General features: G+C 48.0%; 1 protein-coding gene across 1 annotated transcript; it reads left to right on the top strand.

Annotated features, from left to right (window-relative positions):
* Positions 1–14,288: 14,288 nt before the first annotated feature.
* Positions 14,289–32,976, top strand: LOC144675702 (jun dimerization protein 2-like). The gene is made up of 3 exons (XM_078536335.1): positions 14,289–14,571; positions 17,731–17,838; positions 30,796–32,976. Exons 1-3 carry the CDS (start codon positions 14,371–14,373, stop codon positions 30,976–30,978), a joined length of 492 nt encoding a protein of 163 aa, XP_078392461.1. The 5' UTR covers positions 14,289–14,370; the 3' UTR covers positions 30,979–32,976.
* The last annotated feature ends 39,113 nt before the right edge of the window (positions 32,977–72,089 follow it).

Genomic DNA, 72,089 nt, shown 5'->3' with positions numbered 1-72,089 from the left:
GACCAGGTAAGGACGGCAGATTTCCTTCCCTAAAGGTGGGTTTTTACAACAATTGACAATGGTTTCATGGTCATCATTGGACTTTTAATTCCACCATCTGCTGTGGTGGGATTCGAACCCGGGTCGACAGAGCATTTCCCTGGGTCTCTGGATTACTAGCCCAGCGACAATACCACTACACCATTGCCTACCACCGCCCCCTACTCCTCTGAGTGAACAATGGATCACAGTCCTACTATTCACTTCCTTAGCCACTTGCCTGCTTTATTTCAAAACCTGACCTCTTCTTCCCATTTGCTGGGAACAACATTTCTCTTTAGACCCTTACAGAACCCCAACAAGATCTCTGAGGATGTCTCTGAGAGCGGAGTGGTGGGGAAAGGGAAGGGGTGGGGGGCCAGCTATCCTATGTGTCTACCCCATCGCTATGCTTGTTCTATCTTGCATAGAGTCAGTAGAACATAGCAGCAGGCCATTCTGTCCATCAAGTCCATGCTGGCTCTCTGTAGAGCAATCCAGTCATTCTCATTCTCTTGCTCTATCTCTGTAATCTTGTAAGTTTATTTCCTTCAAGTGTCCATCCAATTTCCTTTTAAAATCACTGATCATCTCCATTTTCACCACACTCGTGGGCAGCGAGTTCCAGGTCATTACCACTCACTGTGTAAAAAAGGGTCCTCCTCACATGCCCCCCTGCAGTTCTTGCCCAAGACTCCCAAATCTGTGTCCCCCCCCCAGCCCTAAACCCTTTCTTATTACATTGAAATTAGCCCTCTTCCAATTTAGAAATTCCACTTTAGATTGTTGCTAGCTCTTCCCCATTATTAACCAAAACCTTATGTACCAGCTAATGGCAACAGCTTTTCCTTGTCTACCTTATCTAAGTCTGTCATCATCTTGTACCCCTCTATCAAACCTCCCCTCATTCTCCTTTACTCCAAGGAGAACAACCCCAGCTTCTCCAACCCATCCTTGTAACTAAAATCCCCCCCTCAATCCCTGGGACCATTCTAGTAAATCTCCTCCGCACCCTCTCAAGGACCCTCACATCCTTCCTAAAGTGTGGTGACCAGAACTGTACACAATACTCTAGTTGGGGCCTAACCGGAGCTTTATAAAGATTCTGCATAACACTCCTGCTTTTGTTCTCAATGTCTCTTTTATTTAGGAAGCCCAAGATGCCATGTGCTCTTCCAACTGTTCTCTCAATATGTCTGACCACCTTCAAAGGTCTATGCACATGCACTCCCAGGGTCCCTCTCTTCCTGCACACTCTTTAGATCTGTGTCATTAAGTCTGTGTTGCCTCTCCCTATCCCTTCTGCCAAAGTGCATTGCTTCACACTTCTCTGTATTAAATTCCATCTGCCTCTAGTCTGCCCATTCTGCTAGCCTATCTGTGTCCTGTTGCAGTTGATTGGTATCATCCTCACTATTTTTCACTGCTCCAAATTGTGAAATTTTATTCTGTATTCCAATATCTAAGCCATTTATATATAACAGAAAAAAGCAGTGACGCTTGGGAATGCCACTGTCTACCATCCTCCTGTCTGAAAAATAACTATTTTCCAGGACTCTCAGTTTCTGTCCTTAAACCAATTTTAAATCCAACTGGACACTGACCCTCTGATTCCATGAGCCTCAATTTTGTTAACCAGCCTTTTATGTGGTATTTTGTCAGACATTTTCTTAAAATCCATATAGACAACATCCACTGCATTCCCTTCATCAACATTCTCCGTTACTTCATCAAAAAATTCAATCAGTTGTCAATGTCAAACATGAATCAGCTTTTTACAAATCTGCGCTGGTTCTCCTTAATTCACTCAAACCTCTCCAAGTGCCTGTTGATTTTTTACCCCCTGATTATTGTTTCTTAAACCTAACCCACTACTGATGTTAAGCTGACCGGCCGTTAGTTGCTAGGTCTGTCCTTACACTCGTTTGTGAATAAGGGTGTTACATTCACCACTGTCCAATCCTCTGGAACCTCGCCCATACCTCAGGAAGATTGGAAGATTATGATTATCGGGTTGCATCTGGGCAGATCATTTAATGATAGAATTGTCCATTAAGATGGAGAGTGAAGAAGTTGAATCCGAAACTAGGGTCCTGAATCTAAATAAAGGGAACTATGAGGGTATGAGGCACGAGTTGGCAATAATGGATTGGGGAACCTTACTAAAAGGGTTGATGGTGGTGAAGAGGAGATGTTACACTCTCCGATCCCGCAATAACCACACGAGACTCAGGCTTCCTTTTTAACCGGTTTTATTCAAACATATGCAAGGGAGCTGCAATCATTCCTAAGAATGAAGACCGAGCTCCCCGATTGATTACATTTCACTACTTTTGCACTTTTTCTTATAACACATTTCAGTCCATTTGAATACATCAATTGGTAACCAATACATCGGTTCCATACTATCTCTATCCCATTGAGTACATAAACATGTGATTTTACTAACCAATTATTCTAAAGGATGTATACATAATTATATTATCCAATCAAAATTAAAACACATAAACAAGGACCTTGATTCTTACAACTCAAGACTCTTTGTGTTTCATCAAAGCCCCCTCTTCATCCATTGTTCATCTTCCCATATCTAAACTAAAACCACCTGCCCCTTCCTTATGTGAGAGGGGAGTACACTTAATCTAATTTATGTCATACTTTTGTCTCCAGTCTGACTCTCAAGGCTGTGCAATGTTTATCTGGTAATCTTCAACTCTTAATATGTTTAGCAGCCATGTCTGCCTGGAAATTTTAGGGTTTTTTTGGTAAATTCTTACTGTATTCTCTTTTAACATTTTTAATTCCCCACTAACAGTGGATAGACAATGGCTAATATTTAAGGAACGTATGCATGAATTACAACAATTATTCATTCCTGTCTGGTGCAAAAATAAAACTGGAAAGGTGCCTCAATCATGGATTACAAAAGAAATTAGGGATAGTATTAGATCCAAAGAGAAGCCATATAAAATTATCAAAGAAGCAGAAAGGCTGAGGATTGGGAACAGTTTAGAATTCAACAAAAGTGAACAAAATGATTGGTCAAGTAGGGGAAAATGGAGTATGAGAGTAAACTTGCAGGAACATAAAAACTGACTGTAAAAACTTCTATAAATATGTGAAGAGAGAAAGATTAGTGAAGACAAATGTAGGTCCCTTACAGTCAGAAATGGGGGGAAATTATAATGGAGAACAAAGAAATGGCAGAAGAATTGAACACATATTTTGGTTCTGTCTTCACAAAAGAGGACACAAATAATTTCCCGGAATTGTTAGGGAACCAAGGGTCTAGTGAGAGGGAGGAATTGAAGAAAATCAGTATTAGTAAAAAAAAAATGGTGCTAGAGAAATTAATGGGGTTAAAGGCTGAAAAATCCCCAGGGCCTGATAATCTACATCCCAGAGTACTAAAGGAAGTAGAAATATTGGATGCATTGGTGGTCATCTTCCAAAACTCTATAGAGTCTGGAGCAGTTCCTGCAGATTTGAGTATGGTAAATGTAACCCCACTATTTAAAAAAGGAGGGAGAGAAGAAACAGAGAATTACAGACCAGTTAGCCTAACATCAGTAATGGGGAAAATGCTAGAGTCTATTATAAAAGACGTGGTAACAGAACACTTGGAAAACATTAATGGGATTAGACAAAGTTTATGAAAAGGAAATCATGTTTAACTAATCTACTGGAGTTTTTTGTGGATGTAACTGGTAGAATAGATAAGGGAGAAACAATGGATGTGGTGTATTTGGATTTCAAGAAAGCTTTTGATAAGGTTCCACATAAGAGGCTAGTGGGCAAAATTAAAGCGCATGGAATTGGGGGTAATATACTGGCATGGATTGAGAATTGGTTGACTGACCGGAAACGGAGTGTGGAAATAAATGGGTCTTTTTCCAGATGGCACTAGTGGTGTACCGCAGAGATCAGCACTTGGGGCCCGTTATTCACGATATATATTAAATGACTTGGATGAGGAAACCAAATGCAATATTCCCAAGTTTGCTGACAACACAAAACTGGGTGGGGTTGTGAGTTGTGAGGAGGATGCAAGGAGGCTTCAGGGCGATTTAGACAAGTTGTGTGGGGGGCAAACACATGGCAGATGCAGTATAACGTGGATAAATGTGAAGTTATATACTTCAGTGTGAAAAATAGAAAGGCAGAGTATTATTTAAATGGTGATATATTGGGAAATGTGGATGTACAAAGGGATCTGGATGTCCTTGTAAACCAGTCAATGAAAGTAAATAGGCAGGTGCAGCAAGCAATTAGGAAGGCAAATGGTATGTTGGCCTTCATTGCGAGAGGATTTGAGTTCAGAAGTAGAGATGTCTTACTGCAGTTATACAGGGCCTTGGTGAGACCACACCTGGAGTAGTTTTGGTCTCCCTACCTAAGAAAGGATATACTTGCCACAGAGGGAGTGCAGTGAAGGTTCACTGGGCTGATACTGGGGATGGCAGGACTGTCGAATGAGGAGAGATTGGTTCGACTGGGCCTGTATTCACGAGAGTTTAGAAGAATGAGCAGGGGATCTGATTAAAACGTATAAAATTCTAACAGGGCTGGACAGACTGGATGCAGAGAGGATGTTTCCCCTGGTTGGGGAGTCTAGAACCAGGGGCCACAGTCTCAGGATACGGGGTGGGCCATTTAGGACTGAGATGAGGAAAAATTTCTTCACTCAGAGGGTGGTCAACCTGTGGAATTCTCTACCACAGAGGCTGTGGAGGCCGGGTCACTGAGTATATTCAAGAAAGAAATTGATAATTTTTTGGATATTAGGGGCATCAAGGGGTATGGAGAGAAAGTGGGAATATAGTGTTGAGATAGAGGATCAGCCATGATCATAATGAATGGCAGAGCAGGCTCGAAGGGCTGAATGGCCTACTCCTGCTCCTAGTTTCTATGTTTTTATGACAAGCCCTTCTAGTCTCTCCACCCCCACTTCCTTTAGCTACCTGGGATGCAAACCCTCTGGACCAGGAACTCTAAGCATAGCCAGCCTTTCCAGCATATCCTGACTCTCCATTGTCATCTCACCTATTACCTCCCCCATCTCCACTTCAACTGACTTTTTGTCAGCATTTTCTCCCTTAGTAAACACCGATACAGAGAACTCATTAAATATAATAAAAACAGAAAGTGCTGGGAAAACTCAGCAGGTTTGACAGCATCTGTGGAGAGAGAAACAGAGTTAATGTTTTGAGTCTGTATGACACTTCTGTTTTGCTTTTAAATTATTAAGTATTCTGGCCTTGTCCTGCCCTCTAGGCATTTATCACCCTCTAAAGGACTCTCTCCACCTCTTATCACCTGCTTACTGTTTACAAGCCAATAGAAGATTTTTGGGTTCCCTTTCATGCTGACTGTCATTTTATTCATACTCTCTCTTTGCCAGTCTTATTTTCCTCTTCATCTCCTTTCTCAGCCTATTGTATTTGACCTGGTTCCAGTGAGAAGAATTCACCTGACATGCATTATACACCCTCTTTTTTTTTTGTTTCATCATAATCTCTAGCTCCCTCTCATCTAAGTAGCCCTGTTTTTGGTTCCCCTACCTTTCACCCTTGTTGGAATGTACCTAGCCAGTACCTAAAACATCTCTTCCTTAAAAATCACTCATTGTTACAGTTTTTCCTGTCAACCTTTAGTTATATTTTTCCCTGGCTAGACCCTTTCTCATCACATTGAAATTAGCCTCCTTCCCATTTAGAAGACCTACTTTAGATTGTTGCTAGCTCTTCTCCATTATTAACCAAAACTTTATGATATGATCACTCTTACCCCAGTGTTCCCCCACAGACACTTGGCCCACCTCATTCCCCAGCAGCAGATCCATCAATGCCTCCTTTCTAGTTGGACAGAGAACATTCTGGGCAAGGAAGTTCTACTGAACACATTTCATAAATTCCTTGCCCACCTTTCCCTTTACACTAACATTATCCCAATCGAAGAGAAAGACAGTTTTGAGTCTGTATGACACTCTTTCAGAACTAAAGAGAAGTGGAAGTGTGGTGAAGGGAGTGGGACAGGTGAAGCTGGATAGAAGGCCAGTGGTAGGCGGAGGGCCCCTCCCTTTCCTCCTCCTCTAGCTTTTCTGAACACTTTTTGTATCCGTGAATATTAAGTGTCCAGTTCTCATCATTTTTAAGCCGTGTTTCTATTCTTGCCACAACATCATATTCCCACACGGCTTTTTGCGCTTGTAGCTCACCGACCTTATTCACCGCACTGTGTGTGTTTACGTACACGCATTGTAAAGTTGTCTTTGTATTCCTCATGCTCCTTCTTATTCTGCCAGTATCTAACACAATACTGCTTCTTTCTCTCGTACTGCCCAACACACTCTCCCTCCTTAATTCACCTTATTCCTCTTTTTTTCTACACCCTGGTGCCCATTGCCCTGCCAATTTAGTTAAAACCCTCCCTAACCACCCTAGTGAACTCCCCCACGAGGACATTGGTCCCAGTCCTGTTGAGGTGCAACCTGTCTCTTTGTGAATAAGTGCCTTCTATCCCAGAATTTGTCCCAATGTCCCAAGCTCTCCCTCCTGCTCCATGCCTCAAACCACAGATTGCCCCTCCCTATCTTCCTATCTCTCCACTCACTAGCCTGCGGCACTGGGAGTAATCTGGAGATCACTATCCTCGAGTTCCTACTTTTTAACTTCCACCCTGAGTCCTGAAAATCCGATGGCAGGACCTCGAAGCCTGCCCTCTGTTCTTGGTACCAACATGTACCACTTCTGGCTGACTCCTTTCCAGCTCTCCATAACGTCCTTTACCCGGGCACCAGAGATGCAATGCACCACGTGGGATTCACAATGACAGTTACAGAAATGCCTGTCTGTTTCCCTGCCAATGGAATCTCCTATAATGACTGTATTTCTATTCTTTGCTGTTCCTTCCTGTACAGCCTCTTACCCATTGGTGCCATGCTCTGGACTGCACTCCTTCAAGGTTTTGGCACGTGCAGCAGTCTCCAATGCTGAGTATCTGTCTGGGAGTGGCACACACCCTGAGGACTCCTGTACTTCCTGCCTCTTTCTACTGTTCCAGATGGCCACCCCCCACTATCCTGAACTCTCTCTGCCTGTGGGGTGACCACCTCCTGGATCCAGGAAACTCTCATTCCGCCTGATGCTTCACAGGTACTCCAGCTGCTCCTCAAGCTCGGAAATCCAGGGCTGGAGCTGGAGCAGCTGGAGACACGTCCTCCACATGTGCTCTCCCCGGATATATGAAGAATCCTGATCTTACCAGATGGGGCAGGATTTGCAAGCAGCAGATCTCAGTCCTGATGTGAAAAAACCTGTTATTCTCTCTCTAACAGGATTAGTAGCTTGTTTAAGTCATGAATTTAAATTCATGCCTTTAGGTCTGATGATAGTCCTATTCATTTGCTTGCTGTTATACTTGCCTCAATTGAAATTTTTGATTTCCCTAATTTGAAGAAATGCCCTGATTTAGAGAAGAAGAAAACTATTTACCAACCAATTAGCAGCTTCCCGGAGATGTCACACTTTGATTTTCTTTTCAATCTGGCCAGTTGCCTCTGGATTCCCCCACCTCAGACTAGGCTCACTGTGCGCTCGCTGTCTCTCTCTCTCTACTGCTGCTGCCACTCTTCTATCCTCCCACCATTATTCCAGTGCACTCACCCATCCCTGCCTCAGACTAGGCTCACTGTGCGCTCGCTGTCTCTCTCTCTCTCTACTGCTGCTGCCACTCTTCTATCCTCCCATCATTATTCCAGTGCTCTCACCCATTTCTCTAATGAAGTCATTCTTACCCATGCGACAGTCCCTTTAAATCGCGAGGATTCAGCTGGCTGGTGGGGGCTGTCATCAGGGGAGCCTTCAATAGGGATGTTAATGTGGAAGCAGTTAAACAGCTACAGTAAAGAATTACAATTTTCGGGAACCCCTCCCCACCCCACCCCACCCCCAGCTCATCCCACCCCTCTGAGTAAGTCCAGGAGGTGCTATCATCTGCTTCGATTTAGAATGCCCAGGATTCCATGTGTTACATTTACTGTTTGTTAACCCGTTCTGTCAGCTTCAAAGATTGGCACCACAATCACCCTCAGCTCTTTCTGTTCTTGCCTCCCCTTTAAAATTCTACCATTTCACTTGTATTTGGCTGTTATTGTCTCTCCTCCATCTTCCTTCCAAATTATATCACCTCTCACTTTTCTACGTTAAATTACATCCACCACGTGTCCATCCAATCCACCAGTTTATCATATCCTCTTGAAGTCTATTGTCATCCTCACAGTTTATTACACTTAGCTTGTGTCATCTTCCAATTTCAAGGTTGTGTCCTTTAATCCCCCAAGTCCAACTCATTAGCATTTATCAAAACTATAATTGCCCTGGTACTGAACCTTGGGCACTCCACTGAACACCACCCACCCACCACCTGCTTCCAATTCTCCCCTGGACAGATAAGTGGCAAGTAACATTCGCATCACACAAGTGCCAAGCAATGACCATCTCCAACAAGAGAGAATCCAACCATCTCCCCTTGAGATTAACTCACCTCCTGACTCCCCAAAGTCTGTCCACCATCTACAAGGCACAAGTCAGGAATGTGATGGATTACTCCCCACTTGCTTGGATGAATGCAGCTCCCACAACACTTAAGGGAGTTACTTGCCGCAGGATTCCCAGCCTCTGACCCGCTCTTGCAGCCACAGTATTTATATGGCTAGTCCAGTTCAGTTCCTGGTCAATAGTAACCCCCAGAATGTTGATAGTGGGGGATTGAGTGATGGTAATGCCATTGAATGTCAAGGGGTGATGGTTAGACTCTCTCTTGTTGGAGATGGTCATTGCCTGGCACTTGTGTGGGGCGAATGTTACTTGCAACTTATCAGTGCAAGCCTGGATATTGTCCTGGTCTTGCTGCATTTGGACATGTACTGCTTCAGTATCTGAGGGGTCATGAATGGTGCTGAACATTGTACAATCACCAGCGAACATCCCCACTTCTGACCTTCTGATGGAAGGAAGGTCATTGATGAATCAGCTGAAGATGGTTGGGCTGTGGACACTACCCTGAGGAACTCCTGCAGTGATGTCCTGGAACTGAGATGATTGACCCCCAACAACCATAACCATCTTCCTTTGTGCTAGGTATGACTCCAACCAGTGGAGAGTTTTCGCCCTGATTCCCATTGACTCCAGTTTTGCATCCTTGATGCCACACTCGGTCAAATGCAGCCTTGATGTCAAGGGCCATCACTCTCACCTCACCTCTGGAGTTCAGCTCTTTTGTCCAAGTTTGAACCAAGGCTGTAATGAGATCAGGAGCTGAGTGGCCCTGGCGGAACCCAAACTGAGCGTCAGTGAGCAGGTTATTGCTGAGCAAGTGCCACTTGATAGCACTGTTGATGACCCCTTCCATTACTTTACTGATGATGGATAGTAGACTGATGGGGCGGTAATTGGCTGGGTCAGATTTGTCCTGCTTTTTGTGTACAGGACATACCTGGGTAATTTTCCATATTCCCAGGTAGTTGCCAATGTTGTAGCTGCACTGGAACAGCTTGGCTAGGGGGCGCGGCAAGTTCTGGAGCACAAGTCTTCAGTACTACTGCCAGAATAGTCAGGGCCCATAGCCTTTGCAGTATCCAGTGCCTTTAGCCATTTCTTGATATCACATGGAGTGAATCAAATTGGCTGAAGACTGGCATCTGTGATCATAAGACCATAAGATGTGGGAGCAGAAGTAGGCCATTTGGCCCATCGAGTCTGCTCCGCCATTCAATGAGATCATGGCTGATCTGATAATCCTCAACTCTACTTTCCTGCCTTTTCCCCATAACCCTTGATTCCCTTGCTGATTAAAAATCTGTCTATCTCGGCCTTGAATATACTTAATGACCCAGCCTCTACAGCCCTCTGCGGTAAAGAACCCCACAGATTCACTATCCTCTGAGAGAAGAAATTCCTCCTCATCTCTGTCTTAAATGGGCAACCCCTTACTCTGAGATTATGCCCTCTGGTCTTAGACTCTCCCACAAGGGGAAACAACCTCTCAGCATCTACCCTGTCAAGCCCCCTCAGAATCTTATATGTTTCAATAAGGTCGCCTCTCATTCTTCTAAACTCCAATGAGTACAGGCCCAACCTGCTCAACCTTTCCTGATAAGAAAATCCCTCCATACCCGGGATCAACCTAGTGAACCTTCTCTGGACTGCCTCCAATGCCGGTATATCTTTCCTTAGATAAGGGGACTAAAACTGTTCACAGCATTCTGGGAGGAAATCTAACTAGTGCCTTGTGTAGTTTTAGCAAGACTTCCCTATTTCTATACTCCATTCCCTTTGAAATAAAGGCCAACATTCCTTTTGCCTCCGGGACACCCTGGTTCACTCCTCCATCACCCCCTCCCACGGCACCTTCCCATGCAACCGCAGAAGGTGCAACACCTGCCCCTTTACTTCCCCCCTCCTCACCGTCCAAGGGTCCAAATGCTTCTTTCAGGTGAAGCAGCATTTCACTTGTACCTTCTTCAATGGGGCTAGTGCATTTGCTGCTCCCAATGCGGTTTCCTCTACATTGGAGAGACCAAATGCAGACTGGGTGACCGTCTGCGGAACACCTTCGGTCTGTCCGCAAGCATGACCCAGGCCTTCCTGTCACTTGCCATTTTAACACTCCACCCTGCTCTCATGCCCACATGTCCGTCCTTGGCCTGCTGCAATGTTCCAGTGAAGCTCAACGCAAACTGGAGGAACAGCACCTCATCTTCCGACTAGGCACTTTACAGCCTTCCGGGCTGAATATTGAATTCAACAACTTTAGATCATGAACTCTCTCCTCCATCCCCACCCCCTTTCCAATCCCCCCCCCCCTTTTTATCCCCTTTTTTCAATATTAATTTCTATTTTTTATTATTTATTTATTTTTTTCCACTTACCTTTATTCTTATTTTTTAAACTTATTTCCATTTTTATTCATTGTTTTATCCCCACCTTTTAACCTATTTTCCCACCACTGTCCCTCCCCCCACCCACCCCTACTAGGGCCATCTGTCACTTGTTCATGTTGTTCTTTTCAGAGTGTTTACCCTGATCTGGCTATTATCACATTCTGCTTTCTATCCTTAATGTCACCATCAGCACCTCCTTTAGCCAGTACCACCACCATTAACACCCCTTTGACCTTTCATTTATGACATCTTTGGCATCTCTCCTTTGCCTCCACCTATCGCTGGCCTTCTATCCAACTTCACCTGTTCCACGCCCCTTAAACAGCATAAATTTCACCACATTTTTATTTCTCTTTAGCTCTGAAGAAGAGTCATACGGAGTCGAAACGTTAGCTCTGTCTTTCTCTCCACAGATGCTGTCAGAGCTGCTGAGTTATTCCGGCATTTTTTGTTTTTGATTCCATTTGCCTTCCCTATTACCTGCTGAACTTGTATGTTAGCTTTTTGTGATTTATGCATGAGGACCCCCAAATCCCTCTGTGTTGTAGCTTTCTGCAGTCTTTCTTCATTTAAATAATATTCAGCTCCTCTATTCTTCCTGCCAAAGTGCATAACCTCACATTTTCCCACATTAGATTCAATCTGCCGAGTTTTTGCCCACTCACTTAACCTGTCTATATCCCCCTGTAGACTCTGTGTCATCCTCACCACTTGCCTTCCCACCTATTTTTGTGTCATTCGCAAACTTGGTGATAGTCCATTCATTTCCCCCATCCAAGTCACTAATATATATTATAAATAATTGTGGCCCCAGCACTGATCCCTGTGGCACTCCACTAGTTACAGGTTGCCATCCTGAAAATGCCCCCCTTATCTCAACTCTCTCTCCTCTATTAGTTAGCCAGTCCTCTAACCATGCTGATATACTATCCCCAACACGATGGGCTCTTATCTTATTAAGTAGCCTTATGTGTGGTACCTTATCGAATGCCTTTTGGAAATCCAAATATATTACACCTACTGGTTCCCCTTTACCTATCCTGCTTGTTACCTCCTCAAAGAATTCTAATAAATTTGTCAGGCATGATTTCCCCTTCACGAAGCCATGCTGACTCTGCTTGATTATATTATGCATTTCTAAATGCTCTGCTATTATATTCTTTATAATAGATTCTAACATTTTCCCAATGACAGATGCTGGGGACCTCTGGAGGAGGCCCAGATGGATCATCCACTTGGCACTTCTGGCTGAAGATTGTAGCAAATGCTTCAGTCTTATCTTTTGCACTGATGTGCTGGGCTCCTCCATCATTGAGGATGGGGATATTTGTGGAGCCTCCTCCTCCAGTGAGTTGTTTAATTGTTCACCACCATTCACAACTGGATGTGACAGGACTGCAGAGTTAGATCTGATCCATTGGGATCGCTTAGCCCTGTCTATCACTTGCTGCTTATGCTGTTTGGCACACAAGTAGTCCTGTGTTACAGCTTCACCAGGTTGACACCTCATTTTTAGGTATGCCTGGTGCTGCTCCTGACATGCCCTCCTGCACTCTTCATTGAAACAGGGTTGATCTCCTGGCTTGATGGTAATGGTAGAGTGGGGGATTTGCCGGGACACGAGGTTACAGGTTGTGGTTGAGTACAATTCTGCTGCTGTTGTTGATGGTCCACAGCCCCTCATGGATGCCCAGTCTTGAGTTGCTAGATCTGTTCGAGATCTATCCCATTTAGCACGGCGATAATGCCACACAGCACGATGGAGGGTACCCTCAATGTGAAGGTGGGACTTCGTTCTCCATAACAACTGTGCGGTGGTCACTCCTACCGATACTGTCATGGACAGATGCATCTGCTGCAGGCAGGGGAGGATGAGGCCAAGTATGTTTTTCCCTCTTGTTGATTCCCTCACTACCTGCCGCAGACCCAGTCTAGCAGCTATGTTCTTTAGGACTCGGCCAGCTCGGTCAGTAATGGTGCTACCGAGCCACTCTTGGTGATGGACATTGAAGTCCCCACCCAGAGTACATTCTGTGCCCTTGCCACCCTCAGCGCTTCCTCCAAGTGATGTTCAACATGGAGGAGCACTGATTCATCAGCTGAGGGAGGGCGGTACATGGTAATCAGCAGGAGGTTTCTTTGCCCCTATTTGACCTGATGTCATGAGACTTCATGGGGTCCGGAGTTGATTTTTAGGACTCCCAGGGTAACTCCCTCCTGACTGTATCCCACTGTGCCCCCACCTGTTTCAGTGTGGTGGTGGTGTCTGGTACATTGTCCGTAAGGTATGATTCTGTGAATTAAATGTTTCTGGTTGATCAGAACTGAAGAAATGAATCCAGTGTGTTCTACAATTGTAACGAGGCTTCAATCTGTTCATATATTTAAAAAAGAATGACTTACATTTCTGTATCGCCTTTCACGACCACAGGATGTTGCAAAGTGCTTTGCACCCAAAGGAACAACGTCACTGTTGTAATGTAGGAAATGTGGCAGCCAACCTGCGCACAGCAAGATCTCACAAAGAGTGGGATCCTTGTGACATTGATCGAGTGCTCCCTCTAATAATAGCTTCCAGCATGAGGCTAACTCCTGATGTTTGGATAACTGGTCTGTGGTTCTCTGTTTGCTCCGTTTCTCCTTATTTAAAACACAGACTAATATTTGCTACTTCCCAATCCTTGCAAATTGTTCTCAATTGGAATAAATTCTGGAAGATCTCAATCAATGCATCCACTATCTCTGCAGCTACTCTTTTCAAACTGTGTGGATGTAAGATCTCATCTCCAGGGAATTTGTTACCACTTGGTCCTGTTACTTGTGGAGTGCTTTTTGTGTTGAGTTTTATTGTCTATATCTTTAATTCCTTTACTTGGAATACTCTACTCTCTGACTCTTGCTGTTTCAATGCTATCCTGCAGTGTAAATAGTTATCACTGTGTTCTCCAGGTAACTAATTTCCGCACTCAACAATTCACGACTCTGTCAGTGATTGAACACATGGCTACTGATGGTCAGTGAGAACCTCCCGGGTCAGTGAGGGTCAGGGTGAGGGTCAGGGTGAGGGTGAGGGAGCCCTGCCGGCCAGTGAGGGTCAGGGTGAGGGTGAGGGAGCCCTGCCGGCCGGTGAGGGTCAGGGTGAGGGTCAGGGTGAGGGTGAGGGATCCCTGCCGGCCGGTGAGGGTCATTCGGGTTACTTATTGAGCTCTTTTCATGACCTTGTCCTCCCAAAGGGTTAAGAAACAGTTTGTGAAGTGCAGTCACTGGAATGTAGGTTAATTAGTTCCGCTGGTTACCGTGCTATTAATTGTTTACTGGAGTTTGAGGTTTGTCTGTGACCTCTAACACAATCTCTGTCTATCCCAGGGATTCGGAGACGGGCCAAGACTCCATCTTTGTATTTTCAGGAGATGATGCCTGGACAGATCCCGGATCATTCATTAACAGCCGGGTCTCTCCCAGTCATAGAAACACTAAGGGGAATGCCAACAAATACACTCATAGCCAAGGAACTGAAATTCACAGATCTCCAGCACGTGGGTACAATAATTTCACCTCTACATTTCCTTGGAGTAAGGTACAGCAAGCAAGCGCTGTCACTGAAAACCGAGGTGAGATACAACTCGAACGTCACAGGCTCTTCCTGGAAAGGGATTGGAGGGTGACAGACACAAACCGGAATTAATCTCTGTTGCATTTCCGTCAACGACCTCAGGACATAATTGACACCAAGAGGCAGGAACTGGGATCAGCGACCTGTCCTGGGAGTGTTTGATGGGGACAGTGTAGAGGGAGCTTTACTCCGTATCTAACCCCGTGCTGTACTTGTCCTGGGAGTGTTTGATGGGGACGGTGTAGAGGGAGCTTTACTCTGTATCTAACCCCGTGCTGTACCTGTCCTGGGAGTGTTTGATGGGGACAGTGTAGAGGGAGCTTTACTCTGTATCTAACCCCGTGCTGTGCCTGTCCTGGGAGTGCTGATGGGGACAGTGTAGAGGGAGCTTTACTCTGTATCTAATGTTGTGCTGTACCTGTCCTGGGAGCGTTTGATGGGGACGGTGTAGAGGGAGCTTTACTCTGTATCTAACCCTGTGCTCTACCTGCCCTGGGAGTGTTTGATGGGGGCAGTGTAGAGGGAGCTTTACTCTGTATCTAACCCTGTGCTGTAACTGCCCTGGGAGTGTTTGATGGGGACAGCGTAGAGGGAGCTTTACTCTGTATCTAACCCCGTGCTGTACCTGTCCTGGGAGTGTTTGATGGGGACAGTGTAGAGGGAGCTTTACTCTGTATCTAACCCCGTGCTGTACCTGCCCTGGGAGTTTTTGATGGGGACAGTGGAGGGGGAGCTTTACTCTGGATCTTACGCTGTGCTGTACCTGTCCTGGGAATGTTTGATGGGGACAGTGTAGAGGGAGCTTTACTCTGTATCTAACCCCGTGCTGTACCTGTCCTGGGAGTGTTTGATGGGGATTGTGTAGAGGGAGCTTTACTCTGTATCTAACCCCGTGCTGTACCTGTCCTGGGAGTGTTTGATGGGGACAGTGTAGAGGGAGCTTTACTCTGTATCTAACCTCGTGCTGTACCTGTCCTGGGAGTGTTTGATGGGGACAGTGTAGAGGGAGCTTTACTCTGTATCTAACCCCATGCTGTACCTGTCCTGGGAGTGTTTGATGGGGACAGTGTAGAGGGAGCTTTACTCTGTATCTAACCCTGTGCTGTACCTGTCCTGGGATTGTTTGATGGGGACAGTATAGAGGGAGCTTTACTCTGTATCTAACCCTGTGCTGTACCTGTCCTGGGATTGTTTGATGGGGACAGTGTAGAGGGAGCTTTACTCTGTATCTAACCCTGTGCTGTACCTGTCCTGGGAGTGTTTGATGGGGATAGTGTAGAGGGAGCTTTACTCTGTATCTAACCACGTGCTGCACCTGTCCTGGGAGTGTTTGATGGGGACAGTGTAGAGGGAGCTTTACTCTGTAACTAACCCCGTGCTGTACCTGTCCTGGGAGTGTTTGATGGGGACGGTGTAGAGAGAGCTTTACTCTGTATCTAACCCCGTGCTGTACCTGCCCTGGGAGTGTTTGATGGGGACGGTGTAGAGAGAGCTTTACTCTGTATCTAACCCTGTGCTGTACCTGCCTGGGAGTGTTTGATGGGCACAATGTAGAGGGAGCTTTACTCTGTATCTAACCCCGTGCTGTACGGGCCCTGGGAGTGTTTGATGGGGACAACGTAGAGGGAGCTTTACTCTGTATCTAACCCCATGCTCTACCTGTCCTGGGAGTGTTTGATGGGGACAGTGTAGAAGGAGCTTTACTCTGTATCTAACGCTGTGCTGTAACTGCCCTGGGAGTGTTTGATGGGGACAGTGTAGAGGGAGCTTTACTCTGTATCTAACCCCGTGCTGTACCTGCCCTGGGAGTTTTTGATGGGGACAGTGTAGGGGGAGCTTTACTCTGTATCTTACGCTGTGCTGTACCTGTCCTGCAAGTGTTTGATGGGGACAGTGTAGAGGGAGCTTTACTCTGTATCTAACCCTGTGCCGTACCTGTCCTGGGAATGTTTGATGGGGACAGTGTAGAGGGAGCTTTACTCTGTATCTAACCCCGTGCTGTACCTGTCCTGGGAGTGTTTGATGGGGACACTGTAGAGGGAGCTTTACTCTGTATCTAACCCCGTGCTGTACCTGTCCTGGGAGTGTTTGATGGGGACGGTGTGGAGGGAGCTTTACTCTGTATCTAACCCCGTGCTGTACCTGTCCTGTGAGTGTTTGATGGGGACAGTGTAGAGGGAGCTTTACACTGTATCTAACCCTGTGCTGTACCTGTCCTGGGAGTGTTTGATGGGGACAGTGTAGAGGGAGCTTTATTCTGTATCTAACCCCGTGCTGTACCTGTCCTGGGAGTGTTTAATGGGGACAGTGTAGAGGGAGCTTTACTCTGTATCTAACCCCGTGCGGTACCTGTCCTGGGAGTGTTTGATGGGGACAGTGTAGAGGGAGCTTTACTCTGTGTCTAACCCCGTGCTGTACCTGTCCTGGGAGTGTTTGATGGGGACAGTGTAGAGGAAGTTTTACTCTGTATCTAACCCCGTGCTGTACCTGTCCTGGGAGTGTTTGATGGGGACAGTGTAGAGGGAGCTTTACTCTGTATCTAACCCCGTGCTGTACCTGTCCTGGGAGTGTTTGATGGGGACAGTGTAGAGGGAGCTTTACTCTGTATCTAACATCGTGCTGTACCTGCCCTGGCAGTGTTTGATGGGGACAGTGTAGAGGGAGCTTTATTCTGTATCTAACATCGTGCTGTACCTGCCCTGGGAGTGTTTGATGGGGACAGTGTAGGGGGAGCTTTACACTGTATCTAACCCCGTGCTGTACCTGTCCTGGGAATGTTTGATGGGGACAGTGTAGAGGGAGCTTTACTCTGTATCTAACATCGTGCTGTACCTGCCCTGGGAGTGTTTGATGGGCACGGTGTAGGGGGAGCTTTACTCTGTATCTAAGGTGCATGAGTGTTTGCAATGTTTTTCTGTTTGACTCTGAGAATGACTGTGACAGTTTGTAGATCCTGTTTCTTGGTGCCCGGCGGAAGGATGGTTAATGTTAAGACTATTGTTTGTCCACGATATGAAAACAAGTTGCTTATTTTAACAATTATAAACTGGAACCCGATGATGCCAGAACTGGTACAGATACAATGGGCTGAATGGCTTCGTCCTGTGGTATCTGATTGGTTGTTGAGGAGAAATGTTTATATTTCAAATTTCTTCAGACAGATCAGGAGGATGATGAACGGCGAAAGCGGAGGAGAGAGAAGAACAAAGTTGCCGCGGCCCGATGTCGGAATAAGAAAAAAGAGAGAACCGAGTTTCTGCAGAAGGTGAGAAATGTACAAGCGGTTTATCGACAGTCGCTCACTCGATACTCTCACTGATGGTTTATCGACAGTCGCTCACTCGATACTCTCACTGATGGTTTATCGACAGTCGCTCACTCGATACTCTCACTGATGGTTTATCGACAGTCGCTCACTCGATACTCTCACTGACGGTTTATCGACAGTCGCTCACTCGATACTCTCACTGATGGTTTATCGACAGTCGCTCACTCGATACTCTCACTGATGGTTTATCGACAGTCGCTCACTCGATACTCTCACTGATGGTTTATCAACAGTCACTCACTCGATACTCTCACTGACAGCGGTTTATCAACAGTCGCTCACTCGATATTCTCACTGATGATTTATCGACAGGCGCTCACTCGATATTCTCACTGACGGTTTATCGACAGTCGCTCACTCGATACTCTCACTGACAACTTTTATCGACAGTCACTCACTCGATACTCTCACTGACAGCGGTTTATCAACAGTCGCTCACTCGATACTCTCACTGACGATTTATCGACAGTCGCTCACTCGATACTCTCACTTACAACTTTTATCGACAGTCACTCACTCGATACACTCACTGACGGTTTATCGACAGTCGCTCACTCGATACTCTCACTGATGGTTTATTGACAGTCGCTCACTCGATACTCTCACTGACGGTTTATCGACAGTCACTCACTCGATACACTCACTGACAACTTTTATCGACAGTCACTCATTCGATACACTCACTGACACTTTATCGACAGTCGCTCACTCGATACTCTCACTGATGGTTTATCGACAGTCGCTCACTCGATACTCTCACTGACAACTTTTATCGACAGTCACTCACTCGATACTCTCACTGACGATTTATCGACAGTCACTCACTCGATACTCTCACTGACGGTTTATTGACAGTCGCTCACTCGATACTCTCACTGACAACTTATCGACAGTCACTCACTCGATACTCTCACTGACAACTTATCGACAGTCACTCACTCGATACTCTCACTGACGATTTATCGACAGTCACTCACTTGATACTCTCACTGACGATTTATCGACAGTCACTCACTCGATACTCTCACTGACGGTTTATTGACAGTCGCTCACTCGATACTCTCACTGACGGTTTATCGACAGTCGCTCACTCGATACTCTCACTGACGATTTATCGACAGTCGCTCACTCGATACTCTCACTGACGATTTATCGACAGTCGCTCACTCGATACTCTCACTGACGGTTTATTGACGGTCGCTCACTCGATACTCTCACTGACGGTTTATCGACAGTCGCTCACTCGATACTCTCACTGACGGTTTATCGACAGTTGCTCACTCGATACTCTCACTGACGGTTTATCGACAGTCGCTCACTCGATACTCTCACTGATGATTTATCGACAGTCGCTCACTCGATACTCTCACTGATGGTTTATCGACAGTCACTCACTCGATACTCTCACTGACGGTTTGTCGACAATCACTCACTCGATACTCTCTCTGACGATTTATCAACAGTCGCTCACTCGATACTCTCACTGATGGTTTATCGACAGTCACTCACTCGATACTCTCACTGACGATTTATCAACAGTCGCTCACTCGATACTCTCACTGACGGGGGTTTATCGACAGTCACTCACTCGATACTCTCACTGATGGTTTATCGACAGTCACTCACTCGATACTCTCACTGACGGGGGTTTATCGACAGGCGCTCATTCGATACTGTCACTGATGGGGGTTTATCGACAGTCACTCACTCGATACTCTCACTGACGGGGGTTTATCGACAGGCGCTCACTCGATACTCTCACTGACGGGGGTTTACCGACAATCACTCACTCGATACTCTCACTGACGATTTATCGACAGTCGCTCACTCGATACTCTCACTGACGATTTATCGACAGTCGCTCACTCGATACTCTCACTGACGGTTTATTGACAGTCGCTCACTCGATACTCTCACTGACGGTTTATCGACAGTCGCTCTCGATACTCTCACTGACGGTTTATCGACAGTTGCTCACTCGATACTCTCACTGACGGTTTATCGACAGTCGCTCACTCGATACTCTCACTGACGGTTTATCGACAGTCGCTCACTCGATACTCTCACTGACGGTTTATCGACAGTTGCTCACTCGATACTCTCACTGACGGTTTATCGACAGTCGCTCACTCGATACTCTCACTGATGATTTATCGACAGTCGCTCACTCGATACTCTCACTGATGGTTTATCGACAGTCACTCACTCGATACTCTCACTGACGGTTTGTCGACAATCACTCACTCGATACTCTCTCTGACGATTTATCAACAGTCGCTCACTCGATACTCTCACTGATGGTTTATCGACAGTCACTCACTCGATACTCTCACTGACGATTTATCAACAGTCGCTCACTCGATACTCTCACTGACGGGGGTTTATCGACAGTCACTCACTCGATACTCTCACTGATGGTTTATCGACAGTCACTCACTCGATACTCTCACTGACGGGGGTTTATCGACAGGCGCTCATTCGATACTCTCACTGATGGGGGTTTATCGACAGTCACTCACTCGATACTCTCACTGACGGGGGTTTATCGACAGGCGCTCACTCGATACTCTCACTGATGGTTTATCGACAGTCACTCACTCGATACTCTCACTGACGATTTATCAACAGTCGCTCACTCGATACTCTCACTGATGGTTTATCGACAGTCACTCACTCGATACTCTCACTGACGGGGGTTTATCGACAGGCGCTCATTTGATACTCTCGCTGACGGTTTATCAACAGTCGCTCACTCGATACTCTCACTGATGGTTTATCGACAATCACTCACTCGATACTCTCACTGATGGTTTATCGACAGTCACTCACTCGATACTCTCACTGATGGTTTATCGACAGTCACTCACTCGATACTCTCACTGACGGTTTATCAACAGTCGCTCACTCGATACTCTCACTGATGGTTTATCGACAATCACTCACTCGATACTCTCTCTGACGGTTTATCGACAATCACTCACTCGATACTCTCACTGACGGTTTATCGACAGTCACTCACTCGATACTCTCACTGACGGGGGTTTATCGACAGTCACTCACTCGATACTCTCACTGACGGGGGTTTATCGACAGTCGCTCACTCGATACTCTCACTGACCAGTTTATCGACAATCACTCACTCGATATTCTCACTGATGATTTATCGACAGGCGCTCACTCGATACTCTCACTGACGGTGGTTTATCGACAGTCACTCACTCGATACTCTCACTGACAGCGGTTTATCGACAGTCGCTCACTCGATACACTCACTGACGGGGGTTTACCGACAATCACTCACTCGATACTCTCACTGATGGTTTATCGACAGGCGCTCACTCGATACTCTCACTGATGGTTTATCGACAGGTGCTCACTCGATACTCTCACTGATGATTTATTGACAGTCGCTCACTCGATACTCTTACTGACAACTTTTATCGACAGTCGCTCACTCGATACACTCACTGACGGTTTATTGACAGTCACTCACTCGATACTCTCACTGACAGCGGTTTATCGACAGTCGCTCACTCGATACTCTCACTGATGGTTTATCGACAGGCGCTCACTCGATACTCTCACTGATGGTTTATCGACAGGCGCTCACTCGATACTCTCACTGACGGTTTATCGACAGGCGCTCACTCGATACTCTCACTGACGATTTATCGACAGGCGCTCACTCGATACTCTCACTGACGGTTTATCGACAGGCGCTCACTCGATACTCTCACTGACGGTTTATCGACAGGCGCTCACTCGATACTCTCACTGACGGTTTATCGACAGGCGCTCACTCGATACTCTCACTGACGGTTTATCGACAGGCGCTCACTCGATACTCTCACTGACGGTTTATCGACAGGCGCTCACTCGATACTCTCACTGAAGGTTTATCGACAGGCGCTCACTCGATACTCTCACTGACGGTTTATCGACAGGTGCTCACTCGATACTCTCACTGACGGTTTATCGACAGGCGCTCACTCGATACTCTCACTGACGGTTTATCGACAGGCGCTCACTCGATACTCTCACTGATGGTTTATCGACAGGCGCTCACTCGATACTCTCACAGATGGTTTATCGACAGGCGCTCACTCGATACTCTCACTGATGGTTTATCGACAGGCGCTCACTCGATACTCTCACTGATGGTTTATCGACAGGTGCTCACTCGATACTCTCACTGATGGTTTATCGACAGGCGCTCACTCGATACTCTCACTGATGGTTTATCGACAGGCGCTCACTCGATACTCTCACTGATGGTTTATCGACAGGCGCTCACTCGATACTGTCACTGACGGTTTATCGACAGGCGCTCACTCGATACTCTCACTGATGGTTTATCGACAGTCGCTCACTCGATACTCTCACTGACAGCGGTTTATCGACAGGCGCTCACTCGATACTCTCACTGACAGCGGTTTATCGACAGGCGCTCACTCGATACTCTCACTGACGGTTTATCGACAGGCGCTCACTCGATACTCTCACTGACGGTTTATCGACAGGCGCTCACTCGATACTCTCACTGACAGCGGTTTATCGACAGGCGCTCACTCGATACTCTCACTGACAGCGGTTTATCGACAGGTGCTCACTCGATACTCTCACTGACGGTTTATCGACAGGCGCTCACTCGATACTCTCACTGACGGTTTATCGACAGGCGCTCAGTCGATACTCTCACTGACGATTTATCGACAGTCACTCACTCGATACTCTCACTGACGGTTTATCGACAGGCGTTCACTCGATACTCTCACTGATGGTTTATCGACAGTCACTCACTCGATACTCTCACTGACGGTTTATTGACAGTCACTCACTCGATACTCTCACTGACAGCGGTTTATCGACAGTCGCTCACTCGATACACTCACTGATGATTTATTGACAGTCGCTCACTTGATACTCTCACTGACGGTTTATCGACAGTCGCTCACTCGATACACTCACTGATGATTTATTGACAGTCACGCACTCAATACTCTCACTGATGATTTATTGACAGTCGCTCACTCGATACTCTCACTGACAACTTTTATCGACAGTCGCTCACTCGATACACTCACTGACGGTTTATTGACAGTCACTCACTCGATACTCTCACTGACGGCGGTTTATCGACAGTCGCTCACTCGATACACTCACTGATGATTTATTGACAGTCGCTCACTTGATACTCTCACTGACGGTTTATCGACAGTCGCTCACTCGATACACTCACTATGATTTATTGACAGTCACTCACTCAATACTCTCACTGATGATTTATTGACAGTCGCTCACTCGATACTCTCACTGACAACTTTTATCGACAGTCGCTCACTCGATACACTCACTGACGGTTTATTGACAGTCACTCACTCGATACTCTCACTGACAGCGGTTCATCGACAGTCGCTCACTCGATATTCACCCTGTTGGCGGTTTATCGACAGTCGCTCACTTGAAACACACTGACGGTGGTTTATCGACAGTTGCTCACTCGATACACTCACTGACAGCGGTTTATCGACAGTCGCTCACTCGATACACTCACTGACGGCGGTTTATCGATAGTCGCTCACTCGATACTCTCACTGATGGGGGTTTATCGACAGTCGCTAACTCGATACTCTCACTGACGGGGGTTTATCGACAGTCGCTAACTCGATACTCTCACTGACAGCGGTTTATCGACAGTCGCTCACTCGATACTCTCACTGACGGTTTATCAACAGTCGCTCACTCGATACTCTCATTGACGGTGGTTTATCGACAGTCGCTCACTCGATACACTCACTGACAGCGGTTTATCGACAGGCGCTCACTTGATACTCTCACTGACGGTGGTTTATCGACAGTCGCTCTCTCGATACTCTCACTGATGGGGGTTTATCGACAGGCGCTCTCTCGATACTCTCACTGACGGGGGTTTATCGACAGGCGCTCACTCGATACTCTCACTGACAGCGGTTTATCGACAGTTGCTAACTCGATACTCACACTGACGGCAGTTTACTGGTGAGAGTATTGAGTGAGTAACTGACAGGCTGTTTATCGACAGTCGCTCACTCGATACTCACACTGATGATGGTTTATTGTCAGTCGCTCACTCAATACTCCCACTGGCAGTTTATCAACTGTCACTCACTGGATATTGACACTGGCTGCATTTGATTGACAGTCGCTCTCTTGATACCCACTCACCATCCTGACTTGGAAATATATCGGCCGTTCCTTCACTGTCACTGGGTCAAAATCCTGGAGCTCCTTCCCTAACAGCACTGTGGGTGTACCTACAACACCACCTTCTTGAGGGCAATTAGGGATGGGCTTTAAATGCTGGCCCAACCAGCGAAGCCCACACCCCATAAACGAGTAGATTAAAAGAAATTCTAGTCTCTCCCACAAGTGGAAACATCCTCCCAGTATCCACTCTACCAACTGCCCTCAGGATCTTATATGTTTCAATAAGATCGGGTCTCATTCATCTAAACTCCAGTGGGTATAGGCCCAACCTGTTCAACCGTTCCTCATAAGATAATCCTTTCATCCCAGGAATGAGTTGAGTGAACTTTCTCTGAACTGCTTCCAACTGAGTTTGGTGATGTCTTTGAAGAATGTCAGGCCACATACTCTTGGTACAACTAATCTCTCATTGAAGACTATTATGTCCTCAATGACTGTGAGGTGCTTGTGCTGAACAAAGTACTGCTGTAGTATTGCATTAACGGGGACATAGTCTGGCCATCCTTCCAGACAATATTCTCAGATTTGGAGACATTCTTCATCTCATTTCTGGGCTTGTTTTATTTCCTGCCACTTTTTTTGCAGTAGCTGCTAAGTGCTGGGTGATTAAGGATGTATGTGCTTCAACCCCCTCGACGAAGTGTAAATCCTCTTGTTTGATTCCTTCTGATGGTATTTGTGAAAGTGTGTATGCAATTAATTGATAGTTCCCTTGCACATACTCTGTGATGGAGTCATATCTCATCAATCTTAGTCTGAACCACTGGATTCTGGGCAGCATATTTGCAACTTCTTTCATGTTCAAAGGGTGACTAGCGGCTTTGAGGTCTGTTTTGATTTTGAAACACAATCCCATTACATAGTCTGAAAATTTTTCGCATACCCATGTTGCTGCCAATACTTCTTTTTCTATTGTGACGTATAATTGTTCTGTTTCTGTTAGTAGCCTAAAGGCAGAGTAGACTGATCTACACTTGCCGTCTCTCTGCACTTGAAATAAAATTGCGCCCAGACCTATAGACAATCCATCTGTTGCTACTATGGTCAGTAATTCTGGGTAGTAACCTGCCAAGGTTTCAGATGAGATTAAAAGTTGTTTACTCATTTCCAAAGCATTTTGCTGGTCCACATCCCAGCAGCACTGTTGCCTCTGTCGCAACAACTGCCTCAAGGGCTCATTAACCTCTGTTAAGTTTGGTAGGAACTTGCCCACTTGGTTGACCATCCCAAGGAATCTCTGAAGCTCAGCTATAATCCTGGGTTTTGGAAATTCTCGGATTACTTTTATTTTTTTGTGGACCGAGCATGATTCCAGTGGTTTGTACCATGTGACCTAGAAACTTGATCACAGGTTTGGTGAACTCTCATTTCTCACTGAATGTTAGGCCTGCTTCCTGTAAGACTCTCAGGACTGCTCTGACTCTGTGATCATGCTCTTCTCTCATGGAGCCATGTCTGAGTATGTTGTCCATATGGGATATTAATCCTTCTGTGTCTTCTAGAGTGCGAGACTTTGTTCTCTGGAAAAGTTCTGCAGTGGATGTTATTCCAAAGGGAAATCTCTTGAAACAATAATGACTGGAGGGCGTTATAAATGTGGTCAGCAATCTGGATTCTTTGTCCAGAAGCAACTGCCAAAATCCACTGTTCACATCCAATTTGGAAAAGCAAATAAAACTGAGAATTTTGGAAAAGCTCAGCAGGTCTGGTAGCATCTGTGGAGAGAGAAACAGTCAATGTTTCGTATGACTCTTCAGAGCTAAAGAGAAGTAGAAATGTGATGGATTTTATACTGGTTAAGGGGGGAGGAGCAGGTGGAGCAAAAGAGAAGGTCAGGGATAGGGTGGGAGCTCAGGAGAGATTGACAAGGATGTCATGGACACAGGACAAAGGGAGTGTTAATGGTAGTGGTAAAGACTAAAGAGGGTGCTGATAGTGGCAAAAAGGTAAGAAAGCAGAAGGTGTTAATAGCAGAACAAGGATCAACGCTGTGAGAAAGCAAAACATAAAAACAAGTGACAGATGGCCCTGTGGGTGGGGAGGTGGGGGAGGGGGTGGGTTGGGAAAAAAGGATAAACAATAAATTAAAAGAAAATAAAGGAATAAATAAATTTAAAAAGAATTGGATTTAAAAAGGGGTGGGGATGGAGGAGAGAACTCACGGTCTGAAGCTGTTGAACTCAATGTTAAGTCCGGAAGGCTGTAAAGTGACTAGTCGGAAGATGAGGTGCTGTTCCTCCAGTTTGCGTTGAGCTTCACTGGAACAATGCAGCAGGCCAAGGATGGACATGTGGGCATGAGAGCAGGGTGGAGTGTTGAAATGGGAAGCAGCATCACACAATTTTAACAGAAGGAGGCCATTCAGTACATCACATCTGCACCAGTTCACCAAATGAGCATTATGACCTAGTGCCATTGCCCTGCCTTTTCCCCATACCCCTGCACATTGTTTCTATTCAAATTATCATCTAATGCTCTCTTGAATGCCTCGATTGAACCTGCCTACACCACACTTCCAGGCAGCGCATTCCAGACCCAAACCACTCGCTGTGAAAAGGTTTCTTCTCACGTTCAAAGTGACAGGGAGGTCTGGGTAATGCTTGCGGACAGACCGAAGGTGTTCTGCAAAGTGGTCACCCAGTCTGCGTTTGGTCTCTTCAATGTAGAGGAAACCGCATTGGGAGCAGCAAATGCTGTAGACTAAATTCAGGGAAGTGCAAGTGAAATGCTGCTTCACCTGAAAGGAGTGTTTGGGCCCTTGGACGGTGAGGAGAGGGGAGGTAAAGGGGCAGGTGTTGCACCTTCTGCGGTTGCATAGGAAGGTGCCTTGGGAGGGGGTGATGGAGGAGTGAACCAGGGTGTCCCGGAGGGAACAATCCCTGCGGAATGCCGAATGCTGGCCCTGGAGAGGGTCCAGAGGAGGTTCACAAGAATGATCCCAGGAATGAAAGGCTTAACATATGAGGAACGTTTGAGGACTCTGGGTCTATACTCGATGGAGTTTAGAAGGATGAGGGGGGATCTGATTGAAACTTACAGAATACTGAAAGGCCTGGATAGAGTGGACATGGGGAAGATGTTTCCATTAGTAGGAGAGACTAGGACCCGAGGGCACAGCCTCAGAGTAAAGGGAAGACCTTTTAGAACAGAGATGAGGAGAAACTTCTTAGCCAGAGAGTGGTGAATCTATGGAATTCATTGCCACAGAAGGCTGTGGAGACCAGGTCATTGAGTGTATTTAAGACCGAGATAGATAGGCTCTTGATTGGTAAGGGGATCAAAGGTTACTGGGAGAAGGCGGGAGAATGGGGTTGAGAAACTTATCAGCCATGATTGAATGGCGGAGCAGACTCGATGGGCCGATTGGCCAAATTTCTGCTCCTATGTCTTATGGTCTTATGGTCTTATGGACAGGGGTGGGTGAAGGGAAGATGTGTTTGGTGTGGCATCATGCTGGAGTTGGCGGAAATGGCGGAGGATGATCCTTTGAATGTGGAGGCTGGTGGGGTGAAAAGTGAGGACATGGGGGACCCTATCATGGTTCTGGGAGGGAGAGGAAGGTGTGAGGGCAGAGGTGCGAGAGATGGGTAAGACACGGTTGAGGGCCCTGTCAACCACCGTGGGTGGAAAACCTCGGTTAAGGAAGAAGGAAGACATGTCAGAAGAACTGTTTTGGAAAGTGGCATCATCAGAACAGATGCGATGGAGGTGAAGAAACTGAGAGAATGGGATGGAGTCCTTACAGGAAGCGGGGTGTGAGGAGCTGTAGTCGAGGTAGCTGTGGGAGTCGGTAGGCTTGTAATGAATATTGGTGGACAGTCTATCACCAGAAATTGGGACTGAGAGGTCAAGGAAGGGGAGGGAAGTGTCAGAGATGGACCATGTGAAAGTGATGGAGGGGTGGAAATTGGAAGCAAAATTGATAACATTTTTCCAAGTCCAGACGAGAGCATGAAGCAGCACCGAAGTAATCATCGATGTACCGGAGAAAGAGTTGTGGGAGGGGGCCTGAGTAGGACTGGAACAAGGAATGTTCCACATACCCCATAAAGAGACAGGCATAACTGGGGCCCATGCGGGTACCCATAGCCACACCTTTTATTTGGAGGAAGTGAGAGGAGTTAAAGGAGAAATTGTCCAGTGAGAGAACAAGTTCAGCCAGACGGAGGAGAGTGGGGGTGGATGGGGATTGTTCGGGCCTCTGTTCGAGGAAGAAGCGGAGAGCCATAAGACCATCCCGGTGGGGGATGGAGGTGTAGAGGGATTGGACGTCCATGGTGAAGAGGAGGCGGTTGGGGCCAGGGAACTGGAAATTGTTGACATGACATAGGGCATCAGAGAAATCACGGATGTAGGTGGGAAGAGACTGGACAAGGGGAGAGAGAATAGAGTCAAGATAGGAAGAAATGAGTTCCATGGGGCAGGAACAGGCTGACATGATGGGTCTGCCGGGACAGTCCTGTTTGTGGATTTTGGGAAGGAGGTAGAAGGGGCTGTGTGGGGTTGGGAGGCTGAGATTGGAAGCTGTGGGAGGAAGATCTCCAGAGGAGATGAGGTCAGTTACAGTCCTGGAAGCAATGGCTTGATGTTTGGTGATGGGGTCATGGCCCAGGGGGAGGTAGGAAGAAGTGTCTGAGAGTTGGCGCTCAACCTGTGCAAGGTAGAGGTCAGTGCGCCAGACAACAACAGCACAGAGCACTAACTCTTGTTCTGCTATTTTGCCTTTTTGCCACTATCAGCACCTTCTTTAGTCTTTAACGCTCCCATTAACACTCCCTTTGTCTTGTATCCAGGACATCTTCGTCAATCCCCCCACCCCGAGCTCCCACCTATCCCTGACCTTCTATCCCGCTTCTCCTGCCCCACTCCATCTACTTCCCATCAGCTCTGAAGGAGAGTCACACGGATTTGCAATGTTGACTCTGTTTCTCTCTCCACAGATGTTGCCAGAACTGCTGAGTTTTTACAGCTTTTTCTATTTTTATTTCTGATTTCCAGCATCCACAGTGTTTTGATTTTATTTGTGGTAAATAAATTACTCTCGGTTAGTTGGGCGAGTTTCTCATCCACTGAGGCCATTGGATGGATCTCACGTTCATTTGTTTAGTTGAGTTAAATCCACATAGATTCTTATTGAGCCGTTTGGCTTGGGGACAGTGACAATTCCTGAACACCATTCTGTTGGCATGGTGACCGGTGAGATAACCTGTTGCTGCTGCACCTTTTCAATTTGACCCTTGACTTTGTCCAGGAATGGGTGAGGGACTATCCTCGGTGTAAAGAGGCAAACTGGTTTAGTAGGGTGACATGGTTCTTGGTCTTTAACTTCCCTAGCCCTGTAAACAATTTTGGAAATTCATTTCAAAACGTATTGTTGTAGTTCTTATCAGCAAATTCATCCACTTTATAGATTGATTTCAGTTTTAGGTATGTCTCTCCGTTTAGTAGAGAGCATTTTTGATTTTGAATGACATGGAGCTTTGAGGATTTCTCAACCTTTCTGTTTCTGCTTTGCAATGAGCTGTCCTTTGATTTTTAAAGTCATCTCCCTAGGACCTTGCAATTTGATAGGATGAGGGTTGCAATGTAATCTGTTTGAGCTTTTTGACTTCATCTGATAAAACAGAAACCCCTGCTCCTGTGTCTAATTTTAAACTCTGAGGGGTGTCCAACCAGTTCGAGTTTAATGCTCCAAAATCTGTTTTCCGCATCATTTACCTCCCCAATGAATAGATTGTTCCTCCTGCTTGTGGTTCTTCCACTTGGGTGTGACTCTGTTTTCAAATTTTCTCCCTCTTTTTACTGGTTGTCAATATTTTCGAGTGACACTTTTTGAAGTGGCCTATTTTTCCACAGTGGTGGCATTCTGCCCCACCCCACCCCCACTGGACATTCTTCTCGCTTGTGTGGTTTGTTCCCACTACACTGAAGACATTTCAAAATGGTGTTTGGCTTGCTTTTCCCCGTTTTGGCGGGCTTTGGTTTTGGCACACTTTCCCTCATGGCCTGCAAACATGTCACACTCAGTCTTCTCCATGGGACTTCTTCCCCGCAAATGAACACTTGATTCAGCTTTCCTGAGTTCCATTTGCCTCACAACCTGCATGGCTTTCACTCGTGTTAAAACCGCTCTTGTATGTATGAGATCTGATAATTCTTCATCTAGGGCCCCGCCTATGGCCCCATTGTGAATCGGCTTATCCTTTAAAATTCCATAATCACCGTTTGCTGCCAGCCCATCGAGATTGTTAATGAACAAATCCATGCTGTCACCTGGTTTTTGTTTACTTTTATTAAATTTAACCCTCTCGATTATTAAATTCAAATGGACACTGTAATGAGAGTTGAAAGCTTTCAGGACTTCTTCATAAGAGGTTGAAGTCTTATCAAGCCTTTGCCTTGCTATCTCATCGTCAGCAATATACCCTACTGCATAAATTAGTGTACTGACCTGGTATTTTTGGTCTTTTTCGTGTAATCCTAAAGCAGTTCTGTAGATGCCCACAATAGGACCTGCTTCAGTTTACATAATTTCCTTGAGTTTTAGCAAGGTTTTGAAATGCTAATTCCTATACTTGGAGATGTTCATGATTGTTTAAATGGAGATGTGTCTACCCTGACTCTGAGTATCTACTGTTTTCCACACAGGAATCAGAGAGGCTTGAGCTGATGAATTCTGAGCTGAAAGCACAGATTGAGGAGCTGAAGCAAGAGCGACAGCAGCTCATTCACATGTTGAACAGACACCGGCCAACGTGCATCGTGCGAACGGACAGTGTCAAAACCCCAGAGACTGAGAGTCATCCATTCCTCGAGCAGCTGAAGAATTGAGACATTTCCGACCCCTCGGGCAGCTTAGAAATCCCAATCCATTGAAAATGGATCCAGCCCTTACATCATTCCGGCTGAACACAGTTTAAGGAATTGCTGTAACCCAGGGAACCTCCTGAAAACCTGTTATGGTCACTATGATTTTTGCTGCCGTTTGGCTGCTTCAGGAACTTGGAGTGACAGCGATGCAGACTCACTTGGACCTGTCTTTGACCATCTGCTGTACAAATCCTCTGAACCTGGAGTGTGTGCTGGATCACACGGACTGGAGTGGGAGAGAATGCCGGACAGTGCACTGGTGTGCTTTACACACACTGACCATGGACAAAACGGGGGTTTGGGAGGGAGGAAGGGAATGGGGCTGACGACGCAAGTACTCCAAGTTTGGTACTGTCTGTGAAAGTGTATTGTTGAAGTGTGGGATCTTCCCTGGATGAAGCGATGGAGGGAACTGCCCCTCTGGAATCTTCATGTTCTGAATCCACTGCTTTGAAATGAATCCAGTAAAAGGCCTTCACGAAAGAGAAGGTGGAGAGATCAGGAGACCAATCATAACGGAGGGGATATGCAGGAAGAGCGAATGGGTTAACAGGGTGAGCCTGGATGAAATGGAACTGCTCTGAGCTCAGGGGAGTCTGAAGCCGAAGGGGCCCTGTTTCCAAACCGGACTACAGGATGATGCCCTGGACCCTGATGGTGCTGAGATCTGAGGGCCAGTGGAACTGTAAACCCTGCATTGGAGATTGAGCCACAGGCTCACATTTCCCCAATGACTAGTATCCACCCTCTATTACAGACCAATGGTCCCATCTCCCACACTACTCTCCATGTCTGTGCAGCATTAATCTCTGTCCCCCTCACAAAGTGGGATCAAATATCCTCACCTCAAGAGGAAGAAAATCCCCCTCCCTCTCTGTGACCCCACCTCTCTCTCTCCTGCCTCCATAGTGAGATTTGGATTTTGGAACTCCTGTTCTCTCAGCCCCAGCAGCTGTGGTGTTCAGTTAGGACACCAATTGCACACGGCTGTTTCTAGGGACACTGCTCCCATCATGCCTCTGCTATCAAATATAAACCAACCTGTCTATATCAGGCCAGACAAAGCTGCCCTTCCACCAGCTGCTTCTCCATCCCTCTGTTCTCCAATCCTCTGGGACAGGAAGACACTCTGGCCAGAAACCTCACCCTAACCCAGGAAACTCTGTACTGGAAAGTCCTCTAAATCCCTAACACATTCAGGCTCGGGTCCAGGAGACCAGGGACTGGGAGACATTCCCCAGTATTCACTCACCTTCCGTAAACAGTATTCCCAATTCCTGTATGTTTCAGAGCCTGACATTTCTCCATTTTTACAAAATGATTCTCCCTGATCTCACTAATGAATCAGCTCAAACAGCAACTCCAAGTAGAGAGGTGCTAGCCTGAGAAATGGCCGGTTCTGTCTCTGTCAATGTTCCATCGATTGCCAACATGTTGTAACTGAGTAACTTTGAATCAGGAGCGGGCACTGAGGGTATCTGGCATTGCTTTGGACAGTGAGGGTGTCAGTGACAAGTTGGCATTGCTGCCTGGGCACTGGATGGTTTCTGCTGATTGATTTGAGATCAGGGTTCATGGCCACAAGCTCCTGCAGTGAGAGAATTGTGGTTGTGCTGCGCTGGAATCGGATTGTATTGTGGGAGAGCTCAGGAACAGAATCACCCAATTTCAGTTCCTTTAGTGTGTGGTTTGTGATGTGGGCAGTCAGAAGAAGCAGTGCGTTTGCAGCCCGGAAGGTTCTGGATGTCACTGCCACTATCAGTGTCTTTTTGTGTTGTTACAGTGAAACTCATGAAATCCCTCATCATTGTTACTGTCTCGAGGATTCACCTGACGCTCTCTGTGCCCAAGCCATTGCTGCTGGCACAGGAACTATTTTCAGTGTTTTTTTACTTAATAATCTAGTTTTGTTAGCCAAGTCAGAATTTTATGTTGTTAAACAATCAGTAAATATCATTGTTATATACTTATGGTATGTTGGCCTTCATTTCAAAAACAATTCTGCTTTGGAAACAGCAAAGATTTCTGCAGCTCACCCTCACTGGAGCTGATAGTCAACAATCCCCCCTGTGCCCTCCTCCTGCCTCTGTCTTAAAAATATTCAAAGGCTCTGCTTCCATCGCCTTTTCAGGAAGAGAGTTTCAAAGACTCACAACCCTCTGAGAGAAATGTTTTTTCCTCATCTTTGTCTTAAATGGGCGACCCCTTATTTTTAAACAGTGACCCCTAGTTCTAGATTCTCCCACAAGAGGAAACATCCTCTCCACATCCACCCTGTCAAGACCCCTCAGGATCTTAAAGGTTTCAATTAAGTCGTCTCTTATTCTTCTAAACTCCAGTGGATACAAGCCTAATCTGTCCAGCCTTTCCTCATAAGGCAACCCGCCCATTCCTGGTATTAGTCTGGTAAACCTTCTCTGAACTGACTCTAACGCATTTACATCCTTTTTTAAATAAGGAAACCAACACTACACAATACTCCAGATGTGGTCTCACCAATGCCCTGAACAACCGAAGCATAACCTCCCTACTGTTATATTCAATTCCCCTCACAATGAACAAAAACATTCCATGCTCCAAGGGGAACAGTCCCAACCTCTCCAATCTATCCTCATAGCTGAAGTTTCTCATCCCTGGAACTATTCTTATAAACCTCTTCTGCACTCTCTCCAATGTGTTCACATCCTTCCTATAATATGGTGCCCAGAACTGTACACAATACTCCAGCTGAGGTCTAACGAGTGTCTTATATAAATTCAGCATAACCTCCCTGCTCTTGGACCCTATGCCGCTATTAAAGCCCAGGATACTATAAGCTTTATTAACTGCTCTCTCCACCTGTGCTGCCATCTTCAATGATTTGTGCATCTATACACCCAGGTTTCTCTGTTCCTGCACCCCCTTTAGAATTGTTCCCTTTATTTTATATTTTTTCTCCTTGTTCTTCCTGCCAAAATGTATCACTTTCCATTTCTGTTTTAAATTTCATCTTCCATGTGTCTGCCCATTTCACCATTCTGTCTATATATATCCTCCTGAAGTCTGTCTTATCCTCACCGTTTCCTATATTTCCAAGTTTTGTACCATCTGCAAACTTTAAGATTATGCTCTGCGGAGCCTAGTCCAGGCTATTAATATATAGAAAACTGAGCAGTGGCCTTAATGCTGACCCCTGGGTATACCTCCCTCCAGCCTGAAAAATAACCATTTATCACTAATCTCTGCTTTCTGTCCTGTAACCAACTTTTTACCCATTCTGGCAGTGTCCCTTTCATCTCATGGACATGAATTTTGTGAGCAAGGTTAGGATTGGTATTTTGAAGGTCCATAGACAACCTCAGCTGTGTTACACTCAACAGGTTGCTTCACCAATGACTTCAGTCTTACCCAAACACCATTTATGTTTAATATAGCCATTACAGCACAGAAGGAGGCCATTCAGCCCATCGAGTCTATACTGGCTCTCTGTAGAGGAATCCACTCAGTCCCATTTCCCCGCCCTATCCCCATAGCCTGGCAGGTTTATTTCCTATTGAATTTCCTTTGAAATCACTGATCACCTCTACTTCCACCCACCTCGTGGGCAGCAAGTCCCAGGTCATTACTACTCATGTAAAAAAAAATTCCCTCCCCCTAAATCTCTTGCTCAAAACCTTAAATCAGGTGGTGGTTAAAATCACAACAATCTCTTTCCCAGGGAGTTAACAGCTCTACTCTCAGGTTGCTGCATTTTCCTGAGTGTAACCCCCCCCTCCCCCTCAACCCTGCCAACAGCTCAGATGAGGTCCAATCCAGACATGAACTGTGTTTCTCTCTCCACAGATGTCACTGGACCTGCTCAGTATTGGCAGCATTTTCTGTTTTTATTTTAGATTTCCAGGATCTGCAGTATTTTGCTTTTGATTCATCATTAGTCTCCTCGGAACATAGGATAAAGCCCATTCAGCCCATCGAGCCCGTTCCACCATTCAGTTAGATCATGGCTGATCATCTACCTCAACACCACTTCCCCATGTTATCCCCATATCCCTTGATATTATTAGTCTCCCGAAATCTTAATGATTTCTGTCCTGAACATGCTCAGTGACTGAGCTTCCACAGCCTCTGAGGTAGAGAATTCCAAAGATTCACCACCCTCTGAGTGAAGAAATTCCTCCTAATCCCAGTTTTAAATGGCCTGCCCCTTATCCTGAGATTATGTCCTCTGGTTTTAGACTGAGCAGCCAGGGTAAACATTCTATCCACACCCACCCTGTCACACCATGTAAGAATTTGATAAGTTTCAATGAGATCACCTCCCATTCTTCGGAACTCTAGAGAATACAGGCCCAGTCTTCCCAATCTCTCTTTATAAAATAATCCCACCATCCCAGGAATTAATCTGGTGAACCTCTGTTGCACTCCCTCTATGGCAAGTATATCCCTCCTTAGATAAGGGGCCCAAAACTGTACACAATGCTCCAGGCACAGTCTCACCAAGGCTCAATACAATTGCAGCAAGACATCGTTACTCTTGTACTCAAATCCCCTTGCGATGCAGGCCAATATACCATTCACCTTCCTAATTGCTTGCTGCACCTACATGTTAGCTTTTCGTGACTCATGAACAAGGACACCCAGGTCCCTTTGGACACTGCTTCCTAACCTCTCACCATTTAAGGAGTACTCTGCCTTTCTGTTTTTTCTACCAAAGTAGATAACTTCACACTTATTCACATTATATTCCATCTGTCATGTTCTAGCCCATTTATTTAGCCTGTCCAAGTCCTCTTGAAGCCTCCTTGCATCCTCCGCACAACTTACATTCCCACCAAATTTTGCATCTTCTGCAAATTTGGAAATATTATATTTGGTCTCCACATCCAAATCATTGATATAGATTGTGAGCAGCTGTGGCCCCAGCACTGATTCTTCCAGTACCCCATGAGCAACAGCCTGCCATCATGAGAATGACCCACTTATTGCTATTCTGCTTTCTTTCCGTTAACTAATTCTCAATCCATACCAGTACATTACCCCCCAATCCCACGTGCTCCAATTTTGTTTACTAACCTCCTGTGTGGGACCTTATCAAAAGCCTTCTGAAAATCCAAATATACCACATTCACTGGTTCTTCTTTATCAATGCTACAAGTAACATCCTCAAAAAACTCCAACAGGTTTGTCAAACATGATTTCTCTTTCATAAATCCATGTTGACTCTGCCCAAAGTGTCTAGTTATGACATCATTTATAATCGATTTTAACATTTTCCCTACCACTGATGTCGGACTAACAGCTTCTATGGTTCTCCATTCTCCCTCTTCCTCCCTTCTTCAACCGTGGGGTTACATTTGCTCCTTTCTAGTCTGTAGGAACCTTGCCAGAATCTATAGAATTTGGGAAGATAATCACCAATGTATCCACTATCTCTCTAACCACCTCCTTCAACACTCTGAGATGTAGCTCATCAGGTCCAGGGGATTTATCAACCTTAACTTTAATTAATTTTGCGAGTACTACCTCTTTATTAATACCAATTTCTTTCAGGTCCTCATTTTCACAAGTCCCTTGGTTGCCTAGTATTTCTGGGAGATTTTCTTTAGCTTCCTCTGTGAAGACAGATGCAAAGTAATTGTTTAGTTTCTCCGCTACTTCCCTATTCTCCATTATAAATTCTCCTGTCTCCGTCTGTAATGGACCCACATTTGTCTTTGCTAATCTTTTCCTTTTCACATATCGAAAGAAACATTAACAGTCTGTCTTTATGATCCTCGCTAGTTTGCTTTCACATTCTCTTTCCCTTCTTACTTGGTTTCCTGGTCCTCCTTTGCTGGATTCAAAATTGCTCCCAATCCTCAGGTTTACCACTTTTTCTGCATCTTTATAAGCCACTTCCTTTGATCTAATGCAATTGTTAACTTTGTTCATTACCCACTGTCGATGTATCTTTCCCTTTTGGTGTTTGTGCCTTTGTGGAATTGTAGACCGTGTCATATTTCTTCAAATACTGGCCATTGCCTGTCGACTGTCAAATCTTTCAGTGTATCTTTCCAATCCACCATCGCCAACTCGCCCCTCGTACCTTCATAGTTTCCTTTCTTCAGATTTAAAACCCTGGTTTTGGAATGAACAGTATCGCGTTCAAACTTAATGCCAAACTTTAATTCAGTTCTGCTGAAGAGTCATACGGACTCCAAACATTAACTCTGTTTCTCTCTCCACAGACCCTGTCAGACCTGCTGAGTATTTCCAGCATTTTCTGTTTTTATTTCTGATTTCCAGCATCCGCAGTATTTTGCTTTAATCCAGCCTTTCCCTGTTCCGTTTGAATTCTGTTATCTTTAGTAAGTCAGGGAGCTCTAACTTTATTCATCCTTGTGGGTATGTGTCTACTCCGTACCCAAAGTCTCCCATTGTTTACATACCGCTGGGCCTCCCAAGTTTAGATTCCAATCCACTTGGGCAACATTCAACGATTTGATAAATTTTCCTCTCCTTTCCCATTACCATTGGAATTCTAATCACAGTTCCCACATCGCTGTCCCGCTGAATCCTACTCCACTTTCCTCACTTCATCCTGAGGTATAGATCCAACACTGTTACTCTACTCATCAGGGGTCACAGGACAGGAATGTTCTCTTCTTCACATTTCAGGAATTCAGCCCCTCTTTTCCATTTTCACTATTACTATCCCAGTTTATATGATATTAGAAAGCTGCGCTTTATCAATGATCTATTGTTCTTGCATCTTTCTGTAATTTGTCTGTTAATTTCTTCGCTTTGCACAATTTTCTCCTCGATAATACACACTTAGTGATGGAATTATCCCTCCAAACCACATCATCCCTCACCTTATAGAATATTTTATTTAAACGATACTGCCACTAGCCCCACCCCCACTCCTTTTATTTTAAATTTCCTATCTATTTTGTAAGGTTTGGTCTTGTGACACACTGGGTAGTGTCCCTGCCTCTGAGCCAGAAGCTCAGGGTTCAAGTCCCGCTCCAGGACTTGATGGTCAAGGAAGATGTGTTCATAATGCTGCCAAACAGGTATCAGCTTGTAATTATTCCAACATACACCAATGGCAGGCATTAAGAGAGGGAGAGGTTCCTGGTCAGCCATGTGATGGAAAGAAATTGGAGCCTCTATCATCACAATCCATATCTCCAGCCCAAAACATGGATATAAAAGTATATGTTGCCACAGCAATTCTGATCCCTTGGGGGGGCCGGTTAGTTCAGTTCGCCGGATGGCCAGCATGGATCAGATTGGTGCCAACAGCAAGAGGTTCAATCTCCGTTCTGGCTGAGGTAGTTTCAGGACCTGCCTCCTTGACCTACCCTTGGTGGAGGCCGTGGAGCTGTGGGTCATAACTGCCTTCGGGCAGAGGACTCAAAGAGAGACTCTCAAATCTCATAGCCAGGAAGTTGCTGTTCCCAATTCTCCTCCTCTGCTCAGTTCCTGATTCTCATCTTATCACAGCCCGAAGTAGAAACTAAAAGCAGCAGCAACTGATATACACGTACATTCCACACACGTTTCAGACTGCATCCCATTCACCCACTGTCTAATCTCTCCTGGTCTACAACTTCCTTATTCTATTACTAATTGTCTCTCAGTCTCTCTGTTCACCTTGTTTCTCCTCCCTAACATTTCAGTCTGGTGCACATCTACCTGCTAAGTTATTTTAGACTCTCCCCCACAGCACCAGTTACCCTCCCCAAGTTGTGCTGAGGTGCGACCCGTCCTCTGGAGGGGTCCCAGCTGCTTTACTCGTGAGTGGATGACACTCCGGGTAATCCTCAGGTTACAAAGCAGGACCTTCACCTGGAAAATTCCTGCTCAGCCCCAGGAACACAGGCTGCAGGAAACAGCCCTTTTCAGCTGTTGCTTTTCTGTTACCCCCCAAAATGTTTCACTGCCTCTCGGTGATGCTCAGGCACCGAGTGTGACCATCGGATCCCCCTCGGGATCCACTCTCACCCCCCCCTCAACAATCACTGCATTCCCGCCTCTGGCCATATGCCCCCCCCACCCCCCCGCCCCACCCACACACAGTGACCCCCCCCCCTGCACAGTGACCCCACCCCTTGCACAGTGACCCCACCCCCTGCACAGTGACCCCACCCCCTGCACAGTGACCCCACCCCCTGCACAGTGACCCCACCCCCTGCACAGTGACCCCACCCCCTGCACAGTGACCCCACCCCCTGCACAGTGACCCCACCCCCTGCACAGTGACCCCACCCCCTGCACAGTGCCCCCCCCTTGCACAGTGACCCCACCCCCTGCACAGTGACCCCCCCCCTGCACAGTGACCCCCCCCCTGCACAGTGACCCCCCCCCCACCCCTGCACAGTGACCCCACCACCCCCCCCGCACAGTGACCCCCCCCCCACCCCTGCACAGTGACCCCACCACCCCCCCCGCACAGTGACCCCCCCCCTGCACAGTGACCCCCCCCTGCACAGTGACCCCCCCCTGCACAGTGACCCCCCCCTGCACAGTGACCCCACCCCCTGCACAGTGACCCCACCACCCCCCCCGCACAGTGACCCCCCCCCTGCACAGTGACCCCCCCCCCTTGCACAGTGACCCCACCCCCTGCACAGTGACCCCACCACCCCCCCTGCACAGTGACCCCCCCCTGCACAGTGACCCCCCCCTGCACAGTGACCCCCCCCCCTTGCACAGTGACCCCACCCCCTGCACAGTGACCCCCCCCCCTGCACAGTGACCCCCCCCTGCACAGTGACCCCCCCCTGCACAGTGACCCCCCCCCCCTTGCACAGTGACCCCACCCCCTGCACAGTGACCCCCCCCCCTTGCACAGTGACCCCCCCCCCTGCACAGTGACCCCCCCCCTGCACAGTGACCCCCCCCTGCACAGTGACCCCCCCCCCTTGCACAGTGACCCCCCCCCCTTGCACAGTGACCCCACCCCCTGCACAGTGACCCCACCCCCTGCACAGTGACCCCACCCCCTGCACAGTGACCCCACCACCCCCCCTGCACAGTGACCCCCCCCCTTGCACAGTGACCCCCCCCCCTGCACAGTGACCCCCCCCCTGCACAGTGACCCCCCCCCCTGCACAGTGACCCCCCCCTGCACAGTGACCCCCCCCTGCACAGTGACCCCCCCCCCTGCACAGTGACCCCCCCCTGCACAGTGACCCCCCCCTGCACAGTGACCCCACCCCCTGCACAGTGACCCCACCACCCCCCCTGCACAGTGACCCCACCCCCTGCACAGTGACCCCCCCCACCCCCCCGCACAGTGACCCCACCCCCTGCACAGTGACCCCCCCCACCCCCCTGCACAGTGACCCCCCCCTGCACAGTGACCCCCCCCACCCCCCCGCACAGTGACCCCACCCCCTGCACAGTGACCCCCCCCACCCGGCCCCACCGCCCGGCCCCAATGCCCGACCCCAATGCCCGACCCCAATGCCCGGACCCAATGCCCGACCCCAATGCCCGACCCCAATGCCCGACCCCAATGCCCGACCCCAATGCCCGACCCCAATGCCCGGACCCAATGCCCGGCCCCAATACCCGGCCCCAATGCCCGACCCCACTGCCCGACCCCAATGCCCGACCCCAATGCCCGACCCCAATGCCCGACCCCAATGCCCGGCCCCAATGCCCGGCCCCAATACCCGGCCCCAATGCCCGGCCCCAATGCCCGGCCCCAATACCCGACCCCAATACCCGGCCCCAATACCCGGCCCCAATACCCGGCCCCAATACCCAACCCCACTGCCGCAGCGACAAGGAAACGAAGAACAGCTTCAATTCAGAGTGAGCTCCGGATGAGTTTTCCCCTTGGGACAGAATCTGGATGGGGAAAGATACGGATACGGACAGGGATACGGACATGGATACGGATACGGACAGGGACAGGGATACGGATACGGACAGGGACAGGGATACGGACAGGGACAGGGATACGGATACGGACAGGGACAGGGATACGGATACGGATAGGGATACGGATACGGACAGGGACAGGGATACGGACAGGGACAGGGATACGGACAGGGACAGGGATACGGATACGGACAGGGACAGGGATACGGATACGGACAGGGATACGGATACGGACAGGGACAGGGATACGGACAGGGACAGGGATACGGACAGGGACAGGGATACGGATACGGACAGGGACAGGGATACGGACAGGGACAGGGATACGGATACGGACAGGGACAGGGATACGGATACGGACAGGGATACGGACAGGGACAGGGATACGGACAGGGACAGGGATACGGATACGGACAGGGACAGGGATACGGATATGGACAGGGACAGGGATACGGATACGGACAGGGACAGGGATACGGATACAGACAGGGATGCGGATACGGACAGGGATACGGATACGGACACGGACGGGGATACGGACACGGACGGGGATACGGACACGGACGGGGATACGGATACGGACAGGGATACGGATACGGACAGGGATACGGATACGGACAGGGACAGGGATACGGATACGGACAGGGATATGGATACGGACGGGGATACGGACAGGGACAGGGATACGGACAGGGATACGGATACGGACACGGAAGGGGATACGGATGGGGATATGGACGGGATTCGGACGTGGATAAGGACGGGATTCGGGTTGTTGGTGGAGGACGAGGGGGGGGAGTTTCTCGGGAGGCGGGAATCACAGTTGATGAATAAGAGCAAAGTGAGGCCACGATGGTTCATTGATTCAAACAACCAATCAAATAGTCAGGACCAAGAATCCAACAAACGGATTGGCTCAGGAACCTGGGCAAGTGGATTTGTTATTTCTGAACCTGGAGCTCCATCCAGTGGACAGAGAGGAACACAGCGCCCACTAAACCCTCACACTCAGAGACACACACCCAGAGACACACACCCCCCAGAGACACACACCCAGAGACTCACACCCAGAGACACACACTCAGAGACACACACACCCAGAGACACACACACCCAGAGACACACACACCCAGAGACACACACCCCCCAGAGACACACACCCAGAGACACACACCCAGAGACACACACCCCCCAGAGACACACACCCAGAGACACACACCCCCCAGAGACACACACACCCAGAGACACACACACCCAGAGACACACACACCCAGAGACACACACACCCAGACACACACACCCAGACACACACACCCAGAGACACACACCCAGAGACACAAACCCAGAGACACACACACCCAGAGACACACACCCAGAGACACACACCCCCCAGAGACACACACCCAGAGACACACACCCCCCAGAGACACACACCCAGAGACACACACCCAGAGACTCACACCCAGAGACACACACACCCAGAGACACACACACCCAGAGACACACACCCAGACATACACACCCAGAGAGACACACACCCAGACACACACAGCCAGAGACTCTCACCCAGAGACACACACACCCAGAGACACACACCCAGACACACACACCCAGAGACACACACCCAGAGACTCACACCCCCAGAGACTCACACACCCAGAGACACACACACCCAGAGACACACACCCAGAGACACACACCCAGAGACACACACACCCACAGACACACACACCCAGAGACACACACACCCAGAGACTCACACACCCAGAGACTCACACACCCAGAGACACACACACCCAGAGACTCACACACCCAGAGACTCACACACCCAGAGACTCACACACCCAGACACACACACCCAGACACACACACACCCAGAGACACACACCCAGACACACACACCCAGAGACACACACACCCAGACACACACACCCAGAGACACACACCCAGAGACACACACACCCAGAGACACACACACCCAGAGACACACACACCCAGAGACTCACACCCAGAGACACACACACCCAGAGACTCTCACCCCCAGAGACTCTCACCCCCAGAGACTCTCACCCCCAGAGACTCACACCCCCAGAGACTCACACCCCCAGAGACTCACACCCCCAGAGACAGTTCAGTTTCTGGTCAATGGTAACCCCCACGATGTTGATAGTGGGGGATTCAGTGATGGTAATGCCATTGAATGTCAAGGGGCAATGGTTATATTCTCTCTTGTTGGAGATGGTCATTGCCTGACACTTGTGTGGCGTGAATGTTACTTGCCACTTGTCAGCCCTGACCTTGGATATTGTCCAGGTCTTGCTGCATTTGGACATGGGCTGCTTCAGTATCTGAGGAGTTGTGAATGGTGCTGAACATTGTGCAATCATCAGGGAACATCCCCACTTCTGACCTTATGATGGAAGGAAGGTGATTGATGAAGCAGCTGAAGATGGTTAGGCCGAGGACACTACCCTGAGGGACTCCTGCAGTGATGTCCTGGAGCTGAGATGACTGACCTCCAACAACCACAACCATCTTCCTTTGTGCTAGGTATGACTCCAAACAGCGGAGAGTTTTCCTTCCGATGCCCATTGACTTGGACTTGACATGTGCTTGGATGGAGTGGATTTCTTGAAATGTGTACAGGAGAACTTTTTAGGTCAATATGTAGAGGGTCCAACAAGGGACGGTGCATTGCTGGACCTAATTCTGGGGAATGAAGCCGGACAGGTGGCTGAGGTGGTGGTGGGCGAGGATTTTAGTGATAGCGACCACAACATGGTACAGCTTAAGCTTGTTATGGACAAAGAAATAGACAAGTTGCAAAAAAATGTTTTGGATTGGGGAGAGAGTGGATTTTAGTAAAATAAGGCAGGATCTGGCCAAGGTAGACTGGGAACAGTTACTTGTGGGGAAATCTACAGAGGAGCAGTGGGGGGTGTTCAAAAAGGAAATGTGGAGGGTACGGGTTCAACATGTTCCCTCTAGGGTGATAGGAAGGAGTAACAAGCCCAGAGAACCATGGATGACCACAGATATTCAGGATACGATGAGAAGGAAAAGAGTTGCTTTTACCAGGTACAAGGGAAGCAAATCAGCAGAGGCATTAGTGGAGTACAGAAAGTGCAGGGTGGAGCTTAAGAAAGCAATTAGGAGAGCAAAGAGGGAATATGAGAAAGCTCTGGCTGGTAAAAGTAGGGAAAATCCCAAGATATTCTATAAGTATATCAATGGGAAGAGGATAACCAGGGAAAGAGTAGGGCCCATAAGGGACCAAGGGGGCAATCTATGGGTGGAGCCAGAGGACATCACTAGAGTGTTGAACGAATACTTCACGTCCGTCTTCACCCAAGAGAATGAAGATGAAGGTATCGAACTCGGGGAGAAAGACTGCGAGATTCTTAAGCAAATTGATACAGGGAGTGACAAGGTATTGGAGGTGTTGGCAGGCTTAAAAGTGGACAAATTTCCAGGTCTGGATGATTTGTGTCCCAAACTGCTGAGGGAGGCAAGGGAGGAGATCGCAGGAGCTCTGACCCAAATTTTTAATTCCTCTCTGGCCACGGGGGAGGTGCCAGAGGACTGGAGAACAGCTAATGTGGTTCCGCTATTTAAGAAGGGTTGTAGAGATAAGCCAGGGAACTACAGACCAGTGAGTCTCACGTCAGTGGTAGGGAAACTATTTGAGAAAATCCTGAAGGAGAGAATCTATCTCCACTTGGAGAGGCAAGGTTTGATCAGGGATAGTCAGCATGGCTTTGTCAGAGGGAGGTCATGCCTAACAAATTTGATTGAATTTTTTGAGGAGGTGACCAGGTGTGTAGATGAGGGTAGTGCAGTTGATGTAGTTTATATGGATTTCAGCAAAGTCTTTGACAAGGTCCCACATGGGAGACTTATAAAGAAGGCAAATGCACATGGGATACAGGGTAATGTGATAAGGTGGATTCAAAATTGGCTTAGTTGTAGGAGGCAGAGGGTGATGACAGAAGGATGCTTTAGTGACTGGAAGCCAGTGTCCAGTGGCGTACCACAGGGATCTGTGCTGGGTCCCCTATTATTCGTCATTTATATAAACGACATAGATGACTATGTGGGGAGTAGGATTAGTAAGTTTGTGGATGACACAAAGATTGGCCGGGTGGTTAATAGTGAGGTTGAGTGTCTTGGGCTACAGGAAGATATAGATGGGATGGTCAAATGGGCAGATAAGTAGCAGATGCAATTTAACCCTGAAAAGTGTGAGGTGATACACTTGGGAAGGAGTAATTTGACAAGGAAGTATTCAATGAACAGCATGACACTAGGAAGTTCTGAGGAACAAAGGGACCTTGGCGTGTGTGTCCATAGATCTCTGAAGGCGGAGGCGCATGTTAGTGGGGTGGTGAAAAATGCATATGGGACACTTGCCTTTATCAATCGAGGCATAGATTACAGAAGTAGGGAGGTCATGTTGGAGTTATATAGAACCTTAGTGAGGCCACAGCTGGAGTACTGTGTGCAGTTCTGGTCACCACATTATAGGAAGGATGTGATTTCACTGGAGGGGGTGCAGAGGAGATTCACCAGGATGTTGCCTGGGATGAAACATTTATGTTATGAAGAGAGGTTGGATAGACTTGGGTTGTTTTTGTTGGAGCAGAGAAGACTGAGGGGCGACCTGATCGAGATGTACAAGATTATGAGGGGCATGGACAGGGTGGATAGGGAGCAGCTGTTCCCCTTAGTTGAAGGGTCAGTCACGAGGGGACACAAGTTCAAGGTGAGGGGCAGGAGGTTTAGGGGGGATGTGAGGAAAAACCTTTTTACCCAGAGGGTGGTGAGGGTCTGGAATGCGCTGCCTGGGAGGGTGGTGAAGGCAGGTTGCCTCACATCCTTTAAAAAGTACCTGGATGAGCACTTGGCACGTGATAACATTCAAGGCTATGGGCCAAGTGCTGGTAAATGGGATTAGGTAGGTAGGTCAGGTGTTTCTCACGTGTCGGTGCAGACTCGATGGGCTGAAGGGCCTCTTCTGCACTGTGTGATTCTGTGACTCTGTGACTCCAGTTTTGCTAGGGCTCCTTGATGCCACACTTGGTCAAATGCTGCCTTGATGTCAAGGGTAGTCACTCTCACCTCACTTCGGGAGTTCAGCTCTTTTGTCCATGTTTGAACCAAGGCTGTAATGTACCTGGGCAATTTTCCACATAGCCGGGTAGATGTCAGTGTTGTAGCTGTACTGGAACAGCTTGGCTAGGGGCACGGCAAGTTCTGGAGCACAGGTCTTCAGTACTATTAGCCTTTGCAGTATCCAGAGCCTTCAGCCATTTCTTGATATCATGTGGAGTGAATTGAATTGGCTGAAGACTGGCATCTGTGATGCTGGGAACCTCCGGAGGAGGCCGAGGTGGATCATCCACTCGGCACTTCTGGCTGAAGATTGTTGTGAATGCTTCAGCTTTATCTTTTTCACTGATGTGCTGGGCTCCTCCATCACTGAGGATGGGGATATTTGTGGAGCCTCCTCCTCCAGTGAGTTGTTTAATTGTTCACCACCATTCACAACTGGATGTGGCAGGACTGCAGAACTTAGATGTGATCCGTTGGTTGTGGGATCGCTTAGCTCTGTCTATCACTTGCTGCTAATGCTGTTTGGCACACAAGTAGTCCTGTGTTATAGCTTCACCAGGTTGACACCTCATTTTTAGGTATGTCTGGTGCTGCTCCTGGCACGCCCTCCTGCACTCTTCATTGAACCAGGGTTGATCCCCTGGCTTGATGGTAATGGTAGAGTGGAGGATATGCTGGGCCATGAGGTTACAGATTGTGTTTGAGTACAATTCTGCTGCTGCTGTTGGCCCACAGCGCCTCATGGATGCCCAGGCTTGAGGTGCTAGATCTGTTCGAAATCTATCCCATTTAGCACAGTGATAGTGCCACACAACACGATGGAGGATATCCTCAATGTGAAGGTGGGACTTTGTCTCCACAATGACTGTGCGGTGGTCACTCCTACTGATACTGTCATGGACAGATGCATCTGCGGCAGGCAGGCTGGTGAGGATCAGGTCAGGTATGTTTTTCCCTCTTGTTGGTTCCCTCACCACCTGCCTCAGACCCAGTCTAGCAGCTATGTCCTTTAGGACTCGGTCAGCTTGGTCAGTAGTGGTGCTACCGAGCCACTCTTGGTGGTGGACATTGAAGTCCCCCACCCAGAGTACATTCTGCACCCTTACCACCCTCAGTGCTTCCTCCAAGTGGTGTTCAACATGGAGGAGCACTGATTCACCAGCTGAGGGAGGGCGGTACGTGGTAATCAGCAGGAGGTTTCCTTGCCCATGTTTGACTTGATGCCATGAGACTTCATGGGGTCCAGAGTTGATGTTGAGGACTCCCAGGGTAACTCTCTCCTGACTGTATACCACTGTGTCACCACCTCTGCTGGGCCTGTCCTGCCGGTGGGACAGGACATACGCAGGGATGGTGATGGTGGAGTCTGGGACATTGTCTGTAAGGTATGATTTCGTGAGCATCTCTATGTCAGGCTGTTGCTTGACTAGTCTGTGAGACAGCTCTCCCAGTTTTGGCACAAGCTCCCAGATGTTAGTAAGGAGGACTTTGCAGGGTCGACAGGGCTGAGATTGTGGTAACTGAGGGTACAGCCCCTCCTCCTGTCTATCAGGGGTCACGTGATGTTCTGTTAAGGCTCCGACCCAATGAGTTCTAAGTGCGGGCAATCTGGAGGTGGGGCTTTCTGATTGAGTGTGTGGTGCCTGAAGAGCTCCTTGTAATAAAGTTTAGCTGTTTCTTGTTGAAACTTGTCTGCTTTGTCGAGTTATTACATTTGGTGACATGGGTAAAATTAGCTGTGTCTCTGCACCTCACCCTGTTACTGTGAGAACATTGAGATTAGAAACAGACCACGCCTCTCTGCAGCAGAATGGATCCCTCTGATGTGACTATGGAAGACTGGAGCCAGTATGTACAGCGCCTTGGATTTTATTTCGTAACGAATGAAATTTACGGTGGAGGAGAAGCAGAAAGCCACCCTCTCGAGTGTATGTGGGGGTAAAACCTCCAATCTCACCCACAGCCTGACAGCCCTCAACATGCCCAATTCTAAACCCTAGAATGAATCAGTGGACCTTGTGAAAACAGACTTCCAGTCAAAGCCGCCCTATAATGATGCAGCGTTTGAAATTTACTTACAAAGTTAGGCCCCCAGGAGATTCCATCATGGCCCATGTAGTGAACTTTAGAACATAAGAACATGAGAAATAGGAACAGTAGACCATTCGGCCCCTCGAGCCTGCTCTGCCATTCAATAAGATTGTGGCTGATCTTCTTGTGTTTCGATTTCCACATTCCCATCTAACCCCGATAACCTTTGATCCCCTTGCCTGACAAGAATCTATCTACCTCTGCCTTAAAAATATTCAATGACCCCGCCTCCACCACCTTCTGAGGCAGAGAATTCCAAAGTCGCTCAACCCTCTGGGAGAAATAATTTCTCCTCATCTCTGTCCTAAAAGGGTGACCCCTAATTTTAAAACAGTGACCCCTCGTTCTGGACCCACCCACAAGAGGAAACATCCTTTCCACATCCACCTTGTCAAGACCATTCAGGATCTTATATACTTCAATCAAATCACCACTCACTCTTCTAAACTCCAGTGGAAACAAGCCCAGCCTGTCCAACCTTTCCTCATAAGACAACCCACTCATTCCAGGTATCAATCCAGTAAACCTCCCCTGAACCGCCTCCAATGCATTTACATCCTTCCTTAAATAAGGAGACCAAAACTGCACACAGTATTCGAGATGCAGTCTCACCAATGCCCTGTATAACTGAAGCATAACATCCTTACTTTTATAACAAAAACAGAAAATGCTGGAAAAGCTCAGCAGGTCTGACAGCGTCTGTGGAGAGAGAAAAAATGTATTAACGTGTCAAGTCCGTATGACTCTTCTTCAGAGTTAAAGAGAAATCTCTTTAGCTCCGAAGAAGTCATACGGACTCGACACGTTAACTCTGTGTTTCTCTCTCCACAGACGCTGTCAGACCTGCTGAGCTTTTCCAGCATTTTCTGTTTTTGTTTCAGATTTCCAGCATCCGTAGTATTTTGCTTTTGTCCTTACTTTTATGTTCAATCCCGTTCATGATAAAGGATAGTATTCCATTAGTCTTCTTAATTACTTGCTGTACCCGCATACTAACATTTTGTGACTCGTGTACTAGAACACCTGGATCCCTCTGCACCTCAGAATTCTGCAGTCATTCTCCATTTAAGTAATACTCTGCTTCTTTGTTCTTCCTGCCAAAGTGAACAACTTCACATTTTCCCACATTAAACTCCATTTGTCAGATCTTTGCCCACTCACTCAACCTATTTATATCCATCTACAAACTCCTCATGTCCTTTTCACAACATACTTTCCTACCTATCTTTGTGTCATCTGCAAATTTCACTACCATGTCTTCACTCCCCTCATCTAAGTCATTGATGTAAATTGTAAAAAGCTGAGGCCCCAGCACAGACCCCTGTGGGGCTCCACTCATCACATCCTGCCAATCCGAAAAAGACCCATTTATGCATACCCTCTGCATTCTGCCAGACAGCCAATCTTCTATCCAGGCTAATATCTTACTCCCTACATGAACTTTTATTCTCCGTAATAATTTTTGATGTAGCACCTTATCAAATGCCTTCTGAAAATCCAAGTACAGTCCGTCTACACACTCCCCTTTATCCACTGCGCATGTCACTCCTTCAAAAAACTCCAGTAAGTTGGTTAAACACAACTTTCCTTTCACAAAACCATGCTGACTCTTTCCAATTGCCTTGAACTCTTCTAAGTGCCCAGCTATAACCTCTTTAATGATCGATTCTAATAACTTCCCCACGACAGACGTCAAGCTAACTGGTCTATAGTTTCCTGTTTTCTGACTCCCTCCCTTCTTGAATAGAGGAGTTACATTTGCTACTTTCCAGTCTGATGGAACCTTTCCAGAATCTAGTGAATTTTGGAAAATTAACACCAACGCATCTACCTCATTAGCTACCTCTTTTAAGACCCTAGGATGTAATCCATTGGGACCCGGAGATTTGTCAGCCTGCAGCTCCATCAATTTGCTCAGTACCATTTCCCTAGTGGTTTCAATTTCACTAAGTTCCTCTCTCCCTTTCACCTCCTGATTTGCAACTATTACTAGAATGTTTTTTGTATCCTCTATAGTGAACACAGAAGCAAAATATTTGTTCATTTCTTCCACCATTTCCTTATTATCTACTATTAACTCCCCACTGTCACTCTCTAGAGGACCAACGTTCACTCTACTTACTCTTTTCCTGTTTAAATACCTGTAGAAACTCTTGCTAACCATTTTTATATTTCTAGCTAGCTTCCTCTCATACTCTAATTTCTTTCTCCTGATTAACCTTTTAGTCATTCTCTGCTGTTCTTTATATTCTGACCAATCATCTGTCCTGCCACTCATCTTTGTGGAGTTGTATGCTTTTTCCTTAAGTTTGATGCTTTCCTTAACTTTTTTAGTTAAAGAATGCTAGGTCCTCCCCTTAGAATTTTTCTTTATAGTAGGAATATACTTATTCTGAATACTCTCAAATATCCCCTTAAATGTTTGTCATTGCTTTTCTATTGATCTATCCTCTAGCCTAGTTTCCCAGTTCACTTCAGCTAGCTCAGCTTTCACCGCCACATAGTTGCCCTTATTTAAGTTTAAGATACTTGTCTTAGACCCACTCTTCTCCCTTTCATACTGGATGTAAAATTCAATCATATTGTGGTCGCTGCTACCTAGCGGTGCCTTTACTCTGAGGTCATTAATTAATCCTGTCACATTACACAATACCAAGTCTAATATAACTTGCTCTCTGGTTGGTTCCAGAACATGCTGCTCTGAGAAACTATCTCGAAAGCATTCTAAGAACTCCTCATCCAGGATACTACTGCCAATCTGATTTTTCCAGTTTATGTGTAGATTAAAATCACCCATGATTATTGCCGTCCCTTTATCACAAGCACACAATATTTTCTCTTGAATACTTTGTCCTACACTGTGGCTACTGTTAGGGGGCCTGGATTCCTCATCTCCAGCCAAACTGATTCTATAACCTGATCTCCTGAACCATTTGATAGAACACTGACTTCAGGGACACGTTAAATGATTTGCTGTGGGACTGATTAGTTTATGGAGTTAAGGACGACACCATTCAGCACAGTTTACTAACAGAGGTCGACATTGACTTTAAGCATGTCCTAGAAATCTCCCTCCCCTTGGAAAGCGCTATAAGAGACTCGCATTGCAACACATACAACATGATATCGTTTGTCATGTGGGGCGGGAACCAGACCCTGAGCATCAAAGCGAGAGGCAATGTCCACAGTTAGAAATGTGAAAAGGCCCGAGGAGAAACTCTTCAGCAGCGACTCCGAGATTAAGCTGTTATAAACGTGGAGGTGACCACGGGACAGACACCTGTAAATTCAAGGAGGCAGAATGTCATTACTGCCATTAGAAAGGTCACATAGTAAGACAATTTGGGCAAATCTGAAGCAGCCATAAAATAGCAAAGCAACAGGATTGAATTAAAGAAAACAACACAGACTGAAGCAGCCGACAGCCACATTTATTCCCTGTATATCGTAACCTCTGTGAAAACTGAACCTATCACTGTCACAAACCAAGTTAATGAGAAGCCACTAATAATGGAGGTGGATATGGGAACCTCAACTGCAGTGGTGGGAGAGCACACCTTCAAATACCTTGCTGAAGGCAGACAGCCAATAAACATGGAGCAGACAACCTGTTGTCTAAATTAAAGACATACACGGGAGAATCCATTCAGGTAAAGGGCATCGCCACAGTCCCAGCTTCTCATGTGCAGCAGACAGTCTAGCTGCCAGTGATAATAGTGAAAGGAGAAGGACCTAGTCTTTCAGGCCGGGACTGGTTACAGAGGGATCAAGCTTGACGGGTCTGAGATAGTTCTCCTCAAATCTGTTGGAATTCCAGAACTCCTGAGAAAGTACAACATGGATTCTCAGGATGAACGAGGGAGGTTAAAAGGCGTGCAGGCCGAGATACACGTGGAGCCACAGGTGACACCTCGTTTCTTTAAGGCAAGACCTGTGCCTTTCACACTGAAAGAAAAGGTTGATGAGGAGCTGTGCCAGTTAGAAAAGCCGGGAATTATCCAACCTGTCCAATTCTTGGAATGGGCTGTGCCCATAGTTCCAGCGGTTAAGCCCGGTTTCACCATATGTATCTATATAAACTGACCATAAATAAGGCAGCCAAAGTAGACAAGTGCCCTGTGCCAAGGATAGGTGACTTTTCAGCCTCTGGCTGGAGGCAAGTCCTCTCTACGCAATTGGATATGAGCCATGCTTACCAGCAACTAAAGCTGAATAGCACATCGAGGGAGTGCGTGACCATTAACACACACAAGGGTCTCTACCAGTACAACCTTCGGGGTCTCGTTGGTGTGTACTATCATCCAGAGAACAATGGAGAGCCTTTTGCAAGAACTCCCACGAGTAATTGTGTATCTAGATGTTGTCCTCATCACAGCGTTAACGGGGACAGAACACTTGACCAACCTGGAGGAGGTGCTAAGGAGGTTCATGGAAGCCGGCAAACGGTTAAAGAAGGAAAAATGCACATTTCAGGCACCAGAAGCGACTTGTCTTGGCCACAGGGTGGATACCATGGGACTGCACCCGCAGAAGATAAAGTTCAGGCAATAAAAGATGTGCCATCACCATCCAGTGTAACAGAACTCAAGTCCTTCCTGGCCATGAACAGTCACTATAGCAGCTTCTTACCAAATCTATCGACTGTGTTGGCACCGTTACATTCGTTACTAAAACAGAATCACCGTTGGCTTTGGAGTCACAACAGGAAGTAGCTTTTGTGAAAGCAAAGGGATTGATGCATTCATCATGTTTATTGGTAACTACAACCCGTCGTGGGAGCTGGTATTAATGTGATACCTCTCCCTATGGGGTAGGATCTATGTTATCCCATAAAATGGAAAATGGGTCTGAAAGGCTCATTGGCTACATTTCGAGAACGCTCTCCACAGCGCAGAAGGGCTATTCCCAGCTACAAAAGGAAGGTTTATCGGTGGTATTCGGGGTGAAGCAATTCCCTCAGTACCTGCATGGTCACCATTTCACCATCGTGTCAGACCATAAACCACGAATGGGTTTATTCAGCGAGGACAAAGCCACCCCACCAATTGCATCAGCACAGATACAACGATGAGCTCTGACATTCTGCGCACGAGTACAGTTTTTTTGTACCGTTCTGGCCTACACATTGCACACGCAGAGGAAGTCAGTTGTCTCCCGCTGTCAGACAGTGTTGTGCATATACCTGTTCCGCAGGGATTCTTGCTGTTATTGAATTTCTCACATCCTTCACCTGTGTGTGAAACAAATTACAAATTGGACAGACAGAAATCCAATCTTATCGAAAGTCAGAGACTTTGTCTTAAAAGGACGGTCAAACTCGCCAGTATCTGAGGAATTGAGGCCATTCCATGTCAGACAGACGGAATTGAGCTGCCAAGGTGGGATTTTGTTGTGGGGGTCAGGAGTGGTGGTCCCACCACAAGGCAGAGAGCCATCCTCGACAGAACTCCATACTGCCCATCCTGGCATTTCAGAAATGAAAATGCTAAGTGTGGGGGCCAAGCATTGCTGGAGGTATTGAAGGTTTGGTCAAGCACTGTCTTCACAATCAGCAACAACAGAAATTGCCTGTTCCAGCTCCCCTGCATCTGTGGGAGTGGCCTGGTCAGCCCTGTCTTTGACTACACGCTGATTACATAGGACCATTCTTGGGTACCATGTTCTTGTTAACTGTAGATGTAAATGGATGGATGTATATGAAGTCAGGTCGCCAACATCAAATGCAACTATAGAGAAACGACATCACAGTTTCAGTCTACATGGTTACCTGAAGTTGTTGTTTCAGATAATAGCACCACTTTTACCAGCACAGAATTTCAGAAATTTATGGACCTGAATGGAATCAGACATATTAAAACAGCCCCTTACCATCCCTCACCGAATGGTCTAGCTGAGAGGGCTTCACAAAATTTTAAGTTGGGTATGAAGAAGCTATTGGAAGGCACTCTGGAATCGGGACTTTCCCACTTTCTTTTCGGTTATTCTACAGCAGCACATTCAACTAGGAGATCAACACCGTGTGAGTTATTGATGAAATGTCACCTACATACACGATGTTTCCAAATTTAGAGCGGAAGATAGTGGGGAATCAGAATAATTAAAAATTGAACCATGACATGCACTGCAAAGCTCACACATTCAGTGTAGGTGACACGTTATTCATGCAGAATTTCAGAAGTGAACCTTGTTGAGGTCCTGGAACCATTGCCTCAGAGACCGGTCCATTGTTTTTCCAAGTACAAGTGGGAGATAGAATTGTTGATAAGCACGTAGATCATATTCATCCTAGAGACACATTCCTGTGATTAACGTTGAACTGTCAATTCCTGAGGTGACTGATTGACCTGGAATAGACATGCCCAATGTCTCTGTAGAGTTGCCAAACCCTGAACTGCCATGTTCTGATGATGTCTCAGGCTGCCGTTCCAGATCCTGTCGATCCTGTTGAGGAACCTCAAGTGGGAGAGCAATGTCGCTCTGGCCGTATAAGGACAGCACCTCAGAGACTTGATGTATATGTTGTTGGATATTCAAATGTTTCTCTGTAAATAGAGATTGTAAAAAAAACTAAAGGTGGTAAGCTTTAGGAAGTACAGCCCTTCCTGCTGTCTGTCATGTGATGTTCTGTCATGGCTCTGTGAGCAATCCAGGGGGTGGGGCTTCCTGACGAGAGACCTGATCAAGTGTGTAGCACCTGAAAAGCTCTCTGTAATAAAGTTTAGCTGTTTCTTATTGAAACCTATCTACTCCATTGAGTCATTACAGCTGTTGTCCTTTCCAGTGTCTAGGTCAATGTCCAGTTTCATTCCTTTTCTTTTGAATTTTTAGTGGTTTGATACAACTGAGTGGCTTGCTAGGCCAGTTCAGAGGGCATTAAGAGTCAACCACATTGCTGTGTGTCTGGAGTTACATGTAGGCCAGACCAGGTAAGGATGACAGATTTCCTTCCCTAAAGGGCATTAGTGACCTAGATGGGTTTTGACAGATTTTTATTGGATTCACATTCCACCATCTGCCATGGTGGGATTTGAACCCTCATCCCAGAGAATTACCCTGGGTCTCTGGATTACTAGTCCAGTGACAATACCACTACGCCACATTATCACCTGGCTGGGCAGGTATCCTGCTTACTCTTTCTCCATCTCTATTCATGCAGGACAAGCTGGCACCCAACCACAGATCGGTGGTGGAATGCCCGAAAACAAGGTCCTCACGGACTGTGAAAACAGAGCCATTTAGCTGGCTGGTGATGACCGGGACCGGTCCTTTGCTGACAGTGAGGTCGGCGCTGCTCTACCAATTGAGGATCCAGCAGTGCAACATCCATCAGACAACCATGCTGTGAGTGATGTGTCCTGTTTCACAGGCCACTGTCATGCACTAATCATCTCCCCTTGCTTTCGCAGGCACATCTGGGAAGCAGCAGATAGAGTCCATGACCCAGATCCTCCAATCAAGCCCCGAAGAAACCTCTGAAATGGAATCTGAAGTCCTGTCACAGCCTCACCCACGCCCTCCACCAGTGCAGAGAGACACACCTCAGTGGGACCTAGTTCTAGAGTAACCTCAGGGTCACAATCTGGTGAGCACATCGCACTGTCTGATCTACAGCAGGTGGAGGCAGGGACTTCCCAGGTTTCTGGCACTCGGAGGACGGCTGGAGGCCAGAAATCTATTGGACTCACTGCCTGAAAGGGTGGTTGAGTCAGAAACCCTTGTAACATTTAATAAGTATTTGGATATTCACTTGCATTGCCATAGCCTCCAGGGCTATGGGCCAAGCGCTGGAAAATAGGATTAGTGTAGTCAGATCTTTGTTGACCAGCACAGACGCGATGGGCCAAATGGCCTCCTTCTGTGCTGTAAACGTCTATGAGTTCGAGTCAGATGATGAGCCTCTGGACTCGATCATGTCACAGTTGCTGGAGCTGCAAAGGCAAGCTAGGGAACGACAGGAAGGGATGTCTACTGCACTCCTCAGATTGCAAGACATGATGGAGGAGTCCATCCGTCTTTAGGTTGAGATGATAGCGCCGACATTGCAGCACACTGAGGTCAACACTGGTAGGATGGTAGCCGCCATGGAGACCTTGGTCCAGGACGTCGCTCCTGTACTGCTGTGCGGGTTTAACTCCATCGCTGATGCCATAGTTGGCCTCCAACTGTGTGTACCCGAGAGGGGTGCTGGGCAGCTCGATGTCACTCCAGCTACCCCTTCCGCTCACAGGCCCTCAGGCACCCATAGGGAGGAAGATCAGCAGGTGCATGCTCCGGGGCCATCCACCCAGGTGACTCTGGGAGTGTCTGGCTCATCTGACTTCCCTCTACCTGTAAGCTCGGCAGGTCCAGCTTCACAGGCCGAGGAGGGGGCCACTGTCACACAGCAGGACCCCGAAAGCAGGCCGGGCCCTCCAGGTCTCAGCCCTCCAAAGGACGCCCACCAAAGTCATCACAGACAGGGCGTCACAGTCAGCAGGCTGCCTCCATCTCTGCTGTGGATGTCCAGGGAGCACCAACACGTAGCGGCAGGGTTAGGAAAGTTAAGGAGAATTAGTTGCACAGCATGGGCATGGGAGTTAATCACTTGTGCATAATGTTCATTATTGTCGATAAACTCTCAAGAATGTCTCCCTGCCTATGGCTCCTTGTTCTGATGAGCAGTGTTCTTGTCACTCAGATGTGAAACCTTTCTGCACAAGATAAAAGGCAGGTGTCTCAGTCCAGGGCCTCTTCCCTGTGCTCTGTGCAGCCTTCAGACCACAGTGATTGTCCAGCCTTACACTCCCTGGAAACATTACTGATGCCTGCACCTCGGCAGTGCTTGTCATTGCTGCCAGAATGTAGTGGGCAGGTGCCACAGAGTTCTCTCATACTCGCTGTGTGCTCTCAGCACCTTTAAGGTGGGGCTGGCCCCCATCACACCAGCATCTGCGACCAGTGAGGCTGTGCACCAGCTCCTGAAGGGCTGAGGTACTGAAGGCGGACACAGCATCAGATGCGTCTAAAGTTTCATAGCTGCGTCTCTGAGATGGCCTTGATCATGGAGCGCAAGTGAGCTGCCCTTGGCCAAACAGGAGTCAGACATTCTCAGAGACTATGTGAAGATTTATGGAGTGTCCTCACTGCCCCTCGTCATCACCCTCCATGAATCTTATGGCTACAAGAGCCTCCCGAGTGTGCCAGCCTCTCCTGACCAGTGCGATGGCCTCATCACCATCATCCCCTTCGACACCCCCTCGGCGGAGGATGTGCAGCTCCTCCATCTCCTCCTCAGCCCAGCTCCTCTCCGCGGTGCAGCGCCAGGTTGTAAAGGGTGCAGCAGACGACGATGATGTGTGACACCCTCTGTGGACTGTGTTGCAGGCTCCACCAGACCGGTCCAGGCACCGGAACCTCATTTTCAAAATGCTGAGCATTTGCTGAGCCACAGTCCACCTCGTGGGATGAGCCTCGTTGCCCTGTCACTGTCTACAGTTTCAGGCCAACACACAGGCATCATCAGCCTCATCCCCTGTGAGTGGCCCTTGTCCCCCAGGAACCAACCCAGCAGCTTCTGGGGACCCTGGAAGATGTCAGGGATCTGAGATAAAAACAGAAAAAGCTGGAAAAACTTAGCAGGTCTGACAGCGTCTGTGGAGAGAGAAATCGAGTTAACGTTTCGAAAACGTATCACTCTCCTTCAGAGGAACCTTGGGAAGCACAAGCTTCATCAGTCACCCCAATGTGGGATGTAAATTTGACGTCGGGGCGATGATTCCGGTGATTTCGGGGCGATGATTCTGGTGAGCATGGTTTATAATGAAATACAAATGTATTAAAATATCGGTCCTGAGGGGTGATAGTGGGAAACACAGCCCATCAATGACAGGCGGAGCAGACGGTCGCAATCTGGTTTCACAATGACATGAAACCCATGATTGGCTGTCTCACCATATTGCTCACTGACGCAAAGATGGCCAACGACAGTGGGGACAGAAAACTCCGGCCACTGTGTTCACAGGGAAAGCTGTGTGTACTGAACAGTGTAATATACAGGGAGAGCTGTGTGTACTGAACAGTGTCAAACAGGGAGAGCTGTGTGTACTGAACAGTGTCACACAGGGAGAGCTGTGTGTACTGAACAGTGTATTATACAGGGAGAGCTGTGTGTACTGAACAGTGTCACACAGGGAGAGCTGTGTGTACTGAACAGCGTATTATACAGAGAGAGCTGTGTGTACTGAACAGTGTCACACAGAGAGAGCTGTGTGTACTGAACAGTGTGTCACACAGGGAGAGCTGTGTGTACAGAGCAGTGTGTCACACAGGGAGAGCTGTGTGTACTGAACAGTGTGTTATAAAGGGAGAGCTGTGTGTACTGAACAATGTCACAAAGGGAGAGCTGTGTGTACTGAACAGTGTGTCACACAGGGAGAGCTGTGTGTACTGAACAGTGTGTTATACAGGGAGAGCTGTGTGTACTGAACAGTGTCACACAGGGAGAGCTGTGTGTACTGAACAGTGTCAAACAGAGGGAGCTGTGTGTTATGAACAGGGTGTCACACAGGGAGAGCTGTGTGTACTGAACAGTGTGTTATACAGGGAGAGATGTGTGTACTGAAGAGTGTCAAACAGGGAGAGCTGTGTGTACTGAACAGTGTCACACAGGGAGAGCTGTGTGTACTGAACAGTGTCACACAGGGAGAGCTGTGTGTACTGAACAGTGTCATACAGGGAGAGCAGTGTGTACTGAACAGCGTTACACAGGGAGAGCTGTGTGTACTGAACAGTGATACACAGGGAGAGCTGTGTGTACTGAACAGTGTTACACAGGGAGAGCTGTGTGTACTGAACAGTGTGTCACACAGGGAGAGCTGTGTGTACTGAACAGTGTCACACAGGGAGAGCTGTGTGTACTGAACAGTGTGTCACACAGGGAGAGCTGTGTGTACTGAACAGTGTGTCACACAGAGAGAGCTGTGTGTACTGAACAGTGTGTCACACAGGGAGAGCTGTGTGTACTGAACAGTGTGTCACACAGAGAGAGCGGTGTATACTGAACAGTGTGTTATACAGGGAGAGCTGTGTGTACTGATCAGTGTGTCACACAGGGAGAGCTGTGTGTACTGAACAGTGTGTCACACAGAGAGAGCGGTGTATACAGAACAGTGTGTCACACAGGGAGAGCTGTGTGTACTGAACAGTGTGTCACACAGGGAGAGCTGTGTGTACTGAACAGTGTCACACAGGGAGAGCTGTGTGTACGGAACAGTGTCACACAGGGAGAGCTGTGTGTACTGAACAGTGTCACACAGGGAGAGCTGTGTGTACAGAACAGTGTCACACAGGGAGAGCTGTGTGTACTGAACAGTGTCACACAGGGGGAGCTGTGTGTACTGAACAGTGTGTCACACAGAGAGAGCTGTGTTTACTGAACAGTGTGTCACACAGGGAGAGCTGTGTGTACTGAACAGTGTGTCACACAGAGAGAGCGGTGTATACTGAACAGTGTGTTATACAGGGAGAGCTGAGTGTACTGATCAGTGTGTCACACAGGGAGAGCTGTGTGTACTGAACAGTGTGTCACACAGAGAGAGCGGTGTATACTGAACAGTGTGTCACACAGGGAGAGCTGTGTGTACTGAACAGTGTGTCACACAGGGAGAGCTGTGTGTACTGAACAGTGTCACACAGGGAGAGCTGTGTGTACGGAACAGTGTCACACAGGGAGAGCTGTGTGTACTGAACAGTGTCACACAGGGAGAGCTGTGTGTACAGAACAGGGTCACACAGGGAGAGCTGTGTGTACTGAACAGTGTCACACAGGGAGAGCTGTGTGTACTGAACATTGTGTCACACAGGGAGAGCTGTGTAAACTGAACAGTGTCACACAGAGAGCTGTGTGTACTGAACAGTGTCACACAGGGGGAGCTGTGTGTACTGAACAGTGTGTCACACGGGGAGAGCTGTGTGTACTGAACAGTGTGTCACACGGGGAGAGCTGTGTGTACTGAACAGTGTGTCACACGGGGAGAGCTGTGTGTACTGAACAGTGTGTCACACGGGGAGAGCTGTGTGTACTGAACAGTGTAACACAGGGAGAGCTGTGTGTACTGAACAGTGTGTCAAACGGGGAGAGCTGTGTGTACTGAACAGTGTCACACAGGGAGAGCTGTGTGTACTGAAAAGTGTCACACAGGGAGAGCTGTGAGTACTGAACAGTGTGTCACACAGAGAGAGCTATGTGTACTGAACAGTGTCACACAGAGGGAGCTGTGTGTTATGAACAGTGTCACACAGGGAGAACTGTGTGAACTGATTAGTGTGTCACACAGGGAGAGCTGTGTGTACTGAACAGTGTCACACAGAGAGAGCTGTGTGTACTGAACAGTGTCACACAGGGAGAGTTGTGTGTACTGAACAGTGTGTCACATAGAGAGAGCTGTGTGCACTGAACAGTGTCACACAGGGAGAGCTGTGTGTACTGAACAGTGTCACACAGGGAGAGCTGTGTGTACTGAACTGTGTCACACAGGGAAAGCTGTGTGTACTGAACAGTGTGTCACACAGGGAGAGCTGAGTGTACTGAACAGTGTCACACAGGAGGAGCTGTGTGTACTGAACAGTGTGTCACACAGGGAGAGCTGTGTGTACTGTACAGTGTGTTATACAGGGAGAGCTATGTGTACTGAACAGTGTCACACAGGGAGAGCTGTGTGTACTGAACAGTGTCACACAGAGGGAGCTGTGTGTTATGAACAGTGTGTCACAAAGGGAGAGCTGTGCGTACTGAACAGAGTGTTATACAGGGAGAGCTGTGTGTACTGAACAGTGTCACACAGGGAGAGCTGCGTGTACTGAACAGTGTCACACAGGGAGAGCTGTGTGTACTGAACAGTGTCACAGAGGGAGAGCTGTGTGTACTGAACAGTGTCACAAAGGGAGAGCTGTGTGTACTGAACAGTGTCATACAGGGAGAGCTGTGTGTACTGAACAGTGTCACACAGGGAGAGCTGTGTGTACTGAACAGTGTCACACAGGGAGAGCTGTGTGTACTGAACAGTGTCACACAGGGAGAGCTGTGTGTGCTGAACAGTGTGTCACACAGGGAGAGCTGTGTGGACTGAACAGTGTGTCACACAGGGAGGGCTGTGAAAACTGAACAGTGTCAGAGAGAGAGCTGTGTGTACTGAACAGTGTCACACAGGGAGAGTTGTGTGTACTGAACAGTGTGTCACACGGGGAGAGCTGTGTGTACTGAACAGTGTGTCACACGGGGAGAGCTGTGTGTACTGAACAGTGTGTCACACAGACAGAGCTGTGTGTACTGAACAGTGTGTCACACGGGGAGAGCTGTGTGTACTGAACAGTGTGTCACACAGGGAGAGCTGTGTGTACTGAACAGTGTGTCACAGGGGGAGAGCTGTGTGTACTGAACAGTGTGTCACACGGGGAGAGCTGTGTGTACTGAACAGTGTGTCACACGGGGAGAGCTGTGTGTACTGAACAGTGTCACACAGGGAGAGCTGTGTGTACTGAACAGTGTGTCACATGGGGAGAGCTGTGTGTACTGAACAGTGTCACACGGGGAGAGCTGTGTGTACTGAACAGTGTCACACAGGGAGAGCTGTGTGTACTGAACAGTGTGTCACACAGAGAGAGCTGTGTGTACTCAACAGTGTCACACAGAGGGAGCTGTGTGTACTGAACAGTGTGTCACACTGGCAGACCTGTGTGAACTGAACAGTGTCATACAGGGAGAGCTGTGTGTACTGAACAGTGTTACACAGGGAGAGCTGTGTGTACTGAACAGTGTTACTCAGGGAGAGCTGCGTGTACTGAACAGTGTGTCACACAGGGAGAGCTGTGTGTACTGAACAGTGTCACACAGGGAGAGCTGTGTGTACTGAACAGTGTGTCCCACAGGGAGAGCTGTGTGTAATGAACAGTGTCACACAGGGAGAGCTGTGTGTACTGAACAGTGTGTCACACAGGGAGAGATGTGTGTACTGAACAGTGTGTCACACAGAGAGAGAGGTGTATACTGAACAGTGTGTTATACAGGGAGAGCTGTGTGTACTGATCAGTGTGTCACACAGGGAGAGCTGTGTGTACTCAACAGTGTGTCACAGAGAGAGAGTGGTGTATACTGAACAGTGTGTCACACAGGGAGAGCTGTGTGTACTGAACAGTGTGTCACACAGGGAGAGTTGTGTGTACTGAACAGTGTGTCACACAGGGAGAGCAGTGTGTACTGAACAGTGTCACACAGGGAGCGCTGTGTGTACTGAACAGTGTCACACAGGGAGAGCTGTGTGTACTGAACAGTGTCACACAGGGAGAGCTGTGTGTACTGAACAGTGTGTCACACAGGGAGAGCTGTGTAAACTGAACAGTGTCACACAGAGAGCTGTGTGTACTGAACAGTGTCACACAGGGAGAGCTGTGTGTACTGAACAGTGTGTCACACGGAGAGAGCTGTGTGTACTGAACAGTGTGTCACACAGAAGGAGCTGTGTAAACTGAACAGTGTCACACAGAGAGCTGTGTGTACTGAACAGTGTCACACAGGGAGAGCTGTGTGTACTGAACAGTGTGTCACACGGGGAGAGCTGTGTGTACTGAACAGTGTGTCACACGGGGAGAGCTGTGTGTACTGAACAGTGTGTCACGCGGGGAGGGCTGTGTGTACTGAACAGTGTGTCACACGGGGAGAGCTGTGCGTACTGAACAGTGTCACACAGGGAGAGCTGTGTGTACTGAACAGTGTGTCACACGGGGAAGCTGTGTGTACTGAACAGTGTCACACGGGGAGAGCTGTGTGTACTGAACAGTGTCACACAGGGCGAGCTGTGTGTATTGAACAGTGTCACACAGGGAGAGCTGTGTGTACTGAACAGTGTGTCACACAGAGAGAGCTGTGTGTACTGAACAGTGTCACACAGAGGGAGCTGTGTGTACTGAACAGTGTGTCACACTGGCAGACCTGTGTGAACTGAACAGTGTCATACAGGGAGAGCTGTGTGTACTGAACAGTGTTACACAGGAAGAGCTGTGTGTACTGAACAGTGTTACTCAGGGAGAGCTGCGTGTACTGAACAGTGTGTCACACAGGGAGAGCTGTGTGTACTGAACAGTGTCACACAGGGAGAGCTGTGTGTACTGAACAGTGTGTCCCACAGGGAGAGCTGTGTGTAATGAACAGTGTCACACAGGGAGAGCTGTGTGTACTGAACAGTGTGTCACACAGGGAGAGATGTGTGTACTGAACAGTGTGTCACACAGAGAGAGAGGTGTATACTGAACAGTGTGTTATACAGGGAGAGCTGTGTGTACTGATCAGTGTGTCACACAGGGAGAGCTGTGTGTACTCAACAGTGTGTCACAGAGAGAGAGCGGTGTATACTGAACAGTGTGTCACACAGGGAGAGCTGTGTGTACTGAACAGTGTGTCACACAGGGAGAGTTGTGTGTACTGAACAGTGTGTCACACAGGGAGAGCAGTGTGTACTGAACAGTGTCACACAGGGAGAGCTGTGTGTACTGAACAGTGTCACACAGGGAGAGCTGTGTGTGCTGAACAGTGTCACACAGGGAGAGCTGTGTGTACTGAACAGTGTGTCACACAGGGAGAGCTGTGTAAACTGAACAGTGTCACACAGAGAGCTGTGTGTACTGAACAGTGTCACACAGGGAGAGCTGTGTGTACTGAACAGTGTGTCACACGGAGAGAGCTGTGTGTACTGAACAGTGTGTCACACAGAGGGAGCTGTGTAAACTGAACAGTGTCACACAGAGAGCTGTGTGTACTGAACAGTGTCACACAGGGAGAGCTGTGTGTACTGAACAGTGTGTCACACGGGGAGAGCTGTGTGTACTGAACAGTGTGTCACACGGGGAGAGCTGTGTGTACTGAACAGTGTGTCACGCGGGGAGGGCTGTGTGTACTGAACAGTGTGTCACACGGGGAGAGCTGTGCGTACTGAACAGTGTCACACAGGGAGAGCTGTGTGTACTGAACAGTGTGTCACACGGGGAAGCTGTGTGTACTGAACAGTGTCACACGGGGAGAGCTGTGTGTACTGAACAGTGTGTCACACGGGGAGAGCTGTGTGTACTGAACAGTGTCACACAGGGCGAGCTGTGTGTATTGAACAGTGTCACACAGGGAGAGCTGTGTGTACTGAACAGTGTGTCACACAGAGACAGCTGTGTGTACTGAACAGTGTGACACAGAGGGAGCTGTGTGTTATGAACAGTGTCACACAGGGAGAGCTGTGTGTACTGATTAGTGTGTCACACAGGGAGAGCTGTGTGTACTGAACAGTGTCACACAGAGAGAGCTGTGTGTACTGAACAGCATCACACAGGGAGAGTTGTGTGTACTGAACAGTGTGTCACAGAGAGAGAGCTGTGTGTACTGAACAGTGTCACACAGGGAGAGCTGTGTGTACTGAACTGTGTCACACAGGGAGAGCTGTGTGTACTGAACAGTGTGTCACACAGGGAGAGCTGTGTGTACTGAACAGTGTGTCACACGGGGAGAACTCTGTGTACTGAACAGTGTGTCACACGGGGAGAGCTGTGTGTACTGAACAGTGTGTCACACGGGGAGAGCTGTGTGTACTGAACAGTGTGTCACACGGGGAGAGCTGTGTGTACTGAACAGTGTCACACAGGGAGAGCTGTGTGTACTGAACAGTGTGTCACACGGGGAGAGCTGTGTGTACTGAACAGTGTCACACAGGGAGAGCTGTGTGTACTGAACAGTGTCATACAGGGAGAGATGTGTGTACTGAACAGTGTTACACAGGGAGAGCTGTGTGTACTGAACAGTGAGTCACACAGAGAGAGAGGTGTATACTGAACAGTGTGTTATACAGGGAGAGCTGTCTGTACTGATCAGTGTGTGACACAGGGAGAGCTGTGTGTACTGAACAGTGTGTCACACAGAGAGAGCGGTGTATACTGAACAGTGTGTCACACAGGGAGAGCTGTGTGTACTGAACAGTGTCAAACAGGGAGAGCTGTGTGTACTGAACACTGTGTCTCACAGGGAGAGCTGTGTGTACTGAACAGTGTCACACAGGGAGAGCTGTGTGTACTGAACAGTGTCACACAGGGAGAGCTGTGTGTACTGAACAGTGTGTCACACAGGGAGAGCTGTGTGTACTGAACTGTGTGTCACACAGGGAGAGCTGTGTGTACTGAACAGTGTCACACAGAGAGCTGTGTGTACTGAACAGTGTCACACAGAGAGCTGTGTGTACTGAACAGTGTCACACAGGGAGAGCTGTGTGTACTGAACAGTGTCACACAGAGAGCTGTGTGTACTGAACAGTGTCACACAGGGAGAGCTGTGTGTACTGAACAGTGTCACACAGGGAGAGCTGTGTGTACTGAACAGTGTGTCACACGGGGAGAGATGTGTGTACTGAACAGTGTGTCACACGGGGAGAGCTGTGTGTACTGAACAGTGTGTCACGCAGGGAGGGCTGTGTGTACTGAACAGTGTGTCACACGGGGAGAGCTGTGTGTACTGAACAGTGTCACACAGGGAGAGCTGTGTGTACTGAAGAGTGTCACACAGGGAGAGCTGTGTGTACTGAACAGTGTCACACAGGGAGAGCTGTGTGTACTGAAGAGTGTCACACAGGGAGAGCTGTGTGTACTGAACAGTGTGTCACACAGGGAGAGCGGTGTAAACTGAACAGTGTCACACAGAGAGATGTGTGTACTGAACAGTGTCACACAGGGAGAGCTGTGCATACTGAACAGTGTGTCACACGGGGAGAGTTGTGTGTACTGAACAGTGTCTCACACGGGGAGAGCTGTGTGTACTGAACAGTGTGTCACACGGGGAGAGCTGTGTGTACTGAACAGTGTGTCACACGGGGAGAGCTGTGTGTACTGAACAGTGTCACACAGGGAGAGCTGTGTGTACTGAACAGTGTGTCACACGGGGAGAGCTGTGTGTACTGAACAGTGTCACACAGGGAGAGCTGTGTGTACTGAACAATGTGTCACACAGAGAGAGCTGTGTGTACTGAACAGTGTCACACAGAGGGAGCTGTGTGTTATGAACAGTGTCACACAGGGAGAGCTTTGTGTACTGATTAGTGTGTCACACAGGGAGAGCTGTGTGTACTGAACAGTGTCACACAGAGAGAGCTGTGTGTACTGAACAGTGTCACACAGGGAGAGTTGTGTGTACTGAACAGTGTGTCACAGAGAGAGAGCTGCCTGTACTGAACAGTGTCACACAGGGAGAGCTGTGTGTACTGAACAGTGTCACACAGGGAGAGCTGTGTGTACTGAACTGTGTCACAGAGGGAGAGCTGTGTGTACTGAACAGTGTGTCACACAGGGAGAGCTGTGTGTATTGAACAGTGTGTCACACAGGGAGGGCTGTGTGTACTGGACAGTGTCACACAGGGAGAGCTGTGTGTACTGAACAGTGTGTCACACAGGGAGAGCTGAGTGTACTGAACAATGTCACACAGGGAGAGCTGTGTGTACTGAACAATGTCACACAGAGAGAGCTGAGTGTACTGAACAGTGTGTCACACAGGGAGAGCTGTGTGTACTGAACAGTGTCACACAGGGAGAGCTGTGTGTACTGAACAGTGTGTCACACAGGGAGAGCTGTGTGTACTGAACATTGTGTTATACAGGGAGAGCTGTGTGTACTGAACAGTGTCACACAGGGAAAGCAGTGTGTACTGAACAGTGTCACACAGAGGGAGCTGTCTGTTATGAACAGTGTGTCAAACAGGGAGAGCTGTGTGTACTGAACAGTGTGTTATACAGGGAGAGCTGTGTGTACTGAACAGTGTCACACAGGGAGAGCTGTGTGTACTGAACAGTGTCACACAGGGAGAGCTGTGGGTACTGAACAGTGTCACACAGGGAGAGCTGTGTGTACTGAACAGTGTCATACAGGGAGAGCTGTGTGTACTGAACAGTGTCATACAGGGAGAGCTGTGTGTACTGAACAGTGTTACACAGGGAGAGCTGTTTGTACTGAACAGTGTTACACAGGGAGAGCTGTGTGTACTGAACAGTGTGTCACACAGGGAGAGCTGTGTGTACTGAACAGTGTCAGACAGGCAGAGCTGTGTGTACTGAACAGTGTGTCACACAGGGAGAGCTGTGTGTACTGAACAGTGTGTCACACAAAGAGAGCTGTGTGTACTGAACAGTGTCACACAGAGAGAGCTGTGTGTACTGAACAGTGTGTCACACAGGGAGAGCTGCGTGTACTGAACAGTGTGTCAGACAGGGAGAGCTGTGTAAACTGAACAGTGTCACACAGAGAGCTGTGTGTACTGAACAGTGTCACACAGGGAGAGCTGTGTGTACTGAACAGTGTGTCACACGGGGAGAGCTGTGTGTACTGAACAGTGTGTCACACGGGGAGAGCTGTGTGTACTGAACAGTGTGTCACACAGGGAGAGCCGTGTGTACTGAACAGTGTGTCACACGGGGAGAGCTGTGTGTACTGAACAGTGTGTCACACAGGGAGAGCTGTGTGTACTGAACAGTGTGTCAAACGGGGAGAGCTGTGTGTACTGAACAGTGTCACACAGGGAGAGCTGTGTGTACTGAACAGTGTCACGCAGGGAGAGCTGTGTGTACTGAACAGTGTGTCACACAGAGAGAGCTGTGTGTACTGAACAGTGTCACACAGAGGGAGCTGTGTGTTATGAACAGTGTCACACAGGGAGAGCTGTGTGTACTGATTAGTGTGTCACACAGGGAGAGCTGTGTGTACTGAACAGTGTCACACAGAGAGAGCTGTGTGTACTGAACAATGTCACACAGGGAGAGTTGTGTGTACTGAACAGTGTGTCACAGAGAGAGAGCTGTGTGTACAGAACAGTGTCACACAGGGAGAGCTCTGTGTACTGAACAGAGTCACACAGGGAGAGCTGTGTGTACTGAACAGTGTGTCACACAGGGAGAGCTGTGTGTACTGAACAGTGTGTCACACAGGGAGAGCTGTGTGTTCTGAACAGTGCGTCACATAGGGAGAGCTGTGTGTACTGAACAGTGTCACACAGGGAGAGCTGTGTGTACTGAACAGTGTGTCACACAGGGAGAGCGCTGTGTACTGAACAATGTCACACAGAGAGAGCTTTGTGTACTGAACAGTGTGTCACACAGGGTGAGCTGTGTGTACTGAACAGTATCACACAGGGAGAGCTGTGTGTACTGAACAGTATGTCACACAGGGAGAGCTGTGTGTACTGAACAGTGTGTTATACAGGGAGAGCTGTGTGTACTGAACAGTGTCACACAGGGAGAGCTGTGTGTACTGAACAGTGTCACACAGAGGGAGCTGTCTGTTATGAACAGTGTGTCACACAGGGATAGCTGTGTGTACTGAACAGTGTGTTACACGGGGAGAGCTCTGTGTACTGAACAGTGTCACACAGGGAGAGCTGTGTGTACTGAACAGTGTCACACAGGGAGAGCTGTGTGTACTGAACAGTGTGTCACACAGAGAGAGCTGTGTGTACTGAACAGTGTCACACAGGGAGAGCTGTGTGTACTGAACAGTGTCACACAGGGAGAGCTGTGTGTACTGAACAGTGTTACACAGGGAGAGCTGTGTGTACTGAACAGTGTGTTATACAGGCAGAGCTGTGTGTACTGAACAATGTCACAAAGGGAGAGCTGTGTGTACTGAACAATGTGTCACACAGGGAGAGCTGTGTGTACTGAACAGTGTGTTATACAGGGAGAGCTGTGTGTACTGAACAGTGTCACACAGGGAGAGCTGTGTGTACTGAACAGTGTCACACAGGGAGAGCTGTGTGTACTGAACAGTGTCACACAGGGAGAGCTGTGTGTACTGAACAGTGTCACACAGGGAGAGCTGTGTGTACTGAACAGTGTTACACAGGGAGAGCTGTGTGTACTGAACAGTGTCACACAGGGAGAGCTGTGTGTACTGAACAGTGTGTCACACAGGGAGAGCTGTGTGTACAGAACAGTGTGTCACACAGGGAGAGCTGTGTGTACTGAACAATGTCACACAGAGAGAGCTGTGTGTACTGAACAATGTCACACAGAGAGAGCTGTGTGTACTGAACAATGTCACACAGAGAGAGCTGTGTGTACTGAACAGTGTGTCACACAGGGAGAGCTGTGTATACTGAACAGTCTCACACAGGGAGAGCTGTGTGTACTGAACAGTGTGTCACACAGCGAGAGCTGTGTGTACTGAACAGTGTGTTATACAGGCAGAGCTGTGTGTACTGAACAATGTCACAAAGGGAGAGCTGTGTGTACTGAACAATGTGTCACACAGGGAGAGCTGTGTGTACTGAACAGTGTGTTATACAGGGAGAGCTGTGTGTACTGAACAGTGTCACACAGGGAGAGCTGTGTGTACTGAACAGTGTCACACAGGGAGAGCTGTGTGTACTGACCAGTGTGTCACACAGGGAGAGCTGTGTGTACTGAACAGTGTCACACAGAGGGAGCTGTCTGTTATGAACAGTGTGTCACACAGGGAGAGCTGTGTGTACTGAACAGTGTGTTATACAGGGAGAGCTGTGTGTACTGAACAGTGTCAACAAGGGAGCGCTGTGTGTACTGAACAGTGTCACACACGGAGAGCTGTGTGTACTGAACAGTGTCACACAGGGAGAGCTGTGTGTACTGAACAGTGTCATACAGGGAGAGCTGTGTGTACTGAACAGTGTTACACAGGGAGAGCTGTTTGTACTGAACAGTGTTACACAGGGAGAGCTGTGTGTACTGAACAGTGAGTCACACAGGGAGAGCTGTGTGTACTGAACAGTGTCAGACAGGGAGAGATGTGTGTACTGAACAGTGTGTCACACAGGGAGAGCTGTGTGTACTGAACAGTGAGTCACACAGAGAGAGCGGTGTGTACTGAACAGTGTGTCACACAGAGAGAGCTGTGTGTACTGAACAGTGTGTCACACAGGGAGAGCTGTGTGTACTGAACAGTGTGTCACACGGGGAGAGCTGTGTGTACTGAACAGTGTCACACAGGGAGAGCAGTGTGTACTGAACAGTGTCACACAGGGAGAGCTGTGTGTACTGAACAGTGTGTCACACAGAGAGAGCTGTGTGTACTGAACAGTGTCACACAGAGGGAGCTGTGTGTTATGAACAGTGTCACACAGGGAGAGCTGTGTGTACTGATTAGTGTGTCACACAGGGAGAGCTGTGTGTACTGAACAGTGTCACACAGAGAGAGCTGAGTGTACTGAACAATGTCACACAGGGAAGTTGTGTGTACTGAACAGTGTGTCACAGAGAGAGAGCTGTGTGTACTGAACAGTGTCACACAGGGAGAGCTGTGTGTACTGAACAGAGTCACACAGGGAGACCTGTGTGTACTGAACAGTGTGTCACACAGGGAGAGCTGTGTGTACTGAACAGTGTGTCACACAGAGAGAGCTGTGTGTACTCAACAGTGTCACACAGAGGGAGCTGTGTGTACTGAACAGTGTGTCACACTGGCAGACCTGTGTGAACTGAACAGTGTCATACAGGGAGAGCTGTGTGTACTGAACAGTGTTACACAGGGAGAGCTGTGTGTACTGAACAGTGTTACTCAGGGAGAGCTGCGTGTACTGAACAGTGTGTCACACAGGGAGAGCTGTGTGTACTGAACAGTGTCACACAGGGAGAGCTGTGTGTACTGAACAGTGTGTCCCACAGGGAGAGCTGTGTGTAATGAACAGTGTCACACAGGGAGAGCTGTGTGTACTGAACAGTGTGTCACACAGGGAGAGATGTGTGTACTGAACAGTGTGTCACACAGAGAGAGAGGTGTATACTGAACAGTGTGTTATACAGGGAGAGCTGTGTGTACTGATCAGTGTGTCACACAGGGAGAGCTGTGTGTACTCAACAGTGTGTCACAGAGAGAGAGCGGTGTATACTGAACAGTGTGTCACACAGGGAGAGCTGTGTGTACTGAACAGTGTGTCACACAGGGAGAGTTGTGTGTACTGAACAGTGTGTCACACAGGGAGAGCAGTGTGTACTGAACAGTGTCACACAGGGAGCGCTGTGTGTACTGAACAGTGTCACACAGGGAGAGCTGTGTGTACTGAACAGTGTCACACAGGGAGAGCTGTGTGTACTGAACAGTGTGTCACACAGGGAGAGCTGTGTAAACTGAACAGTGTCACACAGAGAGCTGTGTGTACTGAACAGTGTCACACAGGGAGAGCTGTGTGTACTGAACAGTGTGTCACACGGAGAGAGCTGTGTGTACTGAACAGTGTGTCACACAGAAGGAGCTGTGTAAACTGAACAGTGTCACACAGAGAGCTGTGTGTACTGAACAGTGTCACACAGGGAGAGCTGTGTGTACTGAACAGTGTGTCACACGGGGAGAGCTGTGTGTACTGAACAGTGTGTCACACGGGGAGAGCTGTGTGTACTGAACAGTGTGTCACGCGGGGAGGGCTGTGTGTACTGAACAGTGTGTCACACGGGGAGAGCTGTGCGTACTGAACAGTGTCACACAGGGAGAGCTGTGTGTACTGAACAGTGTGTCACAGGGGGAAGCTGTGTGTACTGAACAGTGTCACACGGGGAGAGCTGTGTGTACTGAACAGTGTCACACAGGGCGAGCTGTGTGTATTGAACAGTGTCACACAGGGAGAGCTGTGTGTACTGAACAGTGTGTCACACAGAGAGAGCTGTGTGTACTGAACAGTGTCACACAGAGGGAGCTGTGTGTACTGAACAGTGTGTCACACTGGCAGACCTGTGTGAACTGAACAGTGTCATACAGGGAGAGCTGTGTGTACTGAACAGTGTTACACAGGAAGAGCTGTGTGTACTGAACAGTGTTACTCAGGGAGAGCTGCGTGTACTGAACAGTGTGTCACACAGGGAGAGCTGTGTGTACTGAACAGTGTCACACAGGGAGAGCTGTGTGTACTGAACAGTGTGTCCCACAGGGAGAGCTGTGTGTAATGAACAGTGTCACACAGGGAGAGCTGTGTGTACTGAACAGTGTGTCACACAGGGAGAGA

Source organism: Cetorhinus maximus, unplaced genomic scaffold (assembly GCF_964194155.1).
Source record: "Cetorhinus maximus unplaced genomic scaffold, sCetMax3.hap1.1 HAP1_SCAFFOLD_1108, whole genome shotgun sequence".
Classification (NCBI taxonomy): domain Eukaryota; kingdom Metazoa; phylum Chordata; class Chondrichthyes; order Lamniformes; family Cetorhinidae; genus Cetorhinus; species Cetorhinus maximus.
The sequence above is the reverse complement of the archived record's forward strand: the minus strand, read 5'-3'. Positions and strand labels throughout refer to the sequence as shown.

Excerpts from the sequence above, each read along its gene's own strand:
- LOC144675702 (XM_078536335.1), top strand. The coding sequence starts at position 14,371 with ATGATGCCTGGACAGATCCCGGATCATTCATTAACAGCCGGGTCTCTC. Across the intron at positions 14,572-17,730 it reads CGCTGTCACTGAAAACCGAG|ACAGATCAGGAGGATGATGA; the intron begins GTGAGATACAAC and ends AAATTTCTTCAG. Across the intron at positions 17,839-30,795 it reads GAACCGAGTTTCTGCAGAAG|GAATCAGAGAGGCTTGAGCT; the intron begins GTGAGAAATGTA and ends TTTTCCACACAG.